This window comes from Odocoileus virginianus, chromosome 5 (assembly GCF_023699985.2).
Source record: "Odocoileus virginianus isolate 20LAN1187 ecotype Illinois chromosome 5, Ovbor_1.2, whole genome shotgun sequence".
NCBI lineage: Eukaryota > Metazoa > Chordata > Mammalia > Artiodactyla > Cervidae > Odocoileus > Odocoileus virginianus.
Genome location: NC_069678.1, coordinates 51967863 through 52039951, shown reverse-complemented (window position 1 = coordinate 52039951; position 72089 = coordinate 51967863).

The following is a 72089-nucleotide window of genomic DNA, read 5'->3' as shown; positions in this document are numbered from 1 at the left end:
TCATCTGAAGAAAAAGTCAAGCACACTCCATTAAACAAAAAAAGGTAAAAATGCCACATAAAACACCTTCAAAATATATATTCTTCTCAAACATTTGAGAAAACTGATCATTTAATGGGATATAAGCCACACCATAGCACATTTCAAAGGAACAGAACCATATAGACAATGTTATTTACAATTAAGCTAAAAAATCGGCTTTTTAAAGTATAAAAAACTGTTTGGAAATGAAGATACAGATGTTTAAATGATTTGTTATTAAAAGAAAGAATTATAAATATGTTTTGAATTAAGCAGTAACAAAAGTACGAGATGTATGAGATACAGCTAAAATTTCACTTAGGAAATTTATAGCCTCAAATATACATATTAAATGTGTATATTTAATTATTAATTATTTAAATATTAAATAAGATGAAGACTAAAAACTCATGTATGTATGCTCAATTGTTTCTGACTCTTTGTGAGCCTGCCAGGTTCCTCTGCCAATGAGATTCTCCAGGCAAGAATACTGGAGTGGGTTGCCACATCCTACTCTAGGGGATCTTCCCAACCCAGGGATCAAACCTACATCTTTTGCATCTCCTGTGTAGGCAGCCGGATTGTTTACCATTGTGCCATCAGGAATCTGTACTTTAGGGTCACTATAATTTGCTTAATTTGACTGCCAAATGATAGTCACTCACTGAATATATAAAAAATACTGTTATCTATTCTCTTTCAGAGAGCATTTGGACTTTTCCAGTTTTTATTATAAAGTTGCTACAGACTTTATTATACATTTCTCTGCACTAAAAATTAAGAGTTTTCTTGGGTAAATATTTAAGGATAGACTTGTTAAAGAGTTGGTTATGTGAAAATTGAAGTTGTCATATTCTTTACATTGCAGCAATGATTAAGAGATAAAGTCTACATTCCCTTCAACATTTGGGTTGTTGGACTTTCTAATATTTGCAAATGAATGTGACATATGAATATGAAATGACACTTCATTGTGGTTTGAATTGTATTTCCCTACCACAACTGAGGTTTAATATCTCTTCATGTGTGTATCAGCCATAATTGTTCCTGTTCACAGGTTTTGCTAATTTTTCTATTGTTTATCCTTTTCTTATAGTTTTTTTATATTCTTATAAGCTCTTTTATAGTCTTGATGTTAATGCCGTGAAAGTTATAGTAGCTATAAATACCATATCCCAATTTTAAACATATTTTTTTTGTACTATGGTAAAGTATGTATAACGTAAAACCCTCGTAAGTCAACAAAAGAGTCCAAAATGCAGTACTTGGGTACAATCTCAAAAATGAGAAAATGATCTCAGTTCATTTTCAAGGCAAATCATTCCACATCACAGTAATCCAAGTCTATGCCCCAACCACTAATGCCAAAGAAACAGAACGGTTTAGACAGCAGTGGGAATTTGCCGTATGACACAGAGAGCTCAAATCCAGTGCTCAGTGACAGCCTAGAGGGGTGGATGCTATGGGAAGTGGAAGGGCGGTTCAAGAGGAAGGGGACATGTGGACACTTCTGGCTGATTTATGCTGATGCAGGGCAGAAACCAACACAATATTGTAAAACAATTATCCTTCAATTAAAAATAAATAAATTTTGAAAAACAAATAAATAAAAAATAATACATGGATTTTACATAATAAAAATATTGTTTAAAAAAGACCTACAAGATCTAAAACTAACACCAAAAATAAAGATTTCATTTTCATCACAGGGGACTGGTATGCAAAAGTAGGAAATCGAGATACACAGAAAAACAAGTAAGTTTGGCCTTGGAGTACAAAATGAAGCAGTGCAAAGTCTAACAGAGTTTTGCCAGGAAAACGCACTGGTCCTAACAAACACCTCCTTCCAACAACATAAAAGATGACTGCACACACGGACGTTACCAGACAGTCAATACCAAAGTCAGATTGATTATATTCTTTGCAACCGAAGATGGAGAAGTGCTATATATAGTCAGTGAAAACAAGACCCAGAGCTGACTGTGGCTCAGATCTTGAGCTCCTTATTGCAAAATTCAGGTTTAAATTGAAGAAAGTAGGGAAAACTGTTAGACCGTTCATGTATGACCTAAATTGAATCTCTTATGATTGTACAGTGGAGGTGATGAATAAATTCAAGGGATTAGATCTGGTAGACAGAGTGCCTGAGGAATTATGGATGGAAGTTCATAAATTGTACAGGAACTGGTGACCAAAAATGTTTCAAGTCATTTTTAAATGTACAATTAAGTGGCATTAAATATACTTACACTGTTGTGCACCACTACTATTCATCTCTAAAACTTTTTCATTATCCCAAACTGAAATTATGTCCCATTAAACAGTAACTCCCCATTCCCGCCTCTCCTGTACTTCCTAACCACTATTCTCCTTTTGTCTCTATGAATTGCCTAATTCTAGGTAACTCGTATAAGTGGGATATATTTTTCCTTTTATGCCTGCCTTATTTCATGTGTCATGATGTTTTCAAGTTTTATTCATACCATACAGTAATATTCCACTGAACACATAAGACATTTATCCACTCATCAGTTGATGGTAATGTATTTTCATCTTTTGTTTATTTTGAATAATGCTGCTATGAACATTGGTATACAAACATGTGTTCAAGTCCCTGCTTTCTGTAATACATATTTTTACTTTATTTAAAGTTTCTTTGATAAAAAGAGATATTACCTTTCCACAGTCCTACTGAAAATCATCCCCTACACCAAGATCAAGGAGGGGTTCACCTATGTTTTATTTAGTAATGTGAAGTAATATAATACTGATAAGTCCAAGAGTACTATATACAATACAGTATTTTTCTTATAAAGTTAGAAGCAATTTAAATGTTCTTTTAAAAGAATACACAAATGATGAAACAATATTTTTAAATATTAAAGAAATGATTTAAAACAAGATTCAGGAGAGTGGTAGCCTGGAGGAGGGAGAGTAAGTAGATGGGTTTGGGTAGGAGCATATAGAAATAAATACGTTAAAAGGACTGGAAAAGAAGAAACAGAACTGTCATTATGCACAGATGGCATGGCCTTGTATGTAAGATAACTAGAAATCTTAAAATGTTATAATTGATTAGAGTTTTCAAAGTTAGTGGATACAAAATCTATAAACAAAAGCCAATTGGATTTATATGTACTAGCCAAAAGTTAGAGAAGTATATTTTAACATATATATCTCTTAAAACAGTACAAAAATACAGCATACATAGGAAAACATGAAATACGGCTATAGAAAAAACTACAAACTTCACTGAAAGACAAAGAGAATCTAAATAGATGTAAAGACATACTGATCATAGACTGGGAAAATTATTTTAAAGATGTCAATTCTCTGTCAATTGATCTATAGACTCAAACCAATCCCAGTCAAAATCCTAAATAGATTGGTATGTATGTGCATGCCCTCATGTACACACACACATGTGAAGGACTAGAATAGCATATCTAATAGTGTATGGAAATCACAGGGCCAAGAACAGCAAAGATCTACCAGATAGGAAAATGTCTTATAAAGCTGTAGTAATTAAGACTGTATAGGATTACTGCTTAAGGAGTTAATTATATGTTAAGAAATGACAGCAAAACACACACACTATTCAACTTGATCTTGTTTCTATATGCTTCATAATATATTTTTATTTTTCATATGGCATTAGGCTACATTTCTGTTAATAATGATTAAACAAGTACAGACAAAAAGTCTTAATGGATGTCAAATCCAAAGGGATTTATGCTATAGGACTCTGTCCCTGCACTTTTTACATTTAATCTTCTTAATAAACAACATGAAATAATGAGAGACTTAAGTTTTAAAATTATCTTCCAATTATTTTTCTTTAAATTGCATATAATATGCATTTTATAAAGCACATTTTATAGGAATAATCATATTTAATCTTTATAACAAACTTATGAAATGAAGAGAAAATGTAATTTGGGGTGGAATAAGTTGGAACGTATTATTGCCTAAAGCCAACAGGATGTAATGGCCTGCATCAGGTTTAAAAAATGAATTATGCAAATACAAATGGAAGGAATCTAGTTTAATGGTAATTTTTAAATGGATTTGGAAAGGAGTCTTAATATTCAAAGAGATAATGCTAAATAGAATTAATGAAAGTCTTTTAGTCTGTTTAATAGTAGCAAAATATGCATTTCAAGGGAAGTGATGGCAAGCCATATGTTGCATTGGTCAGATAATACTAGGAATGCTGTGTTCAGTTCTAGGTACCATATTTTAAAGGACATTAATAAACTAGAGAACATCTGCTGAAGAAAGACCAAGATGATTAGAAAATTAAACTGTCAGAAGAGGAATGGTTGAGATTAGCCTGGAACATGAATACTCTCATCAAATATTTTAAAAGGTATCATGTAAAAAGAGAGATTGTATTATTTAACTTTGACTCAGAGAGGAGATATATGCTCAACAGATGAAAATTACAGTAATGCATATTTCAACTCTAAGTAAAGGGAGAACTTTTCTACTAATTCACTGTTCAATTTAACCTCACGGTTTGGTATTGTGCAGATTAAATAACCAGATAAGTGCCTAATTTTTTCTTTCTTATTTACTGAGGCATAACCCGCACAGAGTAAAGTGCACTGATAAAAAATGTATTTTTTATGATTTATCCACATCAAGATAAAGTACATTTTCCAGAACCCCAGAGATGAAGGCTGTACTCTTAGGGAGTTCACAGTCTCGAAGAGAAGACAGCATTAGAGAGGTACAATACCATACAATAAGACTTTGTCGCAATACAGTGTGACAAAGGGAAGGTTCAGAAGGTTCTTTGAGAGCATATAATGTGGAATTTAACCTGATCTAGGGATAAGAGTCAGGCACGACTGAGAGACTTCACTTTCACCTTTTACTTTCATGCATTGGAGAAGGAAATGGCAACCCACTCCAGTGTTCTTGTCTGGAGACTCCCAGGGACGGGGGAGCCTGGTGAGCTGGTCGCACAGAGTTGGACAAGACTGAAGTGACTTAGCAGCAGCAGCAGGGATAACATCAAATATCCCAAGGATGAGACATTTACACAAAGACTTGAGAGATGGGTGAAGCTAACCTGGCAAAGGATGAGTCTGTTTTGGAGTTTTTTTGCAAGATGGGCACAGTATGTACCCAAAAAGTAAGAGAGAGCATGGAATGTTCAAGAAACAGAAACAATTAGGAAGAGAAAGACAGAAAAAAAAAATTCAGATAAATAAGCACCAGGCAATTGCATTATTTTCTCTTAGCTGATCTTAAATAGCTTCTATCATCTTCACATAATATTGATGAGAAATAAATTAATTGACACGAACAAATAAACAAAAGAATAGGATAATTTTTTCTTCTCATGTCTGAGTTTCCCAGAACCTTCTGTTAGACTAAAGGTCCCTTTTCTAACAGCCCTCTCAACTCTTGCCTTTGTTTTATTTCCTTCATCTCCTGATATCTGGTCTTTCCAACAGCTTACTACATAAATATTTCTCTTGGGATTTTGTAGTCTTTAAAACAAAAGAGTTGCCTTTTACTTACTCAAGGATGAGACAGAAAAAGCAGTTTCACCAAAGTGTTATTCATTAACTATAAAATAAAAAATGCACACATTAATAAAAATATTAATAGTTACTGTAAGTTAAAACTTCAAAACTTTTGGAGCAGTCCTTTTTTATTTTTTTCATTTTTTTCTTCCATTTATTTTTATTAGTTTGAGGCTAATTACTTTACAATATTGTAGTGGCTTTTGTCATACATTGATGTAAATCAGTCATGGATTTGTTCCCCATCCTGATCCCGCCTCCTACCTCTCTCCATCCCATCCCTCTGGGTCTTCCCAGTGCACCAGCCCTGAGCACAATTTTTGTGGCATGCCCTGTTTATAACTTTCTGTAACTTATAATAATAACTAAAAAATTCATTGAAAGCTTATTCTGACAAAGAACTGTTCTAAGACCTTGACATGTGTTTATGTAATTCTTACAACAATCCATGAGGTAGATACTATCACTGTCTTGTACTCAGTTGCTCAGTCATGTCTGAGTCTTTGCAATCCTATGGACTCTAGGCCTTCTAGTTCATTTGTCCATGGGATTCTCCAGGCAAGAATACTGGAATGGGTTGACATTCCCTCCTCCAGGGGATCTTCCCAATCCAGGGATCAAACCCAGGTATCCTGCATTGTAGGCAGATGCTGTACCATTGCACCAACTACCTGGAAAGCCTTATCTTCCAGATGAGGAAATTACTCAGGGTAGCAGAACTAGTAAGAAAAAGAGTCTAAACCAGGATCTGCTTCAGATTCTCCAGTTCTAAGAAAGTACTTATTAATGACAATGATGAAATAATTCTAACATAGAAAATACCTACTTTGCAGAATTTCATACATATATCATTGAGGCCATTCACAGAGAGAGTACTTGCAGAGTGCTATATATATTTTTCTTGGAAAAATAAGCCCCATTGCATAAATAAGCCCTATAAGGAATTTCTGAAAAAGGACAATGGCCAATAGAATTATCATAAAGAACTTTGTGAATTATAAAGTACTGGGGAAAATATATAAAATATTATTGCCATGTGAATCAAAGCCTCTATAAGGTATTCTTATTTCTAGAGATTATGTTTTAGCCTGTAGGATGAATTTTTATGATAAGACTGGCAGGTGATCCAGGTAATAGATACAGGAGTCAATCTGGAGACTGAGATGACCTTTCTGTATCATTTAAACAAACATTAAAACCAAGTGTTTCTTCTTTCCTCTAACTCCATATTGTACTTAGTTTAATGTATGTATGTATCTATGAACATTTATCCCCCCCAACCTATTAGCAAATACAAAGTTTGAATTGTTGAGGAGGGCAGGTGGGTTCAAGGGGCTAAGCCATGAGTGACTGCTCTGGTTTCACACTGTCCTAGTTGGTCCTCTGAACAATAAATAGCTCTGCATGCGCTCCAGCTGTGTCCGACTCTTTGCGACCCTATGGACTGTAGCCTACCAGGCTGCTCTGTCTGTGGAATTTTCCAGGCAAGAATACTGGAGTGGGTTGCCATTTCCTCTTCAGGGGATCTTCCCAACCCAGGGATCAAACCCTCGTCTCCTGCACTGCAGGCAGATTCATTACTGCTGAGCCAGTGCGGAAGCCCAAATAGTTCTGTCTGTATATCCTAATGAACTCAAGTCTCAAGAGGTCCCACAGACATTTCAGCAAGATGCTTTCATTTGGTACAAACCCCAGATTGCTGTTGGAAGATTGTTTTATTTTTGAATAGCTGGAACACATACTACCTTTTAAAACTATAATTAATGATTGTTTTCTTAAGCATCAGTCATTGAATTTGGACATATGCCACCGCTGGATTTGTTTATATAAATTTGTATTTGAGAATATTAATAGTAGAATATAATCTACAGTCTTCATTCACATAAATTGCAGTAAATTATAGTTCACCAAATTGCTGTACTAAGAGGAAAATAGAAATGGTTGTAGATTTCAGAGTAAACAAAATATTCCAAAAATAATTAGAGTTGTTACCTTAAAATAGTCAGTTGTTTCTAAAAAGTGATCAATATTAAGCAAAGACACTTTCATCTCAAGTTATATTTCATTGACTTTATAGTTATCAATCTTGTTTCCCCCCAAAACAATTTATTTTATAAAAAATGGCCTTTTATTTATTCTTCTGGGGAAAAAGCAATGTACAAAGAAGAATATGAAAACACTTATATGGATGTGTAAATTTCATTTGTAGAAAGTTATATGTCACTTCTGTTTTATGATTTATTAACAGCACAATTTATTTACTATAGAGGATTTGATGTATTTTAAAACCTTAGGAAATAAAATCAGTTTTTTTTACTTGTTTGTTTTGTTTTACTTTTGAAGTAATGATCTCTTGAATAAACTAAAGTTATTAGGAAACATCCTTTTTAAGTTTCCACTGTTCTATGCTAACTTAAGTTTAAATTATTCTATGCATATACAAAGCACATGTAAATGCTCACATAATATACAAGTTTCTTACATACTAAGTTTATATTGAAAAAGACAAAGAACACACTCATTTCTCAATATAAAACTAAAAAAACAAAAGCTTTAAAATCTGTGTTTAGCCCTGATTAAGATGACTGATAAGACCTTCCTGGAAGCTAACAATTACACAAACAAGAAAATTAAGAGCTGTTCTCTAAAATAAAACTGCAATCAAAATGTTTATCAATAAAAGTGTACAGATTTCTGTTTCAAAAATTGTCAGAGTTAACTAGAAGCAATTCAAATTTGATTCCAAATGATTTTGTACCATTATACAACTGAAAAAAGTTCACCAAAAGCTGATGAAATCTATAGTGTATTAGATTGCTTCATATAAGCTCAACTTAGGGAGGGGGGGAAGTCACAAGGGGTTGACTTTTAATGCTAATTTTGATTTCTAATGCTTACAATAAATTAAGTCAACCACTTTCCAAGTTCTGGACTGCCACACATGAACTAAACTGCTCTGTGGGGATAAAACACTTTAGAAGCTTATAATTCCTACAGAGTGTTTTGATTATTTTATACAAACTAAACTCAAACAGCAAAAAATTTCACAAGGGAAACAGTTGTGTGGTTTAAGGCCATATAATCTGTTTTCAACCCTTGTCTTTGCCTTGAGTTCAAGGCATATTCATTAACTTGAAACAATAAACTCAAACTTGAACATTTCTGGAAAGAATTCAAATCAGGACTTTGGCAAGATCAATGCCAAATAGTACATACAGGCTCAATATGATTTTATACAGATGTATAGGGCATATAGGTGATGTAGGCAATGCCAAAGTTTTAAATGAGCAACTGATATATTGCACATCATTGGTTTATATATGTGCACTACCCCTTCTTCCCCATAGACACAGTTTTCCAGCTTTCACTGTATTCTAGCTTTTACCTAAAAAAAAAAAAAAAAAAAACGGAATATAGTTGCTTCATCCTGCTGTGTCAGTATCTGCTGCACAACAAAGTAAATCAGCCCCATTCACACATATGTGCCTCTTTGGGGGATTGCTTTCTCATTCAGGTCACCACAGAGCACCAAGTAGAGTTCCCTGGGCCAAACAGTGAGTTCTCATCAGTTATCTATTTCATACACAGGAGTGTATACATGTCAATCCCAATCTCCCAGTTCATCCCACTGCCCACTTTCCTTTTTAGTATCCATAGATTTGTTCTCTACATCTGTGTCTCTATTTCTGCTTTGCAAGTAAGATTATCTACACTATTTTTCTAGATTCCAAGTATACAAATTAATATATGATAACTTGTTCTCTTTCTGACTTACATCACACTGTATGACAGTCTCTAGTTTCATCCACATGTCCACAAATAACACAATTTCATCTGTTTCTACAGCATGTACCACATCTTATTTATTCATTCCTCTGTCGATGGACAAATTGTTTAGTCTCCAAATGCTCAGCGATCAATGCAAAGAAATAGAGGAAAGCAAAATGGGAAAGACTAGAGATCACTTCAAGAAAATTAGAGATATCAAGGGAACATTTCAGGCAAAGATGGGTTTGATAAAGGACCGAAATGGTGTGGACCTAACAGAAGCAGAAGATATTAAGAAGAGGTGGCAAGAATACACAGAAGAACTGTACAAAAAAGATCTTCATGACCCAGATAATCACAATGGTGTGATCACTTACCTAGAGCCAGACATCCTGGAATGTGAAGTCAAGTGGGCCTTAGAAAGCATCAATACGAACAAAGCTAGTGGAGGTGATGGAATTCCAGTTGAGCTATTCCAAATCCTGAAAGATGATGCTGTGAAAGTGCTGCATTCAATATGCTAGCAAATTTGGAAAACTCAGCAGTGGCCACAGGACTGGAAAAGGTCAGTTTTCATTCCAATCCCTAAGAAAGACAATGCCAAAGAATGCTCAAACTACCGCACAATTGAACTCATCTCATACACTAGTAAAGTAATGCTCAAAATTCTCCAAGCCAGGCTTCAGCAATACGTAAACCGTGAACTTCCAGATGTTCAAGCTGGTTTTAGAAAAGGTCGAGAAACCAGAGATCAAATTGCCAATATTCGCTGGATCATCGAAAAAGCAAGAGAGTTACAGAAAAACATCTATTTCTGCTTTATTGACTACGCCAAAGCCTTTGCCTGTGGGGATCACAATAAACTGGAAAATTCTGAAAGAGATGGGAATACCAGACCACCTGACCTGCCTCTTGAGTAGCCTGTATGCAGGTCAGGAAGCAACAGTTAGAACTGGACATGGAAAAACAGACTGGTTCCAAATAGGAAAAGGAGTACGTCAAGGCTGTATATTATCACCCTGCTTACTTAACTTATATGCAGAGTACATCATGAGAAACGCTGGGCTGGAGGAAGCACAAGCTGGAATCAAGATTGCTGGGAGAAATATCAATAACCTCAGATATGCAGATGACGCCACCCTTATGGCAGAGAGTGAAGAGGAACTAAAAAGCCTCTTGATGAAAGTGAAAGAGGAGAGTGAAAAAGTTGGCTTAAAGCTCAACATTCAGAAAACTAAGATCATGGTATCTGGTCCCATCACCTCATTGGAAATAGATAGGGAGACAGTGGAAACAGTGTTCAGACTTCATTTTTTGGGGCTCCAAAATCACTGCAGATGGTGATTGCAGCCATGAAATTAAAAGACACTTACTCCTTGGAAGGAAAGCTATGACCAACCTAGATAGCATATTAAAAAGCAGAGACATTACTTTGCCAACAAAGGTCCGTCTGGTCAAGGCTATGGTTTTTTGAGTGGTCAAGCATGGATGTGAGAGTTGGACTGTGAAGAAAGCCGAGTTCCGAAAAATTGATGCTTTTGAACTGTGGTGTTGGAGAAGACTCTTGAGAGTCCCTTGGACTGCAAAGGAGATCCAACCAGTCCATTCTAAACTCCTTTAGGATCAGTCCTGGGTGTTCACTGGAAGGACTGATGCAGAAACTGAAACTCCAGTACTTTGGCCACCTCATGCGAAGAGTTGACTCATTGGAAAAGACATGATGCTGGGAGGGATTGGGGGCAGGAGGAGAAGGGGACGACAAATGGCTGATGGCATCACTGACTTGATGGGCATGAATTTGAGTAAACTCAGGGAGTTGGTGATGGACAGGGGGCCTAGCATGCTGCGGTTCATGGGGTCTCAAAGAGTTGGACACGATCGAGTGACTGAACTGAACTGCTTGTGTTTTTTACAGGGTTTTTTTTTTTTTTTTTTTTTTTTCTGTAATTGGTTCCTAATCTCATAGCATTGTGGTTGGAGAAATGCTTCGTTCAATTTCAGTTTCCTTAAATTTACCAAGGCTTGATCTGTGACCCAAGATGTGATCTATACTAGAGAATGCTCCATGTGCACTTGAGAAGAAAGCATATTCTGCTGCTTCCAGATGACATGTCCTATAAATAACGTCTCAGTCTATCTGGCCCAATGTATCATTTAGGGCTTGGATTACTTATTAATTTTCTGTTTGGATGGTCTATCTGTTGGTGTAGGTGGAGTGTTAATGTCCCTCACTATTATTGTGCTACTATTGATTTCCCCTTTAATGGCTATAAGCATTTGCCTTATGTATTGAGGAGTTTCTATACTGGGTGCATAAATATTTACAATTGTTATATCTACTTCTTGGGATTGATCCCTTGATCATTATGTAGTGTTGTTCTTCCTTGTCTCTTATATTGGTCTTTATTTTAAAGTCTATTTTGTCTTATGTGAGTACTGTTACTCTTTCTTTCGATTTCCATTTACATGGGATCTTTTCCATCCCCTCACTTTCAGTCTGTATGTGTCCCTAGGCCTGAAGTGGGTCTCTTGTAGACAGTATATATATATGGGTCTCGTTTTTGTATCCATTCAGCCAATCTGTACCTTTTGATTGGAGCATTTAATCTATTTACACTGAAGGTAATTATCGATATGTATGCTTCTATTACCATTTTCTTAATTGTTCTGGGTGTTTTTTTTTTTTTTTTTTATCATTTTCTTCTCTTGTGTTTCTTGCCTAGAGAAGTTCCATTAGCATTTGTTGTAAAGCTGATTTGGTAGCATTGAATTCTCTTTGCCTTTGCTTGTCTATAAAGCTTTTGATTTCTCCATCAAATCTGAATGAGATCCTTGGTGGGTAGAGTAACCTCAGTTGTTAGGTTTCCCTTTTCATTACTTTAAATAAATCCTATCACTCCTCTGGGCTGCAGAGTCTCTGCTGAAAAATTAGCTGATAATATTACAGGGATTCCCTGGTATGTTGTCACTTTTTCCTAGCTGCTTTTAATAGTTTTTCTTCGTACTTGATTTTTGTTGGTTTAATTAATTTAAATTCAGTTTAATGATTTTGCTAATTTGCATGTCGCCATGTTTCTTCTTGGGTTTGTCCTGTCTGGGACTCTCTGTGTCTGCCAGACTTGTGTAACTGCTTCCTTTCCATGTTAGGAAAAACTTTAATCATAATCTCTTCAAACAGTTTCCCAGACCATTTCTCTTTCTCTTCTTCTTTTGGGACTCCTATAATTCAAATATTGGGGTGTTTAACATTGTCCCAGAGATCTCTGAGACTGTTCTCATTTATTTTCATTCTTTTTTCTTCATTCTGCTCTGTGGCAGTTATTTCCACCATTCTATCTTCCATCTGACTTCTCTGTTCTTCTCCTTCAGTTATTCTATTTATTCTTTCTAATGTATTTCCCATTTCAGTTATTGTGTTGTTCATCACTGATTGTTTGTTCCTTATTTCTTCTAGGTCCTTGTTGAACATTTCTTGTATCATCTCAATCTGTGCCTCCATTTTATTTTTGAGATGTTGGATCATCTCCACTATCATTACTCTGAATTCTTTTTCAGGGAGATTGCCTATTTCCTATATATTTGGTCTTATTGGTTTTTTGCCTTACTCCTTAGTCTGCAACATATTTCTCTGCCATCTCATTTTGTCTAATTTACTGTCTTTGTGGTCTCCTTTCCATAGGCTGCAGGATCACAGTTCCTCTTGCTTGTATGGTCTTCCCCTTTGTGGGTGAGGTTGGTCTAGGGCTTGTGTAGGCTTCTTGGTGTGGGGGACTGGCGCCTGTGGCATGGAGTTGGGTGGAGCTGGGACTCTGCCCTCTGATGGACAGGGCCACATCAGGTGGTGTGTTTTCGGGTGTCTGTGAGCTTAGGATGACTTTAGGCAGTCTGTCTGCTGATAGGTGGGGCTGTGCTCCTGTCATGCTGGTTGTTCAGTGTGAGGTGTCCAGCACCATCCCATAGGCAGTTAGGTGAAGCCAGGTTTTGGCGTTGAGACAGATATCTCTGGGGGAGTGTACTCCCTCAGAGTACAATTAATACTCCCTGGACCCAGGAATTCTCTGGTGGTCCAGGATCCTGGGCTTGATGTTCCCACTCCACAGGTCCAGGCCCAACCCCTGGCTAGATAACCCAGAGCCTGAAAGTTGTGCAGCAGGGCCAGAGCAAAAGAAAAAGAAAAGGAAAAAAAAGAAGAAGAAGAAGAAGAAAACATAGGACAAATAGCAAAAACAAAAACAAACAACACAAAAAGAGAAAAAAGAAAACAAGCAAACAAACTACTCCCAAGACAATTAAATGATAAAAACAAAAGCAAACCAACAGAAACAAAAAACCAGACAAAATTTAAAAAAATAAGAGAACAAAGAACTTAAAAATAAAAATAGTCAAAACTGAAATAACAAAAACAAAACAAACAAAAAAAATAAAATAAGAATGGAAAGCAAACTAAAAAAGCAAAGAACAGACAAAAACAAACAAACAAAAAACCACAGAGCAAAAACAAACCAAAAAAACTGCACAAAGCAAAACAAGAAAAAACAGAAAATTTTTTAAATATTTAAAAAGTAATAAATAATAAAACAATCACAACTGAACAAAACAGATAAAAAAGAATAATAAGATATGATAATAAGATAAGATAAAATAAGATTAAAATAAGATAATAATAAGATAAGATAAAAAATAATCAGTTCAGTCAGTTCAGTCACTCAGTAATGTCCAACTCTTTGTGACCCCATGAATCGCAGCACTCAAGGCCTCCCTGTCAATTACCAATTCCTGAAGTTTACTCAAACTCATGTCCATCGAGTAGGTGATGCCATCCAGCCATCTCATCCTCTTTTGTCCTCTTCTCCTCCTGCCCCCAATCCCTGCCAGCAACATGTCTTTTCCAATGAGTCAACTCTTTGCATGAGGTGGCCAAAGTACTGGAGTTTCAGCTTCAGCATCAGCCCTTCCAATGAACACCCAGGACTGATCTCCTTTAGGATGGACTGGTTGGATCTCCTTGCAGTCCAAGGGACTCTCAAGAGTCTTCTCCAACACCACAGTTCAAAAGCATCAATTATACGGTGCTCAGCTTTCTTCACAGACCAACTCTCACATCCATGCATGACCACTCAAAAAACCATAGCCTTGACCAGACGGACCTTTGTTGGCAAAGTAATGTGTTTGCTTTTTAGTATGCTATCTAGGTTGATCATCACTTTCCTTCCAAGGAGTAAGCGTCTTTTAATTTCATGGCTGCAATCACCATCTGCAGTGATTTTGGAGCCCCAAAAAATGAAGTCTGAACACTGTTTCCACTGTCTCCCCATCTATTTCCAATGAGGTGATGGGACCAGATGCCATGATCTTAGTTTTCTGAATGTTGAGCTTTAAGCCAACTTTTTCACTCTCCTCTTTCACTTTCATCAAGAGGCTTTTTAGTTCCTCTTCACTCTCTGCCATAAGGGTGATGTCATCTGCATATCTGAGGTTATTGATATTTCTCCCAGCAATCTTGATTCCAGCTTGTGCTTCTTCCAGCCCAGTGTTTCTCATGATGTACTCTGCATATAAGTTAAATAAGCAGGGTGATAATATACAGCCTTGACGTACTCCTTTTCCTATTTGGAACCAGTCTGTTGTTTCATGTCCAGTTCTAACTGTTGCTTCCTGACCTGCATACAGGCTACTCAAGAGGCAGGTCAGGTGGTCTGGTATTCCCATCTCTTTCAGAATTTTCCAGTTTATTGTGATCCCCACAGGCAAAGGCTTTGGCGTAATCAATAAAGCAGAAATAGATGTTTTTCTGGAACTCTCTTGCTTTTTTGATGATCCAGCGGGTATCGGCAATTTGATAAGAGGAATATTTTCCTGGGTCCTGTGCTATCAGTGTCCTTGTCCCCACAGTGAGCCGCAGCCAAGCTCCACCTCTCCAGGTGAACCTCCAATAGCTCTAGGTAGGTCTCTGTGTGCACTGTGGGGGCGACTCAGACTCTGACCTGGCCCAAGTCCCACGTGTACTTTCCCTCAAGTCCACTGCTGCTAAAGCTAGACCAGTGTCTTTTATAGGAATACTTCTCTATTCAAATGTTCTACAGGTGTAGTAGCTACTAAGCAGATCACAGGGATATAATCCATGACTTGCACAGCTGTCCAGGAATTTCTGTGCCTCTTGGTCTCACTGCCCCTGGAGTTCAGGTTTGGTTTTGACCCTACTTCTGGGTGTGCGCCATCATCAGGGGTCTCTTCCCTACCCCAGCGAGAGGGAGCAAAAGAAGTGGCTAACTGAGGCACACCGACTCGGGCTGAGGAGAGGTACAATGGCCACAAGTGGAGTAAGTAATGCACAAAGTGCCTGAAGTGGTGGAGACCAGAGCGCGGTTACAACAGACTGGGGTGCATGTGCTCGGGTGGGAGTCCCTCTCAGTTCCCTCGAAGGCAGGGGCTGGTGTGTGGGGGTGGTAGCAGCCCTGCCCCTTGGGTTTCTCATCTCCTAGGCAGATCACACTTCCTCTAGAGGTGCTCGTGGCCAAGGAGCCCCTCACTCCTGTCCCCTCTCTGGTGTCCACTCAGCAGACAGTGATCCTCTCCCCAGCTCCTCTCTCCTAACCCGTGCTTTAGCACTCAGCCCCCTCCAGCACTGGCATATTCGCATCACAGGCAGGGGTGTCCTGGGCTCTTCCAGAGGAGGCTCTGGCATGGGTGGCACTCAGACCCTGGACTGTAGGAAGGCAAAGGAAGCCATGGTTTTACCAGGCCAGTGAGCCTGCTCAGGTGGCTGCCTGTAGCATTTTTAGTACTGGATTATAAACTGCAGTTATAAATTCAACATTTATTTACAATAGAAATGGAGAATAGAGTTGGAATGAATATGAACACGCTTGCTCACTAGTGTCTGACTCTGCAACCCTTTGGACTATAGCTCACCAGGCTCCTCTGTCCATTGGATTCTCCAGGCAGGAATACTACAGTGGGTTGCCATTTCCTCCTCCAGGGGATTTTCCCCACCCAGGGATCAAACCCACGTCTCCTGTGTCTCCTGCATTGCTGGTGGATTCTTTACCTGCTGAGCCACTAGGGAAGCCTGAATAGAGAGGCATTAATTAAATATCATATGTAAAAGCCTGGGCCATGCCAGAGTAGATTAAAAAGAATCACACAGTCTAAGTAAGCAACTTCCTAACACCTTAGCCAAATGTGATGGAATTAAATAAGGCATTCACATGAGGAAATAAAAAAGGAAAAAAATGTACTTTTTAATGGATAAAAGTCTTTTTTTCTTTGCTATAAAATGAATGTGAGTTAAATCTGGGTGAAAGATGCAGCATACTGAGTTAAATTTAATAAGATGCAGCATATTGAAAAGAGAAGGAAACACTATAGCAATGAGTAGAAAAACAGAAAAAAACCTAGAAAACTATGAGGCTAAGGAAGGAAGAAATTATGTTCATAAGTAAAATCAGTCCACAGCTCAGTATATACTTCACTCAGGAGTGTCTAAAACAAAATCAGACAGTTTAGCTCACTCAAACCTAAAATATAGATGCCCATCAGCAGACGAATGGATAAGGAAGCTGTGGTACATATACACTATGGAATATTACTCAGCCATTAAAAAGAATTCATTTGAATCAGTTCTAATGTGATGGGTGAAACTGGAGCCCATTATACAGAGTGAAGTAAGCCACAAAGATAAAGACTAATACAGTATACTAACACATATATATGGAATTTTAAAAGATGGTAACGATAACCCTATATGCAAAACAGAAAAAGAGACACAGATGTACAGAACAGACTTTTAGATTCTGTGGGAGAAGGCGAGGGTGGGATGTTCAGAGAGAACAGCATTGAAACAAGTATACTATCAAGGGTGAAACAGATCACCAGCCCGGGTTGGATGCATGAGACAAGTGCTCAGGGCTGGTGCACTGGGAAGACCCAGAGGGATGGGATGGAGAGGAAGGCGGGAGGGGGGATCGGGATGGGGAACACATGTAAATCCATGGCTGATTCATGTCAATGTATGGCAAAAACTACTACAATATTGTAATTAGCCTCCAACGAATAAAAATAAATGGAAAAAAAATCTAAAAGAAATCAATGAACAAGAGAGAGAATATGAAACTTGTTGATTCCAAGCAGTTTTTCAAAATCATCTCTCTAACTCTAGTTGCACATTTCCCTTTGTAATAGCAAGGTTGAAAATCACTAATTCATACTGAACTAGCAATTGTATGTTTTTTGAAACATTATATGTCCAACTTTTTTTAAAGTTAGACTACTATAACAAAGTCAAGACACAACCAAAGAAAATGCCATTTAATTAAATGGAGGTTTGCCAAAATGAAGCCCATCATTTCTATTCAATCTCTCTACTGAGGTTTCTACTCAATCTATTCAATCTAAAGACTTTTCAAAATTTTACTGAACTATAAACAAAGCATCCACTGCTGCCATCATTCCCACACCCCACATCAGCCCCTAACCCAAAACACTAAGAATTTTTAGAATATTTGTTGAATAAGCCCTACCTCTATCTATATTTTCCATATCAGACACATATTTACTGCACAAATGCATGCATGAAAGACACCAGTCTAGACCCACTGTTCTATGTTCTACTTTATTACCACATTACTGGGTATTAAGAAGTATACTTTTTAACAGTCTCTAGGTTCATACTGTTTAACAGTCTCTAGGTTCATTCACCTCACTAGAACTTACTCAAATGTGTTCCTTTTTATGGCTGAGTAATATTCCATTTTGTATATGTGCCATAATTTCTATGTGTCATCTGTCCATGGACATCTAGGTTGCTTCCATGTTCCAGTTATTGTAAATAGTGCTGCCATGAATATTGGGGTACATGTGTCTTTTTGAATTATGGTTTTCTCAGGGTATATGCTCAGTAGTGGGATTATTGGGTCATATGGTAGTTTTATTACCAGTTTTTTTTTTTTTTTAAGTAATCTTCATACTGTTCTCCATAGAGGCTGTATCAATTTACATTCCCACTAACAGTACAAGAAGGTTCCTTTTTCTCCATACCCTCTCTAGTATTTATTGCTTGTAGATTTTTTGAGGATGGTCATTCTGATTGGCCTGTTATACACAGTGAAGTAAGTCAGAAAGAGAAAAACAAGTTTTGTATATTAACATGTATATATATGGAATCCAGAAAAATACTGATGAACTTATTTGCAGGGCAGAAATAGAGATGCAGGCATATGAAGAGACTTTGGACACAGGGAGGGAAGGAGAGGGTGGGACAAATTAAGAGAGTAGCCTTGAAACATGCATTACCACATGTAAAACAGATAGCTAATGAGAAGTTGATATATAACACAGGGAGCTCAAATGGTGCTCTGTGACCACCTAGAGGAGTGGGATTGTGTGGCGGTGGGGGGAGGTTCAAGAAGAAGGGGACGTATGTATATATATGGCTGATTTATGCTGTTGTATAGCAGAAGCCAACACAGTATTGTATATCAATTATCTTCCAATTAAAAATAAAATTTTAAAAACCACAGTAATATCATTATACCTAAAAATGAACAATATTTTCTTTATACCATGAATAATCTAGTCATTGCTGAAAGTTCCCAGGTAGTCTGAAATTTATTAATTTGACTGAATCAAGATCTAAACAAGGTCCATATACTGTAATTATTTGGTAATTAAATATTATAATATTTAATGCAAAAAAGTATAATGTTGTGGAAGTATATTTCAGGTCCCCAAACACAGTATATCTTATACCATAAATATACCATAAATTCAGTATTGACTCAAAGTCTTCTACTTCTTACTTCTCTACTGTATTCTCAGTAGAGAATTCTCATTTACCTACTCATTTAGTGGACCAGGATTTATCAAGTACCTATGATATACCAGGCACTGGCCCTGTTAATAGACATTCATGAACTCTGACCTTGAGAAGCCTAGCAGCACTTAGTATTCTAGCACACAGTATTCTGACAAGTTTCAATATAATATGGTAACTGCTAGGATATGGAAGGGCTTCCCTGGTGGCTCAGATAGTAAAGAACTGCCAGCAATGCAGGAGACCTGGGTTTGATCCCTGGGTTGGGAAGATCCCCTGAAGATGGAAATGGCAACTCACTTCAGTTTTCTTGCCTAGAGAATCTCACAGACAGAGGAGCCTGGCAGGCTATACTCAACAGGGTTGAAAAGATTCAAACACGACTGACTTTTACTTTTTCAATTTGTTGACTTGTTTATGCCTCCCTTTTTTTCAATCTACAAAATAAGGATTATTATAGTTTCCATTTCATAGGTATGTTATAAGGATTAAAGAGACCACTTTGCACAGTGTTTTGCTCTTAACTGATGCTCAATAAGTATAGCCAATTATTATATTATATGCCAAGAAATCTGAGTTGATTCAGAGTGAATCTATTTCCTCATAGTGGATTTTCATGTATGTCTTTAATGTCATAAGTGGAAATTAGTGACAAGTTTTAAGTTACATTCCTTTTTCTTAAATCCATAGAATATACTGAGTAAGCTCTCTGCATGATTGTGTGAAGATAAGGCCAAATTTGGAACAAAGCAAAAAGCCAGTGAAACTATAGTCATCTAGGTATTTTTTAATACTCAGATCATAATAGAGAAACAAATATGTTGCTTATTTTCAGATCTTATTTTTCCTGTATATTTGTTAATCTGCATTTACTATCTGAGAGTATATTCTGGACAGCTAACCATGTATAATCACAGATAAAGCTACTGTGGAAGCCTGACTGACTTTCCTAGCTGTTTCTGCAAGATTTCTTAGTCACTGCATTCTATGGAATTTTAGTAATACAACACTGTAAGGCATCTGCAGCCTCTGGGTTAGCCAGACATGTGAACAACCTCAAGAAAATGCATCTATGTGTTCTAGGCAGTTTCCAACATTATTTCATAAGATTTCTACCAAGAGCTTGCACTATTTTATCAGCCAAATAAGGATTAAGTAGATCATTTTTGTAACATCGATTAGAGGATTTCTGTAACATTGCCCAATATCCTTCGTTATTATTTCAATGAGTTGCTTAATTTAAAGATAATGCTTAAGCTTCTCCTGTGCTTTAAGCCTCACATCTTAATTTTTTATGTTACAGCTTCCCAAATTTTATGTATAAAATGTCTCATTTTCTCTATGGTCTTTACTAAGAATTCCAGACTGTATGGTCTTCCTTCCTTGAGCTCAACTACCATTTTGCAGTTTGGTTTTGTTTCTTGTGAGTATTTTGGGTTGTTTTTTTTTTTTTTTTTTTGTATAATAGATTCTTTTACAAATTTTTCCAGCTTTATGGAGGCATAGTTGACAAAATTATAATGTGTTTACATACATTTAACATATACAATTTGATGATTTGATATATATATATACGTATATATTATAAAAAGATTTCCACAGTCAAGTTAATTAACACATGCTTCATTTTACATAGTTACTTTTATTTGCTTATTTATTTATATTGGAGCAAACTCTTAAGATCTGCTCTCTTAGTAGATTTTCATTATACAAAACAGTATTATTAACTGTAGTACTATGCTGTTCATTAGAACCTTAGAACTTATTCATCTTATAATATAAAGTTTGGGTCTTTTTACCAACCTCCCCCCACTTCCCTCACTCTCCAGGCCCTCACAATCCCCATTCTACTCTTTATTTCAATGAGTTCAATTTTCTTTTTTAGGTTCCACATATAAGTGTTTCCATGCAGTATTTGTCTTTCTCTGTCTGGTTTATTTCACTTAGCATAATGCCCTCCAGATTCACCCATGTTGTTGCAAATGGCAGGATTTCCTCCTTTTATAAGGTTAATATTATCCCATTGTGTGTATGTATGTGTGTGTGTGCATGTGTGTGTGTATACACATACCAAACTGACAATTCCTTTTTTCTGCTTTTAGTTATTCTTTAAAAGTCTTACATGTATAGGTCTCACAAAATTTTAACCTACCTAATGTCAGTGAACTTGTGTTCACAGGATAACCTCAAAATAGCACAACTTTATTTTTGAACAAGCATTCCAAAAAGTAGTATGCTCAGATGAAAGTTCTTCTCTTCAAAGTATTCACTCTGGGATTTGGTACCTGTTCAACACTGCTGCCATTTATAGTGCTATGAAGCTTATGGCACATTCTTCTGTACAGCCTCAGAAATAAAGAATCTTCTTTCTTTGAAAATGAAGTTTACTTTTCAAAACAGTCAGTAGTTGTCATCAAATCTATTACTAAAGTAAGTGAGTAAGCAAGGTAGTAGTCAGACTGACTTTTGTAGTTCAAATCATTCTGAATATAATTCCTGAAAAAACAGCTCCTCAAAATTTTCCAGTGCAGTAACTTTCAGCCTCCTATTGTTTTGACATTGTTGTAGACTTTACTTGTTTTTATATATCATTTTAGGACTGTTTGTTTTTAGTCTTGTATCTCCCCCTATACTTTTCCTCAGTACTACGTAAAATGAAGACACATGATGGGCAGCCAACCAATGTCTATAATACAAAACTCTACCCTTCTTTCTTTAGTAGGCAACCAGCAATCAGAAAGAGACATAATAAAAACCACCTGGGCAATTCCAACCAACTTAGAGTGCTTGGATTGAAATTAGTGGTTCCATTTCCATCAGAAATTGCTTTTTTTATTTGTTTCTTTTCTTCCATTTTTAGATTCAATGACACCCATTCTGATACCTAGTTAAAAATTCTAGACAAGTTTGGGTTTCAAGTTCCAGAAAACTAAGACCGAACTGCCAGAATACTATGCCCAGATTCTCTTGGCCTTACCTCCGGTCCACTGCTGTGCTTGGCCAGGTGACAAAAACAGTTTCAGGGGAGACAAAACCTATCCTGGCACAGGCTCTGAGGCTGGCACCCTCTCTTCAGGACTCTCATCACTCTGGCACGTGGGCCATGCTAGACTGACATGACAAGGCGAGGCGGCCATAAAGGGTAGAGGGGAGAAGAGTTAAACTCACTGACCCTTGACTGAGCTCTGCTTCTAGCTGTCTCCAACCTCTGCAGTTTCTTTTTTCCACTCTTGTCCTGGAGATTTCTGTGGGAATGGTGGAGTTCTGGAACCACAGTCCTACAAGTGGGAAGAGAGGACACAAGTTTAAATAACCCAAAGATGAGAGAAAGGAAAAAAAGATTAAAAAAAAAAAAAGAGGTAGATAAAAATAAAAAGAAACTGAAGGAAAAAAACCAACCAAGGTTAGATGAAGGAGGATGCAATGGCAGATCCAAGAATGAAGACTGAGCTAATAGAAATTAGCGTTTTTGACTGTTTGCTTGTTTGTTTTTTTAAACTGGGGGAACAGAGATGGGGAAATAAAAGCAAAACAAAGAAAAAAGCATGCCTGAAAATTCACGTGAATACTGCCTCTTGTAGGAGGAGTTTTCCAACCATCTTTTATCCTCAGCAGCTACTCTTCAAGGTAATGCCCCTACACCTGGGTCTGGGTTAGGCATTAACAGCACAGACTTTAGAACCAGACTTCCCTAGAAGTTACAGAGGAAGGCAGAAATATCCCAACTAATTCAACTGCACCCTCACCAAATAGTAGGAAAAGTATAGGCTTTGAAGTCAGATAGAATGGGGCTTTTTCCTTAGCCTTCTATTTACTAGCTGTGAAATTCTCAAAAAATGTATTAATTATATGAGGCTCAGTTTCCTCATCTACAAAATTAGGGTAACAATGTCTTCTTCACAAGGTAGCGACAAAATTCAAAGACCTTACTACAGTGCCTAGGTAAGTAAGCATTCAACAAATGTCATTTCCCTTCCTCTTAGAAATAGTAAACACTAAACAACTCAAGTGGCAGCAGTAAACACTAAACAAAATAAACCATTCTTGAACTAAGTAACTTTGTCTAGTCTACAGCCAAAGGCAGTTTTACATAGTGTGCCTTTTTTAAGTTCAAAGAGTCCCCTTTAGTCACTACTGAGACTTAATTTGATCTTGTTCTGGAGGATTATGGTCCCAGGGGTATATCATCTCAGCAGACAGAGTTAAAATCATACTCACAGTAAGTTGGAGAAATAAAACAAACAGGTTATAAATAGCTTTTGTTTTTGTTTGCTGATATAGTCTGCTTACTTCTTTTGATAAGTAAGTTGTAGAATGTCAGGCCTTCAAATGAGTTTGGTCAGTTTTTACCCATTCCGTTTTGCTATAAGTCTATATCAAGTATAATGGAAGGGAAATAAAGCATCCCAAAGTTCTACATTATTTTTCCAATGGGAAGGAGTTCTTTCTGAGTGGGGATGTGCTGTGTCATTATACCAGAAGAGGTTTGTGAACTAGGGGAACAGAAATCCTTATAAACATAGTATTAATTTATTTCCCGTGGAAATACTAGTCATTATAACTTTATCAGAAAGCTAACACTTTATTGCCCCAAATGACGATATCTGTAGATAGACATAATACTTATGGTTAGACTGAGAGAAAACTGTGATTAATAAAATTAATAAGCTCAAGATATGTGAACGTTCATGGGTGACTAGCAAAGCCTTGGAATCAGATGGACAAATATAATCTCTACAGCCAGAGTGGCCCATGTAAGCAGAAGAAAGCACAGAGTTGAGTGACTAAAACTGGGACCAAGCAAAAACCCCTAGGTCACCCACAAGGTGACTTGTGACCTCTATTTATGGGAGAAGTGTCTAAAAAACATACAGCCTTGAGGGTGGAAGAGAGTGGCCCTGTAAACATAATGCACAAATGTGTAGATACAAAGAAAAAGGAGAGATACTGGCTAGAAACAAGAGAGGTCACCACAAGAGTTGCAGGAACAGAAAAGAATCAGAGGTATGTTGGCCTTATATATATTTAAAAAAAAACAAAAAACTTTCATGCATTTAACAAATATGTATTGAGCACCAACCAGGTGTTAGATAAGGCTACAAACATGAAAAGACAATGTTTGCCAACAAGAGGTAGAGTGAAGAAAGAAATATGTTTCATGGGGCTTCCCAGGTGGCGCTAGTGATGAAGAATCTGCCTGCCAGTACAGGTGACACAAGAGATGGGGGTTCATTCCCTGGGTCAGAAAGATTCCCTGGGGAAGGAAATGACAACCCACTCCAGTATTCTTGCCTGGGAAATCTCATGGACGGAGGAGCCTGTTGGGCTACAGTCCATGGGATCGCAAAGAGTCAGATGCAACTGAGCACACATACAGGAGGACAGAATCCTAGCCCTATTGAAACTAGATGATGAGGTGTTTTCTAAGCAGACAAAAGAGGTGGATTCTAGCAAGGAGCACCTATATCTTCAAATTTTCCAAAGTGTGAAAAAGTAATTAGTTTGTGGAACTTAAATTGGTACTAAATGGCAAGAGAGTTTCAGAAAAACAGCTATTTCTGCTTTATTGACTATGCCAAAGCCTTTGACTGTGTGGATCACAATAAACTGTGGAAAATCCTGAGGTAGATGGGAATACCAGACCCCCTGACCTGCCTCTTGAGAAACCTGTGTGCAGGTCAGGAAGCAACAGTTAGAACTGGACATGGAACAACAGACTGGTTCCAAACAGGGAAAAGAGTATGTCAAGGCTATATACTGCCACCCTGATTATTTAATTTTTATGCAGAGTACATCATGAGAAATGCTGGGCTGGAGGAAGCACAAGCTGGAATCAAGATTGCTGGGAGAAATATCAATAACCTCAGATATGCAGATGACACCACCCTTATGCCAGTAAGTGAAGAAGAACTAAAGAGCCTCTTGATGAAAGTGAAAGAGGAGAGTGAAAAAGTTGGCTTAAAGCTCAACATTCAGAAAACTAAGATCATGGCATCCAGTCCCATCACTTCATGGCAAATAGATGGGGAAACAGTGGGAACAGTGGCTGACTTTATTTTTGGGGGCTCTAAAATCACTGCAGATGGTGACTGCAGCCATGAAATTAAAAGATGTTTACTCCTTGGAAGGAAAGTTATGACCAACCTAGACAGCATATTAAAAAGCAGAGACATTACTTTGTCAACAAAGGTCTGTCTAGTCAAGGCTATGGTTTTTCCAGTAGTCATGTATGGATGTGAGAGTTGGACTAGAAAGAAAGCTGAGCACCGAAGAATTGATGCTTTTGAACTGTGGTGTTGGAAAAGACTCTTAAGAGTCCCTTGGGCTGCATGGAGATCCAAGCAGTCCATCCTAAAGCAGGTCAGTCCTGGGTGTTCATTGGAAGGACTGATGTTGAAGCTGAAACTTCAGTACTTTGGCCACCTGATGTGAAGAGCTGACTCATTGAAAAGACCCTGATCCTGGGAAAGATTGAGGGCAGGAGAAGAAGGGGACGACAGAGGATGAGATGGTTGGATGGCATCACTGACTCAATGGACAGGGGTTTGGGTAGACTCTGAGAGTTGGTGATGGACAGGGAAGCCTGATGTGCTGCAGTTCATGTGGTCACAAAGAGTCGGACATGACTGAGTGACTGAACTGAACTGAAATGTCTAGAATATGATATTCAAAGGAAGTCATAGTTGTTAATAAAGCGAGACTAAAACATAAGGAATATAATTGGACATTTCAATAGCAATACTTGAACATTTCTTTTGCATACAATGTTTATTATCACAGTGTATCTGTGTATTTATCTGTTCATCATCTTTCTCATTCACTAGGGTATGAATCCATTAGGATTGGGAAATCATCAGTTTGTACTGCTATATCCTCAGAACATCTAGGTAGCAGTCACTCAACAAATTTTTATTAATGGAATAAAGGAAACAGTGGGGAAATAGAATTAGCATGGTCTGTGCCATCCATCCTACCTTAAGTTTTCTAGCTTTTTAATCCATGCCACATCTTGTTATCCTGGTCACACATAATACATATTCCTGCAGTTCTTGGTTTGTTTGTTTTTTTTTCCTTCAAGGCTTTGACCTCAAAAGCTATGAAGTCCCTATGCCACCTCAGTTGTCCAGAGAATTTAAGTTTATCCTATGGCCTACCCTTTATGCAAGCTAGAATATAATGCACTCTGTGCTGTAAACTACTTGCTATTATAATGGAGCTATTGTTAGACAATGGCAAGGCCTCAAGACTACCCCAAAGTCATTTCACTTGCAGCCATGGTATTAAAAGGGTGTCTCAGGAATGCTTAGAAATGAAAAAAAAAAAAGATTAGGAAGCACTTTATTTATTCTGAATAAATTGGTTCCTTAAGACCTGAAATTATCTAACAATGAAATAAAATACAGTTTTACTCATATAGGTGAGGATTTTTTTATAGCTGGGTAAGAAATTCCTTTTCTGTATATCCTACTCCCTTAAAAATTAGTCATTGTGCCCATAATACCATCAGGTAAAATCGCTTAAAAAAAAAAATCTCATGTTATTGAGGGCTTTCAGTGGCTGAGTCAAAGATGTCTCTTGGTAAATGTCATGATGCACTTGAAAATATGTGGGTTATTTTCAAATATCTTTTGATATTGATCTATAACATAATTCTATAGTGATAAGAGAATAGACACTATACGACTTCAAATACCTTTAGGCCATGAAATTTTGCACCTGGTCTTATGACCCTGGATATGTTTCAGTGTCTCCTAGTTTATAGTCTAGAATAACTTGAACTTGAATAGAATTTATATCCTACTATTGTGTGAAAACTATCTAAATCTTAATTATGTTGAATTGGTTCACAGGGTTTTTCAGGTCTACTATATGCTTCTACTTCTCTATGCATGCATACCTGTTAAATAGCTTCAGTGATGTCTAACTCTTTGCAACACCATGGACTATAGCCCACCAGGCTCCTCTGTCCATGGGATTCTCCAGGCAACATCACAGGAGTGGGTTGACATTTCCTCCTCCAGAGGTTCTTCCCAACCCAGGGATTGAACCCAACTCTCCTGCATCTCCTGCACTGAAGGCAGATTCTTTACCCACTGAATCACCCAGAAAGCCCCTACTTCTCTGTATAGTCATTCTATTTATTTTTGAGAATTTGATATTAAAACTCCAACTAAAAACCTTAATTTATCTACTTTTAAAAATAATTGTAATATATAGTGCAACTATATGTAACTTTGTTCTGTATTTTTCAAGTCTCCTGTAAATGTGTTATCATAGTTACATAATTTTTTTAAAAAGTTTCACAACAGAGTGTCAAAAAAGTTTCAAAACAGTATTTGAAAGAAATACTTCCTCATCATGGCCAAGAGTGATGAGGTGTCCTTCAGACAACTAAAATTTCTAGTTTCCAACAAAACTCAGTATTTTCTGCATTAATCTACAATAAAACATAGACAATAAAAGTTGAAAACCAAAAAGATACACACTCTTTAAGCACATAAAATCTTCATTTTTATGTAAATATGTTTGTAGTAAACAATAAGCATTGCATATTTTATTGTGTCTCTTATAATGATTCCCAGTACTGTCACACCAAAATATCTGTCCTTCATCCAGCTACTATAAATGCTCATCAACATGTACTTAGTCCCAAAACCAAAGATCCCTTATGCCTTTTTGTTCCTCAGCCTCAACATGTCCCCAGTCATTTACTGACCCCCATAATCTTCCAAATGCAGTAGCAATTCACAGCAGTGTGTGTGTATGTGTGTATGTGTGCATGTGTGGTGTCTATCTGGATAATGATGAGCTAAGCTTAATTACATCATTAGGCAGGAGGCCCCAGATCTCCTGCTGCCTTCTGGGACTGATTGGAATTTCAAAATATTATTTTCACTGAGTGGAATCTAAATTAAATAAATAAATTTCAGTTAAAAAGAGCTGTGGTATATTTGCTGTTGATTTTTGTCCATTTATGATTGTGCCAGAGGCTGAGGTGTCCAAAGGTATATATAGTTATCTTCATGCAAACACCTAATTGTATTATTTAAAATATGACAGATAAGACTTTTTCTGTTGTGCCACAATGTATTTATTTTTCAAAGTGTCTTTCTTTTCTATACCTCTAACATATTTCCCAAATATTATTCTGTAACTCCCAAATTACTATTCAATGTAAGTCATTATTGCACTATTAACAGGCTTATTTTTGTTTATATTTTTACATACTTTCTTCAGAGTGACATTTACGATTCTACTAGTCAATCACTGCAACCTGAGGAAGGCAGAGAGCCAATTTGTTCTGTTCTGAGTTATTCCTAGCTAAGCTATGAGAAAAGTAAAAATATGGGAGAATTTAGAAATCTGATTTGGGGTCCTGAAAAGCCAAAAGCATGAGGTAAGTAACTTTAGCATTCTTCCACAGAGTCAGACTACTTCTCCTTCATGTAAGCAAGGTTATAAAATTGTCTCTATCCTTCTTAATTAAAGACCTGAAAAACATGAATTTTAGGTTGCTTAGAGAGTTGGGGTTGGGTTTGAGGCACCACAGGCCACCCAAGGAAAATCCAGCTGCATCGCATTTGGAGCTGTCCTATCACCGTCTGGAAAAAATGTTCCAATCTTAAAAATATGTCTAGACCACTTCATTTCACTCCTGTGTGATTCTTAGGTGAAGTAGGGGGTGGGGTGGAGATAGATGGGTATGATGGGGGTAACAAATGAGATTCTCCATGAAAACTCTTTTCTAAAAAGAACTCATTAAATCTGTAACAAAGCAGATTTACAGTTTAAAAATCTAACACTACAGATCATGTGTGTATGTCTTTCATCAGTCTGTGGTAGGGAGTTTTATACACTGCCTACATATAAGGAGCATGCAAAATATTCTCATCTGTCTCAGGGACTCTGGCATGGTCCTGGGCATGTAAGAGGCAGAGGGTCTCACTTTACCATAGGGAGGCCCCTCCCTTTCCACCCCTGTGCCTCCACGATTCCCAGATCTTCAGGTTCTAGTGAGCAGTAGTTTGCCTGAGTCTGTTCTTCCCACCACCCAGCATCAGATACACCCATTCTTCATAATCATTTATGAAAACTTACCTGCATTCACTTATAACCCTAAGTTAATTGCTGATATTTCTGTAGAGGAGCAAAAGTTTTCTCAGCTTAAATGTCTTAGAATATTATAATCACAGAATCTCGGATTTTTGAAGAATGGGACCTCAAAGGTTATTTTACAGATGAGGAGGCTGATTACCAGAGAAGTTGTCTAATTTCCCCAAGGTCACATAGCTACTTAATAATTTCACTGGAACAAATCTGTATATTTTTCAGTTCCTAATCAATCATTTTAAATCCATGGTATCAAGCACTTGATGTTTCAGTCTTCTAAAGAAAGACTATAATTTATACACAAGCTTTCTAATTCCTTAACCAACTAAACAAGATGGAGAATTTAGGATCTGATAGTAATTCATGGTATTTGGTCCCCTCACCTTATGGCAAATATAAGGGAAAAAACTAGAAGCAGTGACAGATTTTATTTTCTTGGGCTCCAAAATCACTGCAGACAGTGACTGCAGCCATGAAATTAAAAGACGCTTGCACCTGGTAAGGAAAGCTGACAAATTTAGACAGTGTATTAAAAAGCAGAAATACTACTTTGCTGACAAAGGTCCAAACAGTCAAAGCTATGGTTTTTTCAGTAGTCATGTACAGATGTGACAGCTGGTCCATAAAGAAGACTGAGTGCCAAAGAATCGATGCTTTTAAATTGTGGCATTGGAGAAGACTCCTGTGAGTCTCTTGGACAGCAAGGAGATCAGATCAGTCAGTTCCAAAGGAAATTAATCCTGAATAGTCATTGGAAGTACTGATGCTGAAGCTGAAGCTCCAATACTTTGGACACTTGATGCGAAGAGCCAACCCATTGGAAAAGACCCTGATGCTGAGAAAGATTGAAGGCAAAAGGAGAAGGGAATGTTAGAGGGTGAGATGGTTAGATAGTATCATTGACTCAATGAATAAGAATTTGAGCAAATTCTGGGAGATGGTGGAGAACAGAGGAGCCTGGCATGCTCTAGTTCATGGGGTCTCAAAGAGTCAGACATGACTTATGACTGAACAACCACAGCACATTTTTAAAATGTAATATAACCAATCCTCTAAGGATTGTCTTTCTAAAACACATCATTACACCCCATAACTTATTTAACAGCATCCCTGCCCGTTTGTGACTGGCAATGCCATCCCTTTATCACAGAAGAGGAAGAACTATAAGAGTTTCTTATAGAAATACTGGCAAGAGTTATTCCCTTGAAAAGCAGTAAAGAAACAGTAACTTGTCTTTGGCTAAGTGGATCACTTAATGGAAAAGGTAGGGACAGGCTAGATATTCCTTTATGCTATCCATTAACACATGTGAGTACATGAGTGCGGGAGAGTGTCATTAGAGCAAACGAATGGGTCTTGGGGATTAATGCTGCTAACAGTGCTGCCTGCTGGGAGTAAGAGAAGCCAATCTCAACCTGTTAAAGAGCTCACCATCTGGGAAGTTGAACAGCACACAGTCTGCAGAGACTGACACAGTATCAAGAGTGAGCTTCAAAAACATTCTGAGTCACAGGGATATCATAAAAAAATAGATGCAGAGAAATCTTTAAAGGGAGAAAGAGAGGATGAGAAAACTAACCAAATTAATATGCTAAGCTATCTTACAAGACTTAGGGGTACTATGGAGTGATTCATTTGGCTCTGAAGAAAATAGTGGGTGTAGGTGTGAAGTAGTTTGGCTTTTCTAATATTCTCATTAAATGATTCGCCAATGTCACCTTGTTTGGGGATTTTAAGTAATTTCTAATAACTTTTCCTAAAATATCTCTGTACTACCACTCTTACTGATACACAGTATTCATAAAATATGTCTGTGTCTTTCTAACAGTGGTATATCAGCACAGAGTATGAGCTCATTTCCCAAAGTCAATACTGGAGGAACTACAGGCTTGATAGGGAAACATGGGTCTGAATAACTAATAAAAACAGTGAATAAACTCCTACAGAGAAAACTGTGGAAGCCAACAGGGTGGCAGCAACATGGGGCAAAAGCTACTGTGTCACGGCATTAAGGACTGACTTAGGGAGAGCTTTGAAATCCTGTTTTGATCTGAGCATAGTCACTGTCTGCATGTCACCAAAGAATTTACAGTAGCCTAGGTCACTGCCATGGCATAATACTGAGGTAATTAGTTAAGGTAAAAATCCTGCTGGAGTGAAATTATATTCCCACCAACCAGTCACATATCATGAATCGATCCTAGAATTCTTCCCTATCCAACCTACTTCCCGCCTAAGGGGATTACCTCTGCTCAGAAATGTCAAGTATCTGCAAGATGGAGCACTGACTAACTAAGATGTTCCATAAAAATAGATCCTAAAATATATAATAGTGATTACAATGGAAATATAATAGTGATTAGAATAAATTTAAATGGGTTTGGCATTACTTAAATGACAGATATTCCCATACTAGTTTTTAAATTAAAAAAGATCCAATAACTTGCTGTTCATAAGAAGGGTCATTCAAACAAAAGGCTACAGAAAGGATAAGAAAAGGAAATCTGGCAATTCAAAATTCCAAAGAAAGCTAGAATTGCACTCTTAACATTTGACAAAGCAAAAATCCATGGGGGAAAATATGAAGAACAATAAACAATATTTTAGCCTGATAAAGGGAACAATAAGCAAGATTTAGTCACCATGAACATAAATGCAACTAACAATATAGATAGACAGCAGGGTGGGGGGAAAATAGATAAATCAAAAACTGTAGCTGGAGACCTTAACATATACCTTCTGAAAAACATAGATCCAGAAAAATAAGATTAAGTTTTCGTTTCTTAACTATATTGCAATAAAACTAGAAGTTAATAAAATATTCAATCCCATGTCTTAAACCGACAAAGTGAGTGAGTGAGTGAAGACGCTCAGTCATGTCCAACTCTTTGTGACCCCATGGACTGTAGCCTACCAGGCTCCTCCGTTCATGGGATTTTCCAGGCAAGAATACTGGAGTGGGTTGCCATTTCCTTCTCCAGGAGATCTTCCCGACCCAGGGATTGAACCCAGGTCTCCCGCATTGTAGGTAGACGCTTTACTGTCTGAGCCACAGGGGAAGTCCCACAAATCAACAAAATATTCATTAAATAGCCTTCGGAAATGAGAAGAGAAATAACAAAGTATTTAGAATTGAACAATGAAATTCATACTATGTGTTAAAGTTTGTGAGGTAATCTGAAGCAATATTTATGGAGACACACAGCTTTGAATACATTTATTTGGGCATAAGAAATACTGAATTAAAATATAGCTAAGCAAGAAGGTGAAAAAAGGTAATAAAATATCCTCCAAAGGAAGGAAATAATAAATGAAAATAAGGGAAAATTCAGCTAAACAAAATTTTTTTTTTAAATAGAGTACCGTAACTCAAATGCTCATTATTTTAAAAGATCAATAAGTCAGATAAGCCTTGGGAAATACTGATTGAAAATAAACAATATATAGTATAAAAATATATAACTATAAACTCAGTGTAGATTTTTAATAACAATGAAATGGTATCATGAAAAATTATATTCAACTAAATTTGAAAACCTCAATGGAATGGACAAAATTCTGGAAAAATGTAAAATGAAAACCTATATATAAGACAAAATAGAAAATATGAATAGACAAATTGGCATTTAAAAAAACTTAAGTGGTGAGCAAAGACATTCCAAATAAGCCTCAGGTCCATATTGTTTTATTAGTTGAGTTCTATCAAACTTGCAAAGATCAGTTAATCCTCTAAGTAGAAAGGGAAAGATGACTGACCAGTATATATTCAAAAACTGTACAAGGATAATACAAGAAAATAAAATTATATATCATTTCACTTATAAATATGGATGCAAAATTTAAAATAAAGTATTAGCTACATAAATTCAATTTTACAGATATTTTTACCTACAGAATTATCAGGTAGAATTTACTCTGGGAATATAATGATATTTAACATGAGAAAATTTTATCAATGATGTACACTACATTAGCAGACTAAACAAATCTAAGATTTTAAAAAAATATAAAAAAGAGATAAAGTTTAACACCTTACAATAAAGCCTTTTATTGAACTATGAATTAGCAAAAACTTACTTAACCAAGTAAAGTTTATATTCATAAATCCTCAATTTTCAATACATTCTCTTTAAGTTTAGGAACAAGACCAAGATACCCATTCTCTCTGCTACTGTTTAGCATAGTACAGTAAGGTATTAAAAGGGAAGAGACAAAATTTTCATTATTTGAAGATCTTCTACATAGTAAAAACAAAAATCAATATATAAACCATATTGACTAGTGAGAGATTTCAGTAAGGTTGCCAGATTCAAAATCAATAGCATACAAAATCAATAGCATTTGATTCTTCTATAACTATGAAATTTCTCTATAAAATAGCATTTCTCTATATCAGCAAAATCAATAGCATCTGATTTTGCTATAACTATAAAATTTCTCTAAAAATTTCTTTATAGTTATAGCAAAGTTAAATGCTGTTGATTTTGCTGACATAGAAAAATGCTATTGATTTTGTATGCTACTGATTTTGTATTTAATTTGAGTCAGGCAACCTTACTGAAATCTCTCACTAGTCAATATTGTTTCAGATGGTAAAGAATCCACTTGCAATGCAGGAGACCTGGGTTCTGTCCCTGTATTGGGAAGATCCCCTGGAGGAGGGCAGGGCAACCCGCTCCAGTATTCTTGCCTGGAGAATCCCCATGGACAAAGGTGCCTGGGGGGGGGGGCTATAGTCCATGGGGTTGCAAAAAGTCAGACATGACTGACCAACTGAACACAGCATAGCATAAAATTTCTATGAATTAACAAGTACTGAAATTTTTAGAGAGATAAATTTTAAACTCTATTGAAAACCACGAGTAGACAGATATTCTATATGCTTGAAGAGATGATAAAAGTTTAAAGGCCCAGTTTTTCTTCATATTAATTTATACATTAAATGAAATTTCAGTTGAAATTCCAAAGAGGTTTTTTTTAATGGTAAAACTCTTTCTAAAATTAGTTTCCTGGAATAAATACAAGATTGTTTAAACAACTTCAGAAAAGAAGAGTAAGTAAAAAAGATGATACAGTATGAGACAAACAGATCAACAGACTACAACAGAGAACTCAAAACAGACACATGCAAATATGAGAACATTATATATGATAAAGTTGGTTCCTACAAATCGTGGTAGTCATAAAAACGTGTAACTCAAAGTTTCTGCTGCAGAAACATAGTTAACTGATGACCTTTCCACAGCCACATGCCAAAGTTACACCTGCTAGAGGGTTTGATCCCTGGGTTGGGAAGATCCCCTGGAGTAGGGATTGGCAACCATTCCAGTATTCTTGCCTGGAAGATTCCATAACAGAGGAGCCTGGCAGGCTATACTCCAAGGGACCATAAAGAATCGGACATGACTGAGCAACTGAGCACATAAGGAAAACATAATTGCATTCTCTCTCATACCAAAATTGCAGGTGAATTCCAGACAAGTTAACATTAAATTTAAAAGGTATAACTAAAATGTTTTAAAAGATAGTCATCCAGTGGTAGTGAAAGTTTCCTTAAACAAAACTTCAAAAGCACAAATAAGACAAAAGTATTAATTTGAGAATATAAAAATTAACGATTTCTGTTCAATGAAGGACACTGTGACAGAGACTGTTGATGTCCCTCAAGTTCAACTTCCCTTGTCTCTAAATCTAACAGAATCCCCAAATTTTAGGTGGGATCATGACTACCTAAGTAAAAGATTATATTGCCCAGCACTCTTTATAGCTAGATATGACCCTGTGACTACTTCCTAGTCAATGAAATGTGAGCAAACTTCCAAACTTCATGCCCTTAAAACAAAGGAGCTCACCACCCTTTTCTCCCTCTTTTCCCTTTCTCTGTGGCTGGTTAGAGTCATCCCTGCTTCAAGTTAAAAATGGCAATACCCTAAAAATGGTGAAACAAGAGGACAGAAGAATTACCTCTTTCCACATTGTTGCTTGAGAGATAAATAAATCTCTTCCTTGAGCCATTGTTAATATGGGGCTCTATTACAAATGCCAAAGTTACTTCCTAAATAATAGAAACACCATTGACAAAATTAGTGGACAGATGACAAGTTGGGAGAATATATTAGCAATGTCTAAAACTCAAAAGGCATAATATTTAATATAGGAGAGGAAAAAACTCAAGCAAACAAAAAATGGAAATCAGAAATGATCAAAAGCTATTAACATGCAATTTACATAAGAGAAAATCCAAAAGACTAAAAAGCATATTAGGAGATGCTAAATTGTTAGTAATTAGAGAAATAAAAAATAAAGCGGTGCTATATCACTTACAACCTTCAAATTGTCCAATACCGAGTAATGCCAGGGATCAAGGATATAGGGATGTAACATAAGAATGCAGGAATATTCTTGCAGTTTTGGTATGTCATAGAAAACATTCTGGAAAATAGTCTCGTAAAGTCTAGTTAAGTTAGGTAAACACAGGCTCTTAGATCCAGCAATCCTGCTTCTGAGTAGACAGCCTAAGAAATTCTTATGCAGATCCAAAAGGTGACATAAAAGACTGTTTATTACAGGATTGTTTCTGATAGTAAGGAAATGGAGACACCGAAGAGCTCTATCATTGAAGGAACAGGTAAGTTCACTGTGAAGTACCATTTAGCCATTAGAAAAAAAGGATTTCTAATACATACGACACATAACTATTACAAATATAGTGCTGAATAAAATAAGCAAAAAATAGAATGAGATTTATAGCAGTTGATTATATAAAGAAAAATACATTCACATGAAAATAATATACATTTATAATAAATAGAGGGGCTTCCCAGGTAGTACAGTGGTAAAGAATCTGCATGCCAGGGCAGGAGACATAAGAGATACAGGCTGATCTCTGGGTTGGGAAGATCCTCTGGAATAGAAAATGCCTAGGAAATCTCATGGACATAGGAGTCTGACAGGCTACAGTCACAGAGTCGGACATGACTGAGCAACTAAGCACGTGCACAAGCATAAAAAATAGCAAAATAAGTATATATTTTACAAAAACACACAAAAGGACCCCACACTAAAATGGTTGAGGATTAAGGATAAAACGGAAAATAAATACACAAACAGGAAGGGTCATTGCACACACTAATTTTAACAGTGTTCCGTGCACTAAACATAACTAACTTAGTCTTCTGTACTCTAAGTCCAAGAAAAGCAATAATAAAATTTATACAAACAAATTGCTACAAAATTAAAGCTGTCTTTCTTTATTTTATATATATATATATTATTGCTTCCTTTGTACACTCCTTGAGGAGTTTTTCTAATATAATAGGCAATGCTGTGAATCCTATGAAAATTAGTTTTCACAGGTCAGTAATCTAGGAAGCTGACTAGAGGGTAAGGGTAGTATGGAATATGGGGGATAGAGAAGAAGGAACTTTAAGTGTTATTCATATCATTTCTGAAAATGTGAATTATTCTAATATTAGTTCCTAGTATTATCTTCCTTCATCACCTAGGCAGAGGGATATAAATCTTGTTCCTAGTGAACTTACCTTGACTAAGAACAAGCCAAAAAAGAAATGGCAATCAAATTGGGAAGAGAATAAAAAGAACCAGAAGAAAGGTGAAAAAAAAAAAAAAAGACTAGTAATACATACCCCTTTCCTATTCATTGTAGACTCCTATGTCTTTAGGGTTAAGAAAATGAAAGAACTGCATGTGGAGCTCGGTCTTTCCATCACTGAAACACCCCAAAATTTATCAGAATCCTTTCATGTTCTACCTCCTTCTTAGCCAGCTAACTCCGTTGCTCTGTAAAGTTCTCAATGGCTGCAAGTCAAAATTGGCTAACTGTCTCCAAGTTCAGCATCACTGTATTTCCTATCAGAAATGAATCCACAGTTGTGTTTTCAAAAACAGACCTAGTCTTGTTACTTGCATCTCACTTTAACAATTGCTTAGTATAAAAAACAGCTTTGGCTTACAAACAGAGCACCCTCCAAGCTCTCTGCTCTAGAGAACCACCGGGATCTGTGTTCTCCTGCAATGAAGATGGTTGGATAGGATCACCGATTCAATGGACATGATCTTGGGCAAACTCCAGGAGACGATGAGGGATAGGGAAGCTTGGCATGTTGCAGCCCATGGGAATGCAAAGAGTCGGACATGACTTAGCGACTGAAAAACAACAGTGAAAATGGCCAAGTGCTCTATCACTCATCTTGATAAAAGAAAACCTAAAACTAATCTTTGCTTTAGGTGAACAAGCACTGATATTTTCACTTTACTAGAGCAGTGTATAAAATTGTAAGCAATGATAGCAGCAAAAACAAACCATTTTTGTTTGTTTGTTTGGGAAAGAGGCTAAACACCACAGTATAGCTATAAAGTATCCTTAATAAAATAGGGAGGGTCGGGATGGGGAACACATGTAAATCCATGGCTGATTCATGTCGATGTATGGCAAAAACCACTACAATACTGTAAAGTAATTAGCCTCCAACTAATAAAAATAAATGAAAAAAGAAAAGATGTCCCCCCCCCAAAAAAAATGTATCTTACATTCAGGGTCCACTTCACAGCTTTACAACCAGTGCAGTCCTTGGGGGTCTCATGTTCAGAAAAGTCCTGCTGGGGGTTTAATGGTCTGTGATGGGGGTTTAATGCCCTAGAGTGGTCATCCTGAAGTTCTTCAAGCTCTGGCCTACCACTGCTGCCACTTTCTCTCTGGGGTACAGTTCGAATTGTCTGGAGGAGGCCACATCGCCCTCCTCCAACTGCTCTCCCTGCCCCCTGACATGGTCCAGGTCAGGATGCATCACTCTACACACGCATGACAATGCACTCAATGGGTGACTCCACGGGCTCTTTCTCTGAACCACACCCAGGTATCAAGTGAGGCCTGGCTCAGGACCCCATCCACAGTAAAGTGGGCAGGAGCAGCTCTGTATGAAAAGGAGACTGGCTTCCCTAACCCCAGATGGGGTCCCATACTTTCACTGTGGCCTAGGCCCTACCAATTATGTAGCTATCTCTGCCAAAATCCTTCCAAGGTCAGCACTGGAAGGGAAACTTCCCTGGTGGGAAAAAGACGCTGACCAAGTAACATGACTGTTCCTCTGAGTCTGATCTTCTTGACAGTCTCCCACTGGGGATCCGAGAGCCACAACACACTGGCCTCTGGGGTACACTTTTCCCTTCACTACTCTGCAGGTTCAAGCAATTCTGTTTACGCTACTTAGTGCAACAGAACCAAGCCAGAAATTTCCAATGGGATTTGCTAAATGGTAAAGAAAATGGAAAAATAAACACAGAATGCACAAGGAATAGAAATTCTTCTGACAGAAAAAAGACCACGGTCCTAGGATAGCAGACTTATTCTTAGGAAGCCTAAGATTCAACCCTGCCACACATCAGCCCATTCTACTCCCCTCACCTCCCCACAAACTTGTCTTTTAGACTTTTTTTTTGGGGGGGGTTGCCCCTAGTTCTCTAAATATTCCTAGGTTTCTCTCAAAGAAACCTCTCTCATCCCTGAAAACGAATACCAGGAATCAAGTCATACTTCAAAGGAAATGCTACCTCCTCAAAAAAATAAGTTTTAGCTAGGTAGGCCCACTACACGAGGATAGCCATATTTTAAGAAAGTACAAAATTATTTAATTCCTATGTTGGGAAATAAGTGATATAGTAGCAAAACTATTGCTCCCTAGTGTTGAAATTGTTTGGACATTTCTACATTCAAATTGTTAGGTAGTCAGAATAGAAAAAGGAGTCCAAAATGGAGGCAGCTGAAAGACAAAGAAAAGGGGAAAGCTTGCAAAGGGGGAACAAAGGAAAAATTCGAGGACCCCGGAGTGGGAACTTGAGGTGAAACAAACACCACCCCCTTCCTGATCTATGATGGGTACTATCCCTAATTTGCATATGGCAGGCTGGAAGGGGTGGAGCAAGAGACAAGGAATATAAAAAGAGGGAGCCAAGATGCATTGAGGCCACTCCTTCAGGGTCGCCGCCCTCACACCTTGGGGGTGTACTATCCTTTGTTTACCAAATAAAGCTCTGCGCTGAAATCGAGCTGAAACACTGGTTGAGGTTTAAATTATTTGTTGCAGCAAGACTGAATCAAGGACATTTTGCACTCTCCTGACAAAATGATGATGTATTCTACAGATTCTCTAAAAAGTAACAAGGGTGTCAGAGGGAAGTAATGTGTTCAAACTTCCTCCTAGAGCTCTGACATTCTGCTATTCCTAAAAGCTTTATTCTATTTAATTCCTGATTGATTTTTTTCTGAAATGTATGACCTAATTATCTGATGACTCTTGTTCTTTTGGGTTTCATAGCATGCTAATTTTTTTTTTTTCATATTTTTTCTTCATGCAATTGGTTGACCTGTGGCTATAACTTTTCATGTCATGTCTAGACTTTTCATGTCAGCTTTTCTAATAAAAGGCAGAGCTCTGCTCACTCATTTCCAAATTCTCTTAGCTTAGTAGATGCATAAATTTTGGATATCACAGGATATTTTTAAAAGTGAAGATAAAACCTACAAATGATTGCCAATTTTTTAATTAATTAAAGACATTTAAAAGTAAAATACCCTAACAATATTTCATAAAGGAAAGGACGTTTTAATTCTGAAGGAGTCCTTTTAACTGAAAGAATTAAGCAACAAATTCACTCATTCTCATTTCTCTGGGAAACACTGAAGAAGAACATCAAAGAACCTCACTAAGCAGCCTCCTGAATTAGAGGTGTGGCAACATTTTTAAATTCTTAACAAATATTTCCTTCTAAGCTTTTCAGCCACTTTAAACATTTCTGCAAATTTTATGAACTTCTAGGTATGACAATACATGAAATTCAAGAGTATGGACTCTGTGGCTTTTCAAAGTCATCCTAAATTTAAAAACCTTTGAAGTAAGCATTTAATTATGCCTTTTAAAAAAACTACTAAGAACATTATATAGAAAGTGCCATGGTCTTCTCTTGAATTTTTACATTCAAAACTTTTATTTATAAAATAGAATGCCACATATTAAATGACTAAGATATACACAGGTTATTTTCAATACCTATGACATTGCTTCATAAGTAATGACCTAATTTGACAAAGTAAGCCTATAGTCTTATCATCTAATATTAGTATAAACATTTCTACTTTTTAAGAAGCTTTCTTTTACATTTAACTCCCCTTGGAAAATTTACTTTGTATATATACAAACACAGACGAAAATGTGTTAGAAAATTTCAAAATTCTGAAAAAGTTCTTTTCCTAATAACATGTTTCTATGCATATATTTTAAGCATATCTGATTAAAATATTTCATTACCCGCAAAGAAAACAAAACACTATATAGAATTAATAAGCTCTGACATGACCTTCACCTATATTGCATAATAATCAGTGTAAGATGTTATAAGGAAGTATTCATTATATTAAAACAAAGGACATTATTCTGATAGCTGTTGGATCTAAAATGTAACATTTGACTTTCAAAGCAAGTAAACCAGCAAGGTCCAAATAAGGGACTTAACCAACAAAGGATCATGAAGTTAAAAAGTCTCTGTTAATCAATGACAAATTTAGTACTTGTTGCTACAATTACAAAGATAATAGTTCCTTTATGTCAGTGCCTTTAGTTTTGCAGCTGTAAAATAGCTTTGAAATTCAGCATTTCAAGGAATAGAAATTAATAGGAGGTCATTTCTACCAGAGAAATTTTAGGGGCCCATCCTCTCTAATCATCATTAAAAACTAAATCCGTAGGAGAAGAGGCACTTTACTGATTGTCAAGTGGAAGCTATTATTCATTTGATGAAGCTCTTGGCACTGTGCCATTGATTCTGCACTACAGCCTGCTGCTTGTTCTCCTTCATCTTGGTGCAATCAGGGTTGTTTCTGCCTGCCAGGAGCTATTTATAGAGCAAAAGGGTGGGGTGAGGGGGCCAGAAAAGCTGATATGTTCTCCTTCTTAAAAAACAACTTTCAAACTTATAAGTACAAATCTGTTTTCCTTGTCACTAGACTGTGTCTGCTTCTTCTGTCAATGCAGAAGATAAGGCAGCTGACTTCAGGACAATTGCCCTTCCGGACAGTGACTAAGGATTTGGTGGGATCACAGGCTATAATCACACTGTATCTGACACCAGGATTAATATTCCCCCAAACTGCATGCACTGTCATATCTCTGTAGTGTAATTCTGTTACTTCTATACTTCTGTGTCTGCCCTGGTTCCATGTACTGAACATTTCTAAGAGATACTCTCTGCTTTTCTGTACTTATTAAAAGCAAATATATTGGGGGGGGGGGACTCAACATATAAGTGTTGGAAAATATTTGGTGGCTGTTTTTTAGGAGTTAGTTTGAACTGAATTAACAGTTGGGGTGTTGGTGAAACTATTCTTCCTACAATTACAAAAGAAGTTGGATTTTCAAAATTTTTTGTTAAAATGTTGGTTATCCCAAAACTATATAAATCTCTATTATTTAACTGTATCCACATGGTATGGACATGGTACTCTTAAAGTTATGTGCAACTTGTATTATGTTGAGTTGCAGTTATGAACATATTTTAAAACCTAAATTATTTAGCATCTTTACTTTTGGAAAAGTTTCAGGCTTTATTTCAGCAGTTACAAAATTTAATATATAATGATTTATCCTTTAAAATAATATATAAAAAAATAAAAATAAACCAATAGCATGCATTTAAAATACTTTAAGGATAGCAATAGAAATACTTATGATTGCTAAAATGTAATAGGAAAAAATTATACTTGTTAGAATACAAAACAACAAAACCAAAACCTGGACATTAAAAAAACATGAAAATGTCAAAATGCTATAGCTCTGAATTGCCTGACATAGATTCTTCTAAGAAATTTAGTTCATGATCCTATAAATGTTGTTTTAACAAAATGCAGTTCTTAAATATTTAAATGCAATTGTTAAATATTCAATTACAAGTAGAACATCGAAGACCCCCCTTATTCATTCGAAAATATAATAGCAGATCGGTTAGTCACTTAGCAGAACAACTTGAGTTAGCAGGCTCAAGAATTCGTTTTGTTTTCACTTCATAGAAGATCGACATTTTCGTATGCCTTTTGGATTGCGGCATTTCCTGAGCTGAGGGTTGCAGCAGGAACCAGAAAGGTAAATTTACTCATGAGGCTGCAGTATCTTTTCTGCTAAACAGACATGCCTACCACCAAGACAGTTATTTAAAAGAAGCTAAGGATTAAATAAAATGCTCTGTTTCAGACAGAGCTATAGAATATGAATTGAAATTAAGTACTGTAGATCCAACTATTTCAGAAAGTCAAATGAAATAGTAAGGAAATTAAAAGTCCATTTGATTTTGAATTGCTTAAAGTCATTCTGCATGGCCTGAATATCTAGATAATTTCCAGCTCCTCCTCGCCTTCACTTTTAGTTCTCAGAACGCTCCTCTCTTGTCTTTCATTCTATACAGCGAAAAAGCTGAGGCATTTTAGAACAGGATTTTGACATCTCTGCCATTAATTCAATTAGTTACCCCAGGGACTCAGAAGGTTAGACTTGTGAAGCTTATTCCCATTTTAAACATTCAATAATTCATTCAACACATATTTACTGAGTACCTATTATATTCCCAGCACCATTCTAATTGTCAAGATAAATCAAAGAACAAAAACAAGCAATATTTCTATCTTTATTAAATTTACATTCCAGTGGAGCTTCAAAACAAATATCATCAAATATCAATAACATCAAAACAAATATCATAAATAAAACTTTTTTTCATGAACACAGTAATATATTTCTCACAACTGCACACATTAAATGGAAGAGCAACACCTTCATAACATTTACAGTTTCTTGAGTACAAACCATATACACCAGGTACTGTGTTGAACAAATTTTCATGCATTATCCTATGTATTTTAATCTTCAAAAACTCCCACTATACAGATTAAGAAATACATACTTAGAAAGGTTAATTAACTTGTTAAGCTTATATGAAGAAAAAGTGGCAAATTTAACAGTAGTCTCTCTCATCTATGAGAATGGTAATTCCAGGCAAGTCTTCCACTAAGGACTTAGTAGTATTCATTCATTCAGCATTTATTCAACAAATATTAACAGGGCACCTAATACATGCAGTCACTGTTTTAAACACATGGGATACATTAATGAACCAAAGAGGTAAAGATTTCCATCCTTGAGGCATTTAAATATTAGTGGGAGGAAATAGACAACAAATGTAAATATAATAAGTAAGCAAATACATATGTTAGAAGATTAACATTAATTCATTAAAAAATATAAAACCCAACTTTTTTCCTAAGAATCTAAATTCTTAAATCAGAGGGAAGGACAACTTTTAATATTGAAAAATGAAGCTCAGGGGATCTTGACTTAAGCACCCCCAAAAGAAAATGTGACAGCAGAACACAGTTTCAGAAACTGACTTCATATTGAAGAAACTGACACCTGTTTTTTTTCCACTATGGAGAAGTGAACTTACTTTAAGTCTTTGTTATTTTGATCATGAGAGGCTTACAAATAAAGGCCAGAGCAGGGCATCAGGCAATTGTCCATCTGGAGTACAACAAACACATGTAAATCACTGGAAAATCACGTGTGGCTTGATGACATGTATCCACTTTGGTTTCCAGTGACTAGTATGCCAAACCCCAGACACCAAAATGACTAAGGTTGGGGAATAAATACCCATCATTAAATTTCCAGTGATTTAATAATTATCCCTCTTCCTGGGGACATGATTAAACCTCACACAACAGCAAAACTTCAACAAACTAAGTTGCTGGGTATCAGAGGTGAAAAGAAATTTAATGAGAAAAAGAGAAAGAAAGTGAGAGTAACAAAGATGAAAAAAAAGAAGAGAGAATGAAAGGAAGAGAAAACACATAAAGGGGGGAAAAATCACTTGGTGGCTATTTCCAACTAGCCTTTGGCTTAAGACATCACCCACAAGCACTAAACAAAGTGATTAAGCTGCAATTTTGATGTGTCTGTCATTCTCATCATTCCAAAGGATGGGGCAAGTTGCCCCAGTGGGAGCAAAATGTGTAATAACACAAGAAACATAATCCCACCCTCATGCCAAACTTTACTCATAGGGCTAAGGATGAGGCAGAACTCTTTAGGACAAAAATGGTGAATTGTCTCTCTTCTGGGAGTACTAACTGGCTTTGGTCAATGTTGCTTTCTTCAGAGGAAAAAAAGGAAATTTTTTCTTTTACTATTGTATTATGTGGTCCCAGAGTTATAACTGACCTAAACATCAAAGTTCTTTGTAATGGTTGAAATACCTAGAATACCTTCACATCCATAGAGTTTTCATGCACAGTCTAAGGAAAAATTCTCAATTACTGACTGAAAATAAGAGAAGTAAATTGGCTACAAGATGATGGTAAATCCCATTTGAGATATGATTCCAGGGATAATGGGGCTTTCCAGGTGGCACTAGTGGTAATGAACATGCCTGACAATGCAGGGGATGTAAGAGATGCAGGTTGGATTCCTGGGTCAGGAAGATCCCCTGGAGGAGGACATGTAAATCCATTCTAGTATTCCTGCCTGGAGAATTCCATGGACAGAGGAGCCTGGCGGGCTACGGTCCATGGGGTTGAGAAGAGTAGGACACAACTGAAGTGACTTAGTAAGCACACGTGCAGGGATTATGTATTAGCTGAAATCAAAGTCAATATTCCTTAAATTGGTTCCTTCTTAATTTTCCCTGTTTAAAAACTGAATATAACCTAGCAGGCCAACTCCAGAAACAATGTCTATGCTCCTCACCACTGTATCTTTAGAACTGAGCATAGTACTTAAAAAATAAATAGCACTTAATAGATATTTAATGAATGAATTTGTTAATATTACTTTTCTATCTTACAAGAATATGGTAGCATTTTTATATCTATTTGGTCCCCTAGATTAACTAAGTAAGATGAGTACAATTATGCAGTAGTTTAAGCATTCTTTGGCATTGCCTTTCTTTGGGACTGGAATGAAAACTGACCTTTTCCAGTCCTATGGTCACTGCTGAGTCTTTCAAATTTGCTGGCATATTGAGTGCAGCACTTTCACAGACAGCATCATCTTTTAGGATTTGAAATAGCTCAACTGGAATTCCATCACCTCCACTAGCTTTGTTCATAGTGATGCTTCCTAAGGCCCACTTGACTTTGCATTCCAGGATGTCTGACTCTAGGTGGGTGATCACACCATAGTGATTACCTGGGTCGTGAAGGTCTTTTTTGTATAGACATTCTGTGTATTCTTGCCACCTCTTCTTAATATCTTCTGCTTCTGCTAGGTCCATACCATTTCTGTCCTTTATTGTGCCGATCTTTGCATGAAAAGTTCCTTTGGCACCTCTAATTTTCTTGAAGAGATCTCTAGTCTTTCCCATTCTATTGTTTTCCTCTATTTCTTTGCACTGATCACTGAGGAAGGCTTTCTTATCTCTCCTTGCTATTCTTTGGAACTCTGCATTCAAATAGGTATATCTTTCCTTTTCTTCTTTACCTTTCACTTCTCTTCTTTTCATAGCTGTTTGCAAGGCCTCCTCAGACAACCATTTTGTCTTTTTGCATTTCTTTTTCTTGGGGATGGTCTTGATCACTGCCTCCTGTACAATGTCATGAACCTCCATCCATAGTTCTTCAGGCACTCTATCAGATCTAATCCCTTGAATCTATTTCTCACTTTCACTGCATAGTCATTAGGGATTTGATTTAGGTCATATCTGAATGGTCTAGTGGCTTTCCTTACTTTCTTCAATTTAAGTCTGAATTTTGCAATAAGGAGTTCATGATCTGAGCCACAGTCAGCTCCCAGTCTTGTTTTTGCTGACTGTACAGAGCTTTTCTAGCTTTGGCTGCAAAGAATATAATCAATCTGATTTTGGTATTGACCATCTGGTGATGTCCATGTGTAGAGTCTTCTCTTGTGTTGTTGGAAGAGGGTGTTTGCTGTGTTTGCACAGCATTTGCAGTGGGTGTTTGCAGCACATTCTCTTGACAAAACTCTGTTAGCCTTTGTCCTGCTTCATTCTGTACTCCAAGGCCAAAAATGCCTGTTACTCCAGGTGTTTCTTGACTTCCTACTTTTGCATTCCAGTCCCCTATAATGAAAAGGAAATCTTTTTGGGATGTTAGTTCTAAAAGATCTTGTAGGTCTTGATAGAACCGTTCAACTTCAGCTTCTTCAGCATTACTGTTGGGGCATAGGCTTGGATTACTGTGATACTGAAAGGTGTGCCTTGGAATCGAACAGAGATCATTCTGTCGTTGTACTGCATTTCGGACTCTTTTGTTGACTATGATGGCTACTCCATTTCTCTAAGAGATTTTTGTCCACAGTAATAGATATAATGGTCATCTGAGTTAAATTCACCCATTCTAGTCCATCTTAGTTCGCTGATTCCTAAAATGTCAATGTTCACTCTTGCCATCTCCTGTTTGACCACTTCCAATTTGCCTTGATTCATGGACCTAACATTCCAGGCTCCTATGCAATATTGCTCTTTACATCATTGGACGTTACTTCCATCACCAGCCACACCTATAGCTGGGTATTGTTTTTACTTTGGCTCTGTCTCTTCATTCTTTCTGGAGCTATTTCTCCACTGATCTCCAGTAGCATATTGGGCACCTACAGACCTGGGGAGTTCATCTTTCAGTGTCCTATCTTTTTGCCTTTTCATACTGTTCATGGGGTTATCAAAGCAATAATACTGAAGTGGTTAGCCATTCCCTTCTCCAGTGGACCATGTTTTGTCAGAACTCTCCACCATGACCTGGCTGTCTTGGGTGGCCCTACCAGGCATGGCTCATAGTTTCATTGAGTTAGACAAAGCTGTGGTCCATGTGTTCAGATTGGTTAGCTTTCTGTGATTGTGGTTTTCATTCTGTCTCCCCTCTTATGGAGAAGAATAAGAGGTTTATGGAAGCTTCCTGATGGGAGAGACTGACTGAGGGGGAAACTGAATCTTGTTCTGATGGGCAGGGCCATGCTCAGTAAATCTTTAATCCAATTTTCTGTTGAAGGTAAGGGTTGTGTTCCCTCCCTGTTATTTGACCTGAGGCCAAACTATGGTGGAGGTAATGAAGGTAATGGTGACCTCCTTCAAAAGGTCCCATGCATGCACTGCTACACTCAGTGCCCCCAACCCTGCAGCAGGCCACTGCTGACCCATGGCTCTGCCAGAGACTCCTGGACACTCACAAGCAAGTCTCTTTTGGGGTCAATGCTCCTTTCTTCTGGGTCCTGGTGCATACAAGGTTCTGTTTGTACCCTCCCAGAGTCTGTTTCCCCAGTCCTGTGTAAGTTCTGAAAAGGTAGAGGAACCAGATATCAAATTGCCAACAGCTCTTGGATCATCAAAAAAGCAAGTGAGTTCCAGAAAAACATCTATTTCTGCTTTATTGACTATGCCAAAGCCTTTGACTGTGTGGATGACAACGAACTGTGAAAAATTCCTAAAGAGATGAAAATACCAAACCACCTGACATGCCACCTGAAAAATCTGTATGTAGGTCAAGAATCAACAGTTACAACTGGACATGGAACAACAGACTGGTTCCAAATAGGAAAAGGAGTACGTCAAGGCTGTATATTGTCACCCTGCTTATTTAACTTATATGCAGAGTACATCATGAGAAATGCTGACTGGATGAAGCACAAGCTGGAATCAAGATTGCTGGGAGAAATGTCAATAACCTCAGATATGCAGATGACACCACCCTTATGGCAGAAAGCGAAGAGGAACTAAAGAGCCTCTTGATGAAAGTGAAAGAGGAGAGTGAAAATGTTGGCTTAAAACTCAACATTCAGTAAACTAAGATCATGGCATCTGGTCCCATCACTTCATGGCAAATAGATGGGGAAACAGTGACAGATTTTGTTTTCTTGGGCTCCAAAATCACTGCAGATGGTGACTGCAGTCATGAAATTAAAAGATGCTTTCTCCTTGGAAGAAAAGTTATGACCAACCTAGACAGCATATTAAAAAGCAGAGACATTACTTTGCCAACAAAGGTCCATCTAGTCAAAGCTATGGTTTTTCTAGTAGTCATGTATGGATGTGAGAGTTGGACTATAAAGAAAGCTGAGTGCTGAAGAACTGATGCTTTAGACTCTTGAGAGTCCCTTGGACAGCAAGGAGATCCAACCAGTCCATCCTAAAGGAAATCAGTCCTAAACATTCACTGGAAGGACTGATGCTGAAGCTGAAACTCCAATACCTCGGTCACCTGATGCGAAGAACTGACTCATTGGAAAAGACCTGATGCTGGGAAAGATAGAAGGTGGGAGGAAAAGGGGATGACAGAGGAAGAGATGGTTGGATGGCATCACCGATTCAATAGACATGAGTTTGAGTAAACTCTGGGAGTTGGTGATGGACAGGGAGGCCTGGTGTGCTGCAGTCCAGGGGGTCACAAAGTCAGACATGACTGAGCAACTGAACTGAACTGAACTGACAAAGATCAACTAAGTATCCTGCAAAGTACAAAATGACTCTAAAAATTCATTACAATTGAATGCCTTCTTTACTTTTTGCATTTTTAAATTTTATCTTGATAAGCACAATACCACATTACTCTGGCCAACATAAGACAGGAAGGAAAAGTAACTAGTATTTATTTAGAACTCACTAAAATTGTCATGTGCTGTATGCCTTAATTTGCATTGTCTCTTTTATTTCTTACCTCACTCTGACAAGTGGATATTATTGATCTCCTTTTAATAGAGAAAAAGCATAGCCTTGAAAATATTAATTAACTTGCCTAAAATTGTAAAATTATGGGTGGCAGAACACAGGTTCAAACCCAAGCCATTTTGGGCTTCAAAGTTCATACTATTTCTAGTGTATCAAACCACTGAAGGAAAATGTAATCAAGCTGCGAAAACAGCATCCATCTGTCAAAAGAAACTTCTCTTCAACCTTCGGGTGTACCTGTGCCAGTGTATGTGTGTTTTCATTACGATAAACAATTCCAGCAAAGGAGAAGAGTGCCAATTGAGCTCAAACACCAAAACATCTTTTATTTAGAGATTTTATTTTATAGCAATATTATAAGAAATTATTTTTCTTCCTAAGGGGTCATTTCATTATAAATGTTTATTTCCTCCCTGTGTAAACAATCAGGAAAAATGAAGTACAAAGGAAGGTATAGGAGGAAGCAAAACACATAAAAGAGAGTTGGAGAGACCCTGAGAAACATCCTGAAAAAATCCCCCTGATGGCCACCTGGGAGGACATGAAAAGCAAGCCTTTCTTGATGAATGCTAGTTTCCTGGAAGGAGGCAATTAGACTCCTCTCCTCTAGAAAGTTATTTAGAAAAGCCAGCATGACCTCTGCTTAAGTCTCCTCTGAATAAGTTCTGGAAGATGTCCATGGAGGTGCAATTCTAAATTATATTAAACAATCCTTTAGTGATTAGACAGACAGTGGATCTGAGACTTCGAGGAAAGGAGCCTATGTTGGTAAGTGAAATATACAGTATTGGTGTTTTAACCACTCATATCATCTGCACATGTACATTGCTCACACCGTTGAATTAATAAATACCAGAGTTCAAAACCAAGACTTTAGTTGTGTGAGTACGTCTCCAGGACAGAAAAAAATTCTCAAAAAAAAAAAAAAAAAAAGCTCATCTCTCTACTGGCCTAATATAGAAAACTCTGCAATAAAACTGTGTTGAATTGAAGAGAAAATCATTCAGGCAAATTTATAAAGAAAAATCAGTTTGATAAACCTCCAGCAGTCTCAAATTTCAACTGCTCTAATAATCTGATCAGAGTTTCAGCATGGGCATTGGAAATCTCTATAAGTGAGATCCTTTCAAAGCAGATATCAGGCCATAAGCATTAATAATCAAAATCATAACCTACCAAAAATTGGCTTGTGTTTTCTCTTCATGTTATCAATCTGTACTGTACTTCAATCTCCCTCACCCTAAAATAGAGATTGTAACAAGTAATTTCTGTTTAAAAGAGGATATAAACAAAAATCATGTGGAAAGAAATCACAAGTCAGCAACTGATGGTAGAATTTAGCGTGTTCATCGATTGTGACAGAATATCCAATCCTTGTCATGGTTACTCCACAAGAATCAACTATGAGATTCCAATGCTCCTTCCCCCAGGAATCTTCCAACCAGAAACGAACCATCTCCCAATTGCAGAGATATCCTTACGACCTGAATAGCAAGTAACCTGCAAAAGAAATTCACAAATGGTTGTGAATCAATTGCTGAACATTCAAACATATTACCTTCCAAAGCACATGTTGAGAACAGACAGAATAGGTACTGTCAACAAAGAGAACAATATTGAACCAATGGAAAAAAGAATATGAAATAGCAAGATAAAATCCAAAATGTATTAACTTAACAAATGGAGCAAGGTAATTATACAATAAAAAAGAATAACCTCTACCTTAACAGAAGATTCAAAAATGGGTCACCGAACTGTAAAAGAAATGAAACAGAAATTTAAGCCCATCTTACAAAAAAATAAACTTAAATTAGCTATTAAAATCAGCAGATAAACCAGTAAATAAAAAATCTACATGCTAGAGGAGCTAAAGGTCAAAACAATGCTCATCCGACAATAAATCACACAGGATCCTTTACACATCAGAATTTTAGAAACCAAAGCAACATAAAACAAAGACTAATGAATTAATAAATTTCTACCAAGCCAACCCATAACATGTAGGAAGAAAGACAGCCCTCAGGGTTGGAGTCACAAGCTAAGTTCAAATAAAGCATCAAGACAAGGGTAATCTCAAAACATACAAGCAAGACTCGCAGATTAAATCAGAAAAATAAATGACCATCAAAAAATGGGCAAAGAACCCTATAAACGAGCATTTTCTCCAGGAAACTACGATGGCTAACAAACACATGAAAAGATGCTCAACATCAACTCATTATCAGAGAAATGCAAATCAAAACCACAATGAGATACCATTACACGCCAGTCAGGATGGCTGCTATCCAAAAGTCTACAAGCAATAAATGCTGGAGAGGGTGTGGAGAAAAGGGAACCCTCTTACACTGTTGGTGGGAATGCAAACTAGTACAGCCGCTATGGAAAACAGTGTGGAGATTTCTTAAAAAACTGGAAATAGAACTGCCATATGACCCAGCAATACCACTTCTAGGCATATACACCAAGGAAACCAGATCTGAAAGAGACACGTGCACCCCAATGTTCATCGCAGCACTGTTTATAATTGCCAGGACATGGAAGCAACCTAGATGCCCATCAGCAGATGAATGGATGAGGAAGCTGTGGTACATATACACCATGGAATATTACTCAGCTGTTAAAAAGAATTCATTTGAATCAGTTCTAATGAGATGGGTGAAACTGGAGCCCATTATACAGAACGAAGTAAGCCAGAAAGATAAAGACCATTACAGTATACTAACACATATATATGGAATTTAGAAAGATGGTAACGATAACCCTATACGCAAAAAAAGAAAAAGAGACTCAGATGTATAGAAGACTTGTGGACTCTATGGGAGAACCCGGGGGTGGGATGTTTCAAGAGAACAGCATCGAAACATGTATATCTAGGGTGAAACAGATCACCAGCCCAGGTTGGATGCATGAGACAAGTGCTCAGGCCTGGTGCACTGGGAGGACCCAGAGGGATGGGGTGGAGAGGGAGGTGGGAGGGGGGACCGGGATGGGGAATACATGTAAATCCATGGCTAATTCAATGTATGACAAAAACCACTGCAATGCTGTAAAGTAATTAGCCTCCAACTAATAAAAATAAATGGGGAAAAAAATAAATAAATAAATAAAATAAAAGAGGATATAAACAGAATAAGCTTTATGCATAAACAAATATCTATGTGATTTATTTTCATGGAGAACAAAAGATTCATGTGTCCCCGAAATGTATCATCCTCTGTCATGCACTGGTGGTTGTGGTTTAGTCGCTAAGTCATGTCCGACTCTTGTGACCCCATGGACTATAGCCTTCCAGGTTCCTCTGTCCATGGGATTCTCCAGGCAAGAATACTGGAGTGGGTTGCCATTTCCTTCTCCAGGGAATCTTCCCAACCCAGGAAACGAACCCAGGTCTCCTGCATTGCAGGCAGATTCTTTACTGACTGAGCTACAAGGGAAGCTGCCAAACTAAGAAATTCACCATTAATGGTCCTTCGTTTGAACTAGAGCCTAATATGTGTTAATCATCTATAAACATTCATATACCTTCCTTTAAGAGCAGTGTTTGAGGGAACAGACAGAAATCAGGTTTATTTCAACAGGTTAAGGAGAACAATTTGGAACATTAATGGAAAAAGTCAAATCACTGAATATTAGTAAGATAAGTAAAGATACCAAAAGTTATTAACAATAAAAAGTTGGAGCAAAGGTAAATTTTTCTAATAAAATAACATAATTCATCTGGCTCACCTTACTTAAGAAAGATTCAATAATATATGCAGGGCTCCCTGAACTATTTGAAAAAGAACCATAGAAATACAGGGAATAATTATAGCCACATCTTTTAGTTCTAAATAAATTTTGACTGAAAGCTTTATTAGCTCATTCACATCAGCAGACTACCACTCAGTAAGGAAAAAAATCCTACATGCTAGTCAAGGAGCTGAAGAGTCAAATGCAGCCTGGAAGTGCTCGAGTTCCAAACAGAAATCAACCTGGGCAATATAAGAATCTGGTTCACATATTTTTAGTGGGTATCTTTCAAACACTTAAGGAAGAAATAGATTAATAAATTATCCCCAAGCCCTATCCCTAACATGTAAGGAATGAAAAGACTGCCACCTGTCTAGGATTTGAGTTTCACAGGCATGTTCACTACATCAAAGCATCAAGGGACAGACTTCAAGGGAAGGCAGACAAGATCAAGAGACTCGCAGATTTTAAATAAGACAAAATATTACAACATAAAAAAGGATCAGAACCCCTCTATTCATTCACAAATCTGAGGGCCCTTTATGGGTGAGGCTTAAATTTATGTGTTCTAGAAAAGGTACCTTGTTTAGAAAGAAGTTTAAGGGGGAACAAATGTATTTCATGGGGTCTTATAAATTAATGAAAGTATGCTGCAAGGTACTTTGAGATTCAGAGATTAAAGAAAAATGTGAAGCCATATAAAGTATTTACTTTCCCTAATGCTGTGAGAATATGAATGGCTTTTCTCAGCTGTTGTCAGAGAAACTTCCATATTTATTCTTTCTTGGTGCTACCTATACCAAGAGTAATAACATCTTGTATTTAAAGTAAGCTTTAAAGATTGCAAAGGGATAGTATATATGTGATCTTTTTTGATCCTTAGATATACTCTGAAAATACTTATTTCATCTCAGTTTTATAGATAAGGCAACTAAGATTTTTTTAAATGTTTAGTGATTTACACGAGGTTACATAATAGATAAGTAGTGGAACTATGTCAAACCCATGTCTTTGACATGACATTTCATCCCACCAATATAGCAAGTAACAAGATAGATAACTCATTTTCATTCACTGATGATTTTACAAGACAGATATTCTAACTAGACTTGTTAAAACAGTTGATACTATTATTAAGGCAAAAGTATAGTAATTTTCATCACTGATAGCATAGTGAAGATGCCATCTACAGCTCTTTCTCGTGACCCACACTAAGCAAATTGATTGGAGACTTCAATTTGTTCCTGGATAAAGTGTGACCATCTTGCTAACACAAGGGGATTTCTTTATTCTGGATCTTAACTTGTGAAACTGAGTCTTGGCAAATTCTAGGACGTGTTGATGCAATCCACATGCAGTGTTATGAAAGTCTGCCTAAGCCATGGCCCCTGAGGCAGGTGGTTCCTTTGATCTTTATAGTTTTAAAGGAAACATTTGGTAATCAGACTGTAGAAGTACCCTAGAGACAAATGGACGGCATTTGTACAATGACAAGAAATTCATTTTCTGTCTAAATCTCATTCTTTCAGTAGTAAAAGAGTCTGAAGGAAAATCCTAGGGAACCGAAAGAGTGGTTAGAGTGGTTCCTGCAACAGCAATAAAAATAGAACTTAAAAAAAAATCAAGAATAGTGCTTTTTTGTCTTAGCTTATAATAGAAATTCCCCTATATACTATATTTCAGTTAGACTTTGTGGCATAACAAACCATCCCTAAACTAGTGGCTTTAAAAATGCTTACTCTTATTAATCTTCTGAGGGTTTGGTTGGATGGTTTCTCTTCTCACCTAACCTGTATTCACCCATGTTCTGTATTCACCTGGAGAGTCACATGAGGGCCTGTGGTCAAGGTGCAAAAACAGACCACCTGTTCATGGGAGACGTCACACTGCAAAAGTTTGTGGACACAGAAAGGCGTAACTCTTTGGTGTCTGTTATATGTCTAGCAATCACTCACATAGAGTTTTGGCTTCCCTGGTGGCTCAGATGGTAAAAACTCTGCCTGCAATGCAGGAGTGGAAGTGAAAGTGAAAGTCGCTCAGTTGTGTGTGACTCTTTGAGACCCCACGGACTATAATTTCATGGAAATCTCCAGGCCAGAATACTGGAGTGAGTAGCCTTTCCCTTTTCCAGGGGATCTTCCCAACCCAGTGATCAAACCCAGGTCTCCCAAATTGTAGGTGGATTCTTTACCAGCTGAGCCACAAGGCAGACATCATAGGTTCAATCTCTGGGTTGGAAAAATCCCCTGGAATAGAGCGTGGCAACCCATTCCAGAATTCTTGCCTGGAGAATCCCCATGGACAAAGAGCCTTGAGGGCTACAATTCTTGGGGTCACAAAGAGTCAGACACAACTGAGTGACTAAGCACAGCTACAGCATTTTAATCCCAGCTTCACATAGAATCATCTGGAATACTTCTGAACAATTACCAATGACTGGGGCTTACTTCTAGAGATTCTGATTTAAGTTGTCTGGGGTGAAGCCCAAACACCAGCATTTTTTAAAAGTTCTCCAGGTGATTAAAATTCAGCTAGAACTAAGAATGACTGCTATATCTCCTGGTGACTGAATTATAGTAGCTGTAGAATGAGCAAGTGAGAAAACTTTGTAATAAAAGTTTCTTACCAATGGAAATGAAAAAGGTTAAAAAAAAAAGAAAGAAAAGAAACAGAAATAGAAACAGAAAACAGAAAAGTATTGGATCAAAGTCAATAATAAAGCCAGAAAAAAGACATTAACTGAGTCAAAACTAGTTATTGGTTTTTACCACTACTGTAATGAAGGGAGATTGGTAATTAACATCAGAACAAAACTGAAGACCTATATGTGTTATAGTCTTAATTTGTTGTATTCACACTTATAGATATGCTTAAGTGTTTAAAACACAGCACACAGTTCCCTCATTGTGTTGTTTTAGTTTTTCCCAATTGACTCTTTTGCATCTTCCCCCTAAAACATGGGTTCTCAACACAGTCTGTACCTAGGATATTTTTAAAGACTGCTGATGCAAAAGTCCAAACCAAAGTGTTCTGATTTAATTGGCCTGGAATAGAACACAGGCACCAGCTACCTAGGTAATGCTAATGTGAAACCAAATTTGAGAACTGCTGCTTTAAGGTGTAATTCTAAGTAAATTTTTTAAAGTATTGATAAGGAGAGCTGGGCATTAACTCTGATGGAACAAATCAATACAGTGGTCTCCATTAGGGTTTAAAATAGTTCTCTGAGGGCTGGACCTGTATATTTTTTAACTGTGTATTTCAACACCCTGGCATAAATGTGGCATAAGACCTAGACCAATATTTTCTCACAAAATGAGGACTCCAACTTACTGTTCCATGAGTTTGAGACCTGAACATATCATAGCTTCCAGGAACATTAAATATCTTGAATTCATCAAAAATTTACTGAAAAATCTACTGTTGGCAAAGCATTGTGCCACTGACTCTCTCTATATATATATATACACTAACTGTATTAATGCCAGGCCACTGAAAATGCTTTTTTATGCAACTGACAGTTACATCCAGGGTAAGTTAGTAATTAGACAACCTCCTATTGCTTGAATACCCAAGAATTAACTGAAATAGTCCTCTTCATCAGACAGAGACAGAACTTATACTTGAAACGGAGTCCATTAGCAGTCAATACTACTACATTCCAGAGCCTCTACCAGACTGACCTCAGAGACACCAGACTTAGGCACCCTAGCTCAACGCCAGGCAATTATCCTTTATGCTTTTTATACTTCCTATCTCCCACCCTTGCTTTTCATTCCTTATTCTGTTCCTGCATCTGACTAACACTTAAATCTTCTTGGCTTAAACTTCTCTTCCTGGTTGAAAATTTAGTCCCTAGAATTTGGTTTTTCTAGTTTTAACCCTTCATACTTTTGAGAACACAGCTTGAAATTCCTTGATTTTCCTTACTCTCAACCAACTCCAGAAAAATCATGTCAGTGAAGCTCCAGCCACAGGACATCCTCTGTGATATCCCATGTATGGCTTATGCCCCACGTGTGCTTCTTCTTCAACCCACATATTTTCAGGTCAACCACACACTGGGACTAACCTTCATTCTACTGGATGGCTGTCAAATCACTGTCTAGGATATATGAACTCAGGGGATGTCAAAAGTCAGGGTTCCCAAAATAATATTGGCAATTGTCTTACAGAAAAGAATTTGTATAAATATAGAAAACACTGGATTTAGCAAAATCAAATAGCTTTCTATAGTGGAGGTCCTCAAGGAGTCTTGGTAAATACTGTGAATTTCTAGCACCAGGTGTCTTCTAATGCTGCTAAGGAAGTTCTGGTGGCTTGGAAAATTCTGAGAATTCTCACTAAACATCCCAATTTTGGAGATAAGTAAAATGAGATGGGGCTTCCCTGGTGGCTTGGTGGTAAAGAATCCGCCTGCTAATGTAGGAGATGTGGGTTCAATCCCCGGGTTGGGAAGAACCCTAGAGAAGTGAATGGCTACCCACTTTAGTACTCTTGTCTGGAAAATCCCATGGTCAGAGAAGCCTGGCGGACTACAGTCCATAAGGTCACAAAAGAAATAGACACAACTGAGCAACTAAACAACAACGACAAAACTAAGATAAGACATAGTTTGTTCTCTCTCTCTCTCTCTCTCCTGATTAGCTGAGAGAAAGGGTATAAGGTACATCTGGAGACGGATGGTTTAAAGACTGGTGAAATTACACAAGTGTTTAGTGTTATGTATTAGAAACAAAGCTTATGGGGCTCCCCTAACTGAACTAAGAGAGTTACTAAAAGCCCTAAGGAATGGTATATGTTTGTGATAAGAAGTGAATTTTGGTAAGCTATAGTTTACAAAAAATCAGGAGAGAAAAGTTCAGGGTATTACAATAAAACTTCATACAATTTTCTCTGACCTCTAACCAACTTCAGAAATCCTCGCTCATCCTCAACTTAAAGAAAAATAGACAAAATACAAATTATCCAGCCCAAAAACTTAGCTTAGAGGGAAAAGTAAACCAAAATGAAGATAAACTTATCTATATTAAAGTGAATAGAATGTCTAAAAAAAAGATACTTATGTTAAACATAAGCAACATTCTGGGTGAGGGAAATGCATAGCAACTATAGATTCTGCAGTAGAGAAACAAAACAGTGGGAAAATAATAAGGCATACAAAGTGTAGTTCAATAATATTTTCAAATAAAAACCCGAAGGATAGAAAAAAATTCATTGTAAGTGTGTTGCTACAGAGGAACATAATAAAAAGGATTAATAATATAGATTCTTCATCAACCTAAAAGATGAGATGAAAAAGCAATAATATAACATAAATTGTAGATTGCAGCATTAAGGAAAAAAATAACTTTTTAAAAACTACTAAATAAATTAGAGGAAATGAGAAACAAGATATAATTACTGTCAGAGAGGAAAAGCCTGAGGTAAAGCAAATGCAGAGGAAAAAGTCACAAGAAAGCAGTAAGAGAAAAGACAATAGACTTGAAGGATGAGGCAAGACCACAGTAAAGATATAATGAGGGGTTTTGAATTATATAACCCCAGAAATGAAGAAAAAAATATATCCAAAGATATAACACAACTACCCAGATATGAAGTAAATCAAATTTGCATATCAAAAAATACTCTGCTCCAGGAAAAATAAAATATAATGATCAGCATAAAGATATATCCTGATTGTTACTGAATTTAAGAATGAAAAAAAAACTTCTTCAGGAGTCCCCTGCAAGAAAAGGAAATAAGCCACAGTGGCTTTAAACTTCATACAACAATGATTTCCAAAACACTTTGGAAAGTTCTGAGAGAAAGAAAATATGGTCCAAAAATATTGTATTCAGCTAAGATATCTTTCAAAAATAAAAAGACAGGTATTAGCAAAAATGAAGAACTTAGAGAATATAGTAACTGTGGTTTAAATATCACTCAAACTCTAGTTCATTAGAAGGTAAGTCAATCAAGAATTCAGGAAGGGAGAAGCCATGCTAAAAGACTGAAGGTTGATTTAAAGGTTATTAATCTGGACAATGAATAAGCAATAATATAACATACAAGATATGAGAAGAAGAGAAAGTGTGAGGAAAGATATGAAATATGAAAACATGTCATTCAAAATTTATCTTCCATAACCTTTATACCTAACTTTTGAGGAAGTTTTTATGAAATAATAATTCTTATTAAGTAGAAATACTTTTTTGAAGTTCAGGGACCTGCAACATACAGTTATATGGGTTTTTCACTGCCCAACTCTAGAGAGTGCCATTTATATTATAGCCTAATAACTAAATGTAGTGGCTCTGGAGTTTCAACTTAGTCTTTCTTCTACTAAAATTAAATAAGACCAAATTAAATAATCTTATTTATGAAAGCATAAATCTCTCAGAGAGCCTGGAAGGAGCATTCTTATTTGCCACAAGACACTACCACCATGGCCACAGCTTAATAGGCAATAATTGACACCAGGTCCCAGACCATTTTTTTGCTTTAGCTACAAACTAATGAACAAATGAATAATGAAAAAAAGATGAGACTACAGTAATTAGTGACAGAACCTGAATTGGATAAGAAGGGTGAGGACAGCCATGTTGGTCCATGTGAAAAATTAGTAAGAGAAAAAGTTAGTTGCTAAAGGGAGGAAATAATTAATTAGATACCTACTGTGGGCAGAAATCCCTTAAAAGACATGGAGTAGCCATCATGGTCAACGAAAGAGTCCAAAATGCAGTACTTGGATGCAATCTCAAAAATGACAGAATGATCTCTGTTCCTTTCCAAGGCAAACCATTCAATATCATGGTAATCCAAGCCTATGCCCCAACCAGTAATGTTGAAGAAGCTGAAGTTGAAGACCTACAAGACCTTTTAGAACTAACACCCAAAAAGGATGTCCTTTTCATTATAGGGGACTGGAATGCAAAAGTAGGAAGTCATGAAATACCAGGAGTAATAGGCAAAAAAATCTTACATGCTAGTAAAGTAATGCTCAAAATTCTCCAAGCCAGGTTTCAGTAATATGTGAACCATGAACTTTCAGATGTTCAAGCTGGTTTTAGAAAAAGCAGAGGAACCAGAGATCAAATTGCCAAAATCCTCTGGATCATTGAAAAAGCAAGAGAGTTCCAGAAAAACATATATTTCTGCTTTATTGACTATGACAAAGCCTTTGACTGTGCAGATCACAATAAACTGTGGAAAATTCTGAAAGAGATGGGAATACCAGACCACCTGACCTGCCTCTTGAGAAACCTGTATGCAGGTCAGGAAGCAACAGTTAGAACTGGACATGGACCAACAGACTGGTTCCAAATAGGAAAAGGAGTACGTCAAGGCTGTATATTGTCACCCTGCTAATTTAACTTATATGCAGAGTACATCATGAGAAACGCTGGGCTGGAGGAAGCACAAGCTGGAATCAAGATTGCCGGGAGAAATATCAATAACCTCAGATATGCAGATGACACCACCCTTATGGCAGAAAGTGAAGAGGAACTAAAAGCCTCTTGATGAAAGTGAAAGAGGAGAGTGAAAAAGTTGGCTTAAAGCTCAACATTCAGAAAACTAAGATCATGGCATCTGGTCCCATCACTTCATGGGCAATAGATGGGGAAACAGTGGAAACAGTGTCAGACTTAATTTTGGGGGGCTCCAAAATCACTGCAGATGGTGATTGCAGCCATGAAATTAAAAGACGCTTACTCCTTGGAAGGGAAGTTATAACCAATCTAGATAGCATATTAAAAAACAGAGATATTACTTTGCCAACAAAACTCCATCAAGTCAAGGCTATGGTTTTTCAGTGGTCATGTATGGATGTGAGTTGGACGGTGAAGAAAGCTGAGCGCTGAAGAATTGATGCTTTTGAACTGTGGTGTTGGAGAAGACTCTTGAGAGTCCCTTGGACTGTAAGGAGATCCAACCAGTCCATCCTAAAGGAGATCAGTCCTGGGTGTTCATTGGAATGGCTGATGCTGAAGCTGAAACTCCAATACTTTGGCCACCTCATGCGAAGAGTTGACTCATTGGAAAAGACCCTGATGCTGGGAGGGATTGGGGACAGGAGGAGAAGGGATGACAGAGGATGAGATGGCAGGATGGCATCACTGACTTGATAGACATGAGTTTGAATAAACTCCAGGAGTTGTGATGGCGTGCTGCGATTCATGGGGTCGCAAAGAGTCAGACATGACTGAGCAACTGAACTGACTGAACTGAACTGAGTACTTACAGAAAAATTAATACATTTATACTTTCTCATTTAACTAACTCATTTAATTAATTTTATATAATTTTTTAAGAGAGAAGAAAAATATGAGTGATAGACTTCAAGTAATTGTTAGTCGCTCAGTCGTGTTGACTCTTTTGCGACCCCATGGAGTGTAGCCCACCAGGCCCATCTGTCCATGGAACACTCCAAGCAAGAATACTGGAATGAGGAGCCATTCCTTTCTCCAGGGGATCTTCCAAAACCCAGGTCTCCTGCACTGCATGCAGATTCTTTACTATCTGAGCCACCAGGGAAGCCCTTAAGACTTTAAGTAACTGAATCCTTAAATATTTACCAGGTCCTTTCCTTTTAAAGAGAGCTTCCCTGGTGGCTCAGAGGTTAAAGCGTCTGCCTGCAATGCGGGAGACCCGGGTTCAATCCCTGGGTCAGGAAGATCCCCTGGAGAAGGAAATGGCAACCCACTCCAGTACTCTTGCCTGGAGAATCCCACGGATGGAGGAGCCTGGTACGCTACAGTCCAGGGCGTCACAAAGAGTCGGACACGACTGAGCGACTTCACTTTCACTTCCTTTTAAAAGTTTAAAAATAGGTATGTACAAAATTAAAACTCTAAATTAAAAGTTCTATGAACAATATAAGAAGGAGGGAAAGTGTGAAACTGAATTGTCTGCCCTATGTAAACTGAGAAACCATGACAAAGAGGAAAAGAAACAGAGACAGAGACAAAAACAGAGAATGTATGTGCACAGTGATCAAAGTCACAGTGATAAAAAGAATACCTTTTCCAGTGCTAAGACATATGAAAACAGGCTGTTGCTCATTTCATATAATTAAATCTTCATAACACTATTATATCCTTACAACAATACTCTTTTATTTGGGCCATCTTGAATGGACTTGTATTTTCTAGTAATAAAAAAAAGAAGAGCTTTGGTTGGACAAGAAAAACATCAATCAAAAGAACCTGTTATAGTTTTTGGGTTCTAGAAATGCCTGTAATGATAAGGCTTATATTACTAAAGACAGGGGAGAACTGGAAGAACAGAGATGTGAACTGAAATCACTGATTTTAGAAAGTGTGAGAATCAAACCAGGGAACCAAACTAAGTATTAACAGACAGGATTAAAATCAAGGTCAGGGCTGAAAATGGAGTTAAACAGTAGGGTTATTATGATAGAGTATAGCTAAATTACAATTATGGCAACAGCTGAGAAAACTGTTCAGGTCAACCTTACAACCATGGAACAATTAGAAAGCAGGGTAACAATTTTTAAATATCAGAGAAGGAGGAAACTTCAAAGTTAACCAGTTCTGGTTGTAAGGAGCTTGGAAGTTGCTACTCCGTCCCAACAACAAGTAAAAAGCTACACAGACTGAAAACTCAGCACTTCTTGGATCCACAGATAGGAGCACACAGGGCAAACTGCTGCCCCAAGACTGAAGAGACATGAGAATACAGACATCACAGTTTGCCAGAAATAGAACTCCCAATCAAAAACTGTCTCAAGAACCTGCACTGGGGAAGGAAACCTGAACTATGATGAATTGTTGACAGCTGAAAGTGGACAACTTGTAGAGTTAAAAAACCCAGAGGGGCCCAGTCATGGGGAGGTCCTCACGATACTGTGAGATTTACGTCCAGAAACTGGACCAGATTCCCAGAGGAAACATCAGAAAAATCCTCTTGGGCTTCTGGCAGAAAAAGGGAAAGAGAAGCCATTTTGAAATATACCAGAGCACTCAGTTCTTCCCAACAAGGCCTGCCCTGATTGGGTATTATCAGAGCCTAACTGACTTAGGAAAGGGAAAACATCCAACTCAGATCAGATCTAGCATTCCACACAGGAGAGAGGAAGCTACCCACCTTCAGCCCACTCCAACCATCCTTTCCCACCCAAAGGGGGCGGGGGGGGGGTGAGGGAAACTAGAGAAACACATGTGAAGTTCACTGCCCAGAGGCACAGACCCATTAAAAGACTGAATCCCAATCCTAGGACTACAAAATGCTACCCTCCCCTCAAACCTCACCAACACATTTCTATAGGTCTATTTATAACAGTTCCTTTTATGTGATACATCATGTTTCACTATCCAGAAAAAATGACAAGATATATAAAAAGACAAGGACAATCTGAAGAGACAGAACAAGCACCAGAACCAGATATAGCAAGAATGCTGGAATTATCAGATTGAGAATTAAACACTTGTGATTAACATGAATAATGAATAAATTTGACAGAATGCAAGAACACATGGGTAATACAAGTAAAGAAATGAAAATCCTAAGAAAGAACCAAAAAGAAATGCTAGAGATCAAAAACACTGTAACAGAAATGAAGAATGCCTTTGATGGGCTTGTTAGTAGACCAGACACAGCTGAGGAAAAGAATTTCTGAGTTTGAGGATATATCAATAGAACCTTCAACATTGAAAAGTAAAGAGAACAAAGACTGAAAAAAAATAGCAGAATATCCAAGGACTGTGGAAGAACTACAAAAGGTGTAACATATGTGTAATGGAAATATCAGGAGAATAAAGAGAAAAAGGAACAGAAGAAATATCTGAAACCATAATGACTGAGAATTTCCCCCAAATTAATGTCAGAAACTATATCATACAACTAGGAAGCTCAGAGAATACCAAACAGGATGTCAGAGGAAAAAAAAAATACCTGGGAATATAATTTTCAAATTACAGAACATCAAAGGTAAAGGAAAAAAATCCTAAAAGAAGCCAGAGGAAACAAACACCTTACCTGTAGAAGAACCGAGATTAAAAATTACATTCAACCTCTCAGAAACCATGCAGGCAAAAAGAAAGTGAAGTGAAATATTTAAAGTGTTGAGAGAAAAATCCACCATCTTGGAAGTCTTTACTCTGAGAAATCATTCTTCAAAATGAAGGAGAAATAAAGGTTTTCTCAAATAGGAAAAAACTGAGGGAATTTGTTGCTACTAGATATTCCTTTCAAGAAATGCTAACAAATGCTTTAAAGAGAAGGAAGGTAATAAAGGTCAGAAACTCAGACCTACATAAAGAGAACTAAAGAAGGAATAAGTTAAGGTACCAATAAAATTAAAATTTTTCTTATTCTTAGTTGATCCAACAGTTAACAATTTGTTCAAAGCAATAATAGCAACAATATTAACATTTGATTGTGTACACTTATATATATTAATTTATGTATATACATATAAACACATACATCTCACTTTTATATAAGTGAAATTGTTACCAAACTCAGGTTTGGCTGCTCTAAAGCCAATACTTAAGAGGATAGTGTTGGTTGGAAAAGAAAAGCTTTATTCAGGAGGCCAGTAATCTAAGAGAAGGTGGATTCATGTCCAAAAACCAAGTCCGTAGATTCTGTTCCACCATTTAAGTTTTTAAGGGGAAAATCATTCAAGAAAGGGGTTAGAGTCTTTGTTATTCTTTCATTGTTTGCAGACTTTCTTCTGATTGGTTAGCAGTAAGGTAACAAGGCAGTGTTCCAGGAATCTTATGCTCAGTCTGAAGTTACTATCCTCTACTTGGATGACAGCCTTAGTTCCTACAAATGTAATCAAAGATGTTGTTATGTATATACCTTGAGGAAGAACCAAGATGCTGCCCCATCACTGCACTATTGTTTCTTGACTGCTCCTCTTTTGTTTCTTCATTTCCTTCTTTCCCTGATAAGCAAATAAATGTTTGAATCTGCCCAGAACCCTTTGGGATTCCTTGATGGCTTAGATGGTAAAGAATCTGCCTACAGTGCAGGAGACCTGGGTTTGTTCCCAGGGTTGTGCAAACCCCCTGGAGAAGATAATGGCTTCCCACTTGAGTACTCTTGCCTAGAGAATTCCATGGGCAGAGGAGCCTGGTAAGCTACAGTCCATGGGGTCACAAAGAGTCAGACACGACTGAGCAACTAACACTTTGGAACTCAGAAAAAGTCAAGGAGGATGAAGCCTTTCTCCTATATACAGGAAATAGAGGACAAAGAAAGGATTTATACCTGGGAGGATCCCACGGGGTCTTGTTCAATTTCAAAATGAATGACAACAATATTACAAATGAGAGGAGGGAGGAATTAGAAATATTTTGTTGACAAGGTATTCACATTAAGCAATATTTGTTGTTGTTCAGTTGCTAAGTCACATCTAACTCTTTGCCCTCATGGGGCAAAGATCCATGACTGCAGCAGGCCAGGCTCCCCTGTCCTTTACTATCTCCCAAAGTTTGCTCAAATTCATGTCTATTGAGTTGGTGATGCTATCTAATCATCTCATCCTCTGACACAACGGTCTACTTTTGCTTTCAATCTTTCAGAGCATCAGGGGCTTTTCCAATGAGTCAGTTCTTCGCATCAGGTGGCCAAAGTATTGGAGCTTCAGCATCAGTCCTTCCAATGAATATTCAGGACTGATTTCCTTTAGGATTGACTGGTTTGATTTCCTTGCAGATCAAGGGACTCTCAAGAGTCTTCTCCAGCATCACAGTTTGAAAGCAACAATTCTTTGGCTGTCTTCTTTATGGTTCAAATCTCATATACATATACAACTACTGGGAAAACCACAGCTTGCATTATATGAACCTTTGTCAGCAAAGTGATGTTTCTGCTTTCTAATATGCTGTCTAGGCTTTTCATAGCTTTTCTTTCAAGGAGCAAGTGTCTTTTGATTTCACGGTTGTAGTCACCATCCACAGTGATTTTACAGCCCAAGAAAATAAGATTTGCCACTTTTTCCATTGTTTGTCCATCAATTTGCCATGAAGTGATGGAACTTGGATGCTACGATCTTCATTTTTGAATGCTGAGTTTTTTGTTGTTTTTTTTTTAATTTTTTTAAATTTTATTTTTAATTGGAAGATAGTTACTTTACAATATTATGATGGCTTCTGCCATATATCAACATGAATCAGCCATAGGTATACATATGCCCCCTCCCTCTTAAACCTCCCTCCCATCTCATTCTTTTTTTTTTTTTTTTTCATTTATTTTTATTAGTTGGAGGAAGCAACCTAGATGCCCATCAGCAGATGAATGGATAAGGAAGCTGTGGTACATATACACCATGGAATATTACTCAGCCATTAAAAAGAATTCATTTAAATCAGTTCTAATGAGATGGATGAAACTGGAGCCCATTATACAGAGTGAAGTAAGCCAGAAAGATAAAGAACATTACAGCATACTAACACATATATATGGAATTTAGAAAGATGGTAATGATAACCTTATATGCAAAACAGAAAAAGAGACACAGATGTACAGAACAGACTTCTGGACTCTGTGGGAGAAGGTGAGGGTGGGATGTTTCAAAAGAACAGCATGTATATTATCTATAGTGAATGCTGAGTTTTAAGTCAGCTTTTAAACTCTCCTCTTTCTCTCACTTTTCACCAGTTGGGTACATCTTAAAGAAATGGGAATACCAGGCCACCTTACCTGCCTCCTGAGAAGTAAGGTGATCTGGTATTTCTATCTCTTGAAGAATTTTTAACAGTTTGTTGTGATCCACACAGGCAAAGGCTTTAGTGTAGTCAATGAAGCAGAAGCTTTTCTGGAATTTTCTTGCTTTTTCTATGATCGAATGGATGTTGTCAATTCAATCTCCAGTTCCTCTGCCTTTTCTCAAACCAGCTTGTACATCTAGTTCTTGGCCCGTGTACTGCTGATGTCTAGCTCGAAGAATTTTGAGTATTACTTCGCTAGCATGTGTAATGAGCAGAACTGTGTGGTAGTTTGAATATTCTCTGGCATTCCCCTTCTTTGGGATTGGGATGAAAATTGACCTTTTCCAGTTCTGCGGCCATTGCTGAGTTCCCCAAATTTGCTGGCATATTGAGTACAGCACTTTAACAGCATCACCCTTTAGGACTTTAAATAGCTCAATTGGAATTCCATCACCTCCACTAGCTTTGTTTGTAGGAATCCCATCACCTCCACTAGCTTTGTTTCCTAAAGCCCACTTGACTTCATATTCCAGGATGTCTGGCTCTGGGTGAGTGATCACACCATTGCAGTTATCTGGGTCATTAAGACGATTTTTGTACAGTTCTTCTCTGTATTCTTGCCCCCTCTTCTTAATATCTTCTGTTTCTGCTAGTTCCTTGCCATTTCTGTCCTTTATTGTGCCCGTGTTTGCATGAAATGTTCCCTTGGTATATCTAAGTTTCCTGAAGAGATCTCTAGTCTTTCCCATTCTATAATTTTTCTCTATTTCTTTGCATTGTTCACTTAAGAAGGCTTTCTTCCCTTTCCCTGCTATTCTTTGGAACTCTTCATCCAGTTAGGTATATCTTTCTGTTTCTCCTTTGCCTTTCCCTTCACTTCTTTTGTCAGGTATTAATAAGGCCTCCTCAGACAACACCTTTGCCTTCTTGCATTTCTTCTTCTTTGAGATGGTTTTGGTCACCACCTCCTTTATAATGTTACAAACCTCTGTTCATAGTTCTCCAGGCACTCTATCAGATCTAATCCCTTGAATCTATTTATCTACTTCCACTGTATAATCATAAGGGATTTGATTTACATCATACCTGAATGGTCTAGTGGTTTTCCCTACTTTCTTCAATTTAAGTCTGAATTTTGCAATAAAGAGCTCAAAATTTGAGCCACAGACAGTTTCAGGTCTTGTTTTTGCTGATTGTATAGAGACCAACAAAAAAGACCAACAACAACAAAAAAACACCATAGTGATTGATTCTCATATGAAAAGTGAAAGTGAAACTCATGCTGGAGAAGACTTTTCAGATGTTTCAGGTGTAACTATTGCAAACAGTAACCGTCAAATTGTTAGTGAAATAACAGAATTAATTTTGCTGGCCAAAATAAAATTTGCCAGCCATAGGCGTTAGTTCCTGCAAAAATCTCTCAGTCAATAATCACTTAATATTTAAATTTGAGATTTAACTTTTTTCCACCTTTTCTTCCAACTTTTCAAGTATATACCTACTGTATTATTACTATAGTCACCATGTTGTGCATTAGATCTCCAGAACGTATTAGTCTTATATCTTGAAACTTTTACCTCTTCTAAAATATTTCCCATTTCCCCAACCCCCAGCCCTTGGCAACCACTATTTTACTCTCTGTTTCTGTCAGCTTGGTGTTTGTAGAATTCACATGTAAGTTACATCGTATGGTATTTGTCTTTCTCCTCAAGGCCCATTCATGTTGTCACAAATGTAATAAAAAAGAATTTCCTTTTTTATGGCTAAATAATTCTACAATGTATGTGTGTGGGTATCTCCCATGTTTTCTTTATCCATTTATCCACTGATGGACACTTGGGTGGTTTCCATGTCATGACTGTAGTGAGTCATGATATAAAGAATGCAGGGGTGCTGATATCTCTTTAAGATAATGATTTCATTTTCTTTGGAAATATACCCAGAAGTGAGATTGCTGAATAATATGGTAGCTCTCTTTTTAACTTTTTGAGAAATCTCCATACTGTTTTCCATAGTGGTTGGAATTTACATTCATAATTTACATTCCCACCAACAGTACAGAAGGGTTGCTTTTTCTCTAATTCCTCATCAACACTTGTTATTTCTCTTGGTTTCCTTATTTGTTTGTTTTTTGATAATAGCTATTCTAACATGTGTGAGAAGACATATAATTACGGTTTTGATTTGTATTTTCTTGGTGACTGGTACTGTTGAGCACTTTTTCATGTATGTTGGCCATTAGTATGCCTTCTTTGGAAAAATATTCATTCAGGTCCTCAGCCCATTCTTTTTTTTTTTCAATTATATTTATTTATTTTTCCATTTATTTTTATTAGTTGAAGGCTAATTACTTTACAATATTGTAGTGGTTTTTGTCATACATTAACATTATTCAGCCATGGATTTACATGTATTCCCCATCCCAATCCTCCCTCCCACCTCCCTCTCCACCCGATTCCTCTGGGTCTTCCCAGTGCATCAGGCCCGAGCACTTGTCTCATGCATCCAGCCTGGCTCAGCCCATTCTTTAATCAGATTATTTGAGTTTTTTGCTATTGAGTTGTATGAGGTCCTTATATATTGGGGTAATTAGCCCCTTCTCAGATATAGGATTTGCAAATATTTTCTACCATTCTTTAGGATGCCTTTTCATTTATTGTTTCTTCTGCTGTGTGAAGCTTTTTAATTTGATATATAGCCCCACCTGTTTATTCTTGCTTTTATTGCATGTGTTTTTGGTGTCAAACCCCAAAAATCATTGCCAAGATCAATGTCAAGGACTTTTTCCCCTATATTTTCCTTTACAGGTTACAGATCTTGCATTTCAATCATTAAACCCCTGAGTTAACTTTTTTTCATAGTATAAAATAGGGTCCAATTTCATTCTTTTACATGAAGGAATAATTTTTCCAACATTGTTTGCTCAAGGGACTATCTGTGCCTTATTGAGTATTTCTATTCTTAGTCTATTTCATTTATTTGTGCTCTGATCTTTATTATTTTATCCCTTTTACTGACTCTGAGCTTAGTTTATTCTTCTTTTCCTGGCCCTATGAGGTGTAAAGTTAGGTTGTTTATTTTAATTTTTTTTAATGTAGGCACTATAAACTTCCTTCTTAGAACTGCTTTTGCTGCATCACATATGTTTGTGTACATTGTGTTTCCATCTTTCCATGCATATATTTAAAAAACTTTTCTTTTTGAGTGATTCCTTAGTAGTTTTCAGAAGCATATTGTTCACTTTCTACATATTTGTGAATTTTCCAATTTTCCTCCTGCTATTTATATTTAGTTTTATACCACTGCAATTTTAATTTTCTTAAATTGGCTAAGATTTGTTTTATGACCTAATGTATGATATATACCTGTGAATTTTCTGTGTTCAACTGAGAAGAATGTGTATTCCACAGTTATAGGATGAAATGATATATACATATTATGTCCATTTACTCTAAATATAGTTCAAGTCCAATGTTTCTTTACTGATTTTCCACTAAAGGATAACTGTTGTAAACAGAATCTCCTACTATTACTATATTTTTCTCTTCTTTCTTTTGGATTACTTAATATTTGCTTTATATGTTTAGGTGCTCTGATGCTATATGTGTGTATGTAATGATTCCATATAGCATATTAAAAAGCAGAGACATTACTTTGCCAACAAATGTCCATCTAGTCAAGGCTATGGTTTTTCCAGTGGTCATGTACGGATGTGAGAGTTAGACTGTGAAGAAAGCTGAGCACTGAAAAACTGATGCTTTTGAACTGTGGTGTTGGAGAAGACTCGAGAGTCCCTTGGACTGCAAGGAGATCCAACCAGTCCATCCTAAAGGAGATCAGTCCTGGGTGTTCATTGGAAGGACTGATGCTGAAGCTGAAACTCCAATACTTTGGCCACCTCATGTGAAGAGTTGACTCATTGGAAAAGACCCTGATGCTGGGAGGGATTGGAGACAGGAGGAGAAGGGGATGACAGAGGATGAGATGGTTGGATGGCACCACCGACTCGATGGACATGGGTTTGAGTAAACTCCGGGAGTTGTGATGGACAGGGAGGCCTGGCGTGCTGCGATTCATGGGGTCACAAAGAGTCGGACACGACTGAATGACTGAACTGAACTGAATGGTTACATTATCTTGATATATCAACCCCTTTGTCATAATATAATGACCTTCTTTGTCTCTTGTTATAGTTTTCTACTTAAGGTCTATTTTGTCTGATGTAAGTATGGCCACCCCTTCTCTCTTTTAGTTTCCATTTGCATAGAATATCTTTTGCATTCATTCACTTTAAGTCTATATGTGTCATTAAAGCTGAAATGAGTCTCTCATATAGTTGGTTCTTGTGTTATACATTCATCCACTGTATGCCATTTGATTGGACAATTCAGGTCATTTAATTTTAAAGAAATAATTGACTGGTAAGGAACTTATTAATGCCATCTTTCAAACATCTTTTAAAATATCATTACTTACATTCCAGTTGTTTTGGAGTTTCTTGTTATTTTTTTCTCTCTTACTTTATTCATTTTTGAATTGATGATTTTCCTTAGTGGTATGTTTTGGTTCTCTTCTTTATACTTTGTGTATCTACTGCAAGTTTTTGTTTTGTAGTTACCATGATGCTTAGATAACACATCTTATAGATATAATAGTCAGTTTAAGCTGATAACTTTGATCATATAAATCTCTCTCTCGTATTTTACTCCCCCTCTCATATTTTATTTTCAATATTACAACTTGCCTTTTTATACACTGAGTTCCTTAGAAACAAACCTTCAAGTTGCAGACTTTCAAAGATGCAAACATATGTGCCAGTTCCGGTATGCTAGCTATTGTAATGTACTACTGTACTTTTCAAGGTACTGTAAGGTTGAAAATATCTTCTTTTTTGTGTGTGTTTGGTTTTGTTGTATTTATTATTTGTGTGAAAACTATATTATTATATTTTCTTATGTTTTCATATTACTAATTAGCATGCTTTCATTTTAGGTTGAAGAACTTCTTTCATTGTTTCTTGTAAGGCAGTTCCAGTGGTGATAAACTCCCTTTATGCATGTTTGCTGGGGAAAGTGTTTCCCTCTATTTTATTTCTGAAGGACTGTTTTGTTCTGCCTGCAATACAGAAGACTCAAGAGACATAGGTTCAGTCCCTGAGCTAGGAAGACTCTCTGGAGAAGGAAATGGCAACACACTCCAGTATTCTTGCGGGGAGAATCCCATGGACAGAGAAGCCAAGCAGGCTACAGCCCACGGGGTCACAAAGAGTCAGACACAATTCAACATGCACGCACATACACATTTTGCTGGGAAGAGTATTCTTGGTTGGCAGTTCTTTCCTTATCACTTTGAATATATCATTCTCTTTCTTAGCCTCCAAAGCTTCTGTTGAGAAATCCACAGATAGCATTATGGTGGTTCCTCTGTATGTAAAGAGGATGTTTTCTTCCTGCTGCTTTTAAAATGCTTTGTTTTCTAGACAATCTTATTGTACTGTGTCTTGGAGAAGACCCCATTTTGGGTGAAATTTCATGGGGACAGTGAGCTGTAAGAACATGGATATCAAAATCTCTGCCTAGATTTGGAAAATTCACAGCCATTATTTCTTTAAACAAGCTTTCTGCTCTCTTCTCCTCTGGGATTCCAACAATATGTAGATAGTTTCTCTCAATGGTATCCCATAATTCACACTGGATTTCTTCACTCATTTTCTTTCTT